The sequence below is a fragment of the Chaetodon trifascialis genome, chromosome 16 (genome assembly GCF_039877785.1).
Source record: "Chaetodon trifascialis isolate fChaTrf1 chromosome 16, fChaTrf1.hap1, whole genome shotgun sequence".
Classification (NCBI taxonomy): domain Eukaryota; kingdom Metazoa; phylum Chordata; class Actinopteri; order Chaetodontiformes; family Chaetodontidae; genus Chaetodon; species Chaetodon trifascialis.
Genome location: NC_092071.1, coordinates 3,197,854 through 3,269,942, shown reverse-complemented (window position 1 = coordinate 3,269,942; position 72,089 = coordinate 3,197,854). Strand labels below are relative to the sequence as shown.

General features: G+C 43.7%; 1 protein-coding gene across 1 annotated transcript; it reads left to right on the top strand.

The window, feature by feature from the left end:
• Positions 1 to 39,673: 39,673 nt before the first annotated feature.
• On the top strand, positions 39,674 to 59,397 carry klf5l (Kruppel like factor 5 like). The gene is made up of 4 exons (XM_070983084.1): positions 39,674 to 39,925; positions 50,436 to 51,372; positions 52,573 to 52,632; positions 59,039 to 59,397. Exons 1-4 carry the CDS (start codon positions 39,785 to 39,787, stop codon positions 59,215 to 59,217), a joined length of 1,317 nt encoding a protein of 438 aa, XP_070839185.1. The 5' UTR covers positions 39,674 to 39,784; the 3' UTR covers positions 59,218 to 59,397.
• The last annotated feature ends 12,692 nt before the right edge of the window (positions 59,398 to 72,089 follow it).

Below are 72,089 nucleotides of genomic sequence, written 5' to 3'. Positions count from 1 at the left end.
CTCCTCCAGAGCTCCATTTTTTAGCATTGTAAATAAGTTAATGCATTTATTTAAATTAAAAAAAGATACGGTCAGTCTATTTTCTCTGAATTTACATGAATTAAAAATAATGCAGCTGCTGGTCTGTCACTATAATATGATGCAGATCTGTATTCATATGCAGATTGATTTCATCTATTAGGAAAATGATTGTGGACGTTCAGATTTTCTTATGTGATGCAGCTGAATATCAGCTAATATCAACAGAATCATGGTTTTCCCACCTTCCTGCTAGTTACTTAATACTGTACCTGTGATGTTTGCATGCAGTGTTTTAACAAGAGGATTGATATCAATGACTGTTTGCAGTAAAACAAACTTTCCTCTGTGGGTGTGTGCGCGTGTGTGTGCGTGTGTGTGTGCGTGTGTGTACCTGTGCATTGTGTCCTGAGTGGCTGTCGTTTGGCCTGAGGCCTGGCAGATAATGCAGCGTGGATCTATAGCAGCAGCCACATCTGTCTCTGTCCTGCCGCTCTCAGACGAACCTCCGACTGCTGCCATTATCACTATTGACCCGACGCCCTCTGCTCGGTGTCTGTCGCCGTCCGTAAACCAGCTGACCGGCTGAAGCCTCACAGCCGTTTACCCCACAGGAACGACTCCAAACGATGCATGAGGCTCAATGATTAACTTTTATTTGGTTTTATTGAACCAGGAGGATCTGCAGCTACATCCTACAAAACATTTTTTTTTTTCAGAACTAAATTTGAGATAAATACAGGAAATTCTTTCCTAAACTGCAAGTTTACTGTACAGCATTTGATTGTCAAATTCGTAGATCAGTAATTATCACCATTATCTAATTGATATTGTCTTGAGATCTAAATTTATAGAAATATTTTAGATGTTTTTCACTTATGATGTTTTTCACTCTTAAAATATGTTTTTTACTTGTGTTCAGGGGTCAATATTTCACAAAAGTCCTTTAGAGTGTTTTGAATGCTCATGAATCCTGATTTTACTGAGAAAGTTTGTCAAATGTTGTGCCAATTTAACATATTTACACCTGAAGTATTAGTAGTAGTAAAGTAAGTATTACTTGAAGTACACTTGAAGGTGACAAAAAATAGCACAAAGTGTACTCAATACATTCTTTAAACATCTGGGAAGACTTTATTTATGACTCTAAATGTGCCTTATCTGACACATTGATCACCTTCGCCCACAAAACATCATACCGCCTCGACCCATCATTAGCTTAACATACACGTATGAACCAGCCTGCCATGCCAGACGCCATAAATCTGGCATTCCAGCTGGAACTGAAAGGGTTTCATTTTTTGTTTGCCGTCCATGTTTGTCTTCTTTCACGTTCCCATTGAATTCCTCCCTGCGTTGGGATCAAACCTCATTAAGACTCTCCACCGGTGTCCCGTCTCATTTAGCGTCCTCAGCCCGCAGTTTAAGACGCCATGCTTCAGACGTTCCACATGATGATAAATCACTGGCTTCATCTGCGAGGCATCGCCATGACGGATCATTTGAATCAGTGCAGTGTTACTAATTATCAGAGCCATGGCTGACCCTGCTGCACGTCAACACCCATATCACATGCTGCTTTTGAGGGGAATGCCGATAAGGAAGCCACATGCTAAAATGTTGGCTGCAGATTGCATGCGACCACTATTGACTGACCGATGGGGAAACGTCTGCAGTGATTGTGAACTAAAGCCTCTGAGATGTCTCATAGATGGGATGAATAATGGGTTTGTAGTTTGAATCCAATCAGCCAAAAACAAGAAAGAATAAAGCATTGGAGTGGCAATTTAAAAAGTGGATTACTGTCTGGTTTCCATGAACTCTTTCATCACCGTGTATTCTTTTTATCCTGTTATATTAACCAAGAATTGTTATTACTGCTTTGATGGACTGTATTATTTTGACAATGTGATGAGAATTCTGATGTTATTGGTTGGCTGTTTAATTAACATTAACCAAATTGCTAAATCGCCACTCGTAAGCAACAGACCAAAATCTCTCATGTTGTGATTATAGGCAACGTCATAAGCTAGTTAGCTCAGTAGCTACATGGCTAGCTAGCATCCTAGTGAGCTAGCCAGCTTGCAATCTAAAAGCAATGCGCATTTGAAGTCGTTTATATGGCTGCAACTTTTTATCCAAAATTTAAGCTACTATTCAAACTTAAGTTGTCATTTAGCTGTAATTTTATTTATGAAAGGGAAAACAGTTTTTGTTTTAAAGTGAAGGCTGAGAAACCGAGCCAAGAAACAAGCTAAAAGTGAGCTGGCAGAGGGCTGCGTTGTGCTTAATGTTGGTTATTTTGGTTACAGCATGAGTACGTTCAAAGGTCAGGACTGTCCTAAAGTCAGTGATGTGAATAGCACATGTAAAACCTGCCTCCACTGATCGTGATTCCACTTAAAGGCAATTTTCTCTCCGTTTTGTTATTAAATCCAGTGTCATAAAGTGCTGCTGAGACCGAGCCCTGAGGAGTAGCACTTATCTCTCTGTCTGTCCTTCCTGTGGGACACTCTTTGCCCCCCGTCCCCTGTGGGGCCTTGTCACCAGGTTGTCACGAGCGGCCTGCAAACACAACACAGCGTCGTCCCATCGATCAATAAATGAAGGCAGGATGAACGAGGTCAGCGACAGAGAGAGAGAAGATGGATGAAGAGCGGTCGCCTCTCGTTTGCTCTCCTGTTCGCTCTCTGGTCTGCATTACCTGGATCACAGAGCACACACTCCCTGTGGGCCACACACACACACACACACACAGCGACATAACCATAGACAGGAAGACACACACACATGCATTCACTCACACACACACATTTACATACACAGTGGTGCAGCAGGGCAAACAATCAATTTACACCACTTAGTTGGTCATTTGGAGTTCATCATTTGGTTTTTATCTTTGCTCTGTATTGATTCCACACAGAGAGCGAGACAGACACTGATTACAAAGGCGGAGGAAAATCTCTGCAGAGACACTCAGAAAGCTTGTGTTCATATCATAAATAAAGTTTTATTTCCCTCATATCGTGTGACAGATTGAAATGTAAAAGACATGAACAGTCTCACATCTCTGATTCCAGTCGGTGATTTGTGAGTCTCGATGATCCTTTCTCTACATGTTGCTGCTTGTCACGTCATGAAGGTGACACTCCTCCAGAGTGTACAGGCCATAATGTAGTTAAGAATTGAGTATTTATAGCATTTAGGGAATATTTTAGATTGACACTGACAGAAGGGCGGGACTGAGAGAAAATTAGAAATCCATCTGCAGCTTCAGCACCACGGACAGCGCTGTGGATTCATCAATACGCAGCACAGTCAGGCTGCTGATGTTTCAGAGCCATGGTCGGGGTCATAGACTCTAACTTGACCAAACCTCAGTCAGATAAAAGATCAATGACGAACATATTCAACTAAACAACCCCTCTGCTCCTGCACCCCAAGGAGATGGAGCCGGGGGAAGCAGCTTTGGGGGATGCATTCTGGTCCTTTTGCCAACAAGGGTGGATGCATCCCCTCAAATCACCCACTGTGGATTCCATTTAAATATCATTGGATTTGTTGGGTTTAAGCCCTGTATGCACGCGTCATAAAAGATATGTTTATGCCATGAGGCAGAACAATCACCTCAGACTGTCTATTTAGAGGCTGCACATGATTCGAGCTGGCTCTGAGCACACTGATGAAAGCCTGTTGCTCACATGTTTATTCTTCAAAGATCATCAGCTGGACAGCTCCCCCAGTGAATGATTTATTCATGCATGGGCATTTTGGGCAGACGCCCTTTCCAGGATTGTTGTTACTTGCAACATCAAAAACATGAAACTTTTTTTATCCTAAACATAAAAAACAAGAACGAGTCAATGAGAAATCTTTATTCATGCTATCAGGTGTTGTGCTGGAATTACGAGCGGGGGCTCGCGCAGGAGCTGGCGTGCACGCTCTCCGAATCCCATCAACAATGCATCGCGCGAACATGTGCCTCCAGACCGTCAAGTCCTGTAGGGAGGTGGGTTCAAAACAGACACAGAGAGTATAATTCCAGCCTGAAATAAAGATGCAATCTAAATATGCCGTTTTTGTTTTCACGGCTTCAACAAGTTCGAACAATGAACCTGACGGTGAACCACAGAAACCTCTGAGGTTTTGGCATCAGTTCTAATTTCCCAGGCTGACGTGAGATGATCAGATCAGATTATCAGCGGCGGTACTTCACAGTGTGGCTGCTGCCAGGCAAACTGTGCAGCAGGTTTCTCTGTGCCAACCGTTCTCCAACTACGACTTTAATTTAGGCATTTAGCTGACACTAATTCAATACTCCAGTGGACCGTGGAGGAAATTAAGGTACATTATTCCACTCATAGGCCGATAACTGTATGGGCCTGTAACAGAAGCCATGCACACTGCTGCACCCATTTTTGGTTTCTCACTTGGAGAAGTTTGGAGCTTTGCACCACCCCAAGACGTACCTGAGTACAGTGCTAATCCTGTAATGTCTTTCAGAGAAATGTGCTAACAGGTACAGACAAAAAACTACCATCTTCACAGCCATGAGAAGTGCTAAGACCAATTAAAAAGAAATAAGCAGTAATTGGAGGGAACTTTAAAGGGACTTTCTGAGATGAAATGACTGTCCTGAGACAGTTAATAGATAAAGGGCTTCTCCTCTTTGTTTTGGAAATGCAGGACTGTGAGGGGAACAGGTGGGTAGTGTTGCTCCTGCAGCTGCTACCTGACAAACAGGCTGTTTTGCATAAACCTCACGCTGTCTCCTGCCATCCACGCAGCAGCAGGTGAATGGTGAGAGGAGTCCGAGCCCCGGGGTGTGTACAGAGGGTAAACCGGGTAATTAGAGGTGTGAAGTATTTCTGTTCCTTCTTCTCAATCATGCAAAAGCACATTCAAAGATTCAGTTTAAGCTAACGTGCAAAGATGGAGTCTCATGCTCATGAGCTCCTGCTGCAGGATCATTAAAAAGTCACGGTAGGCATCGGTGATTTCACACTGTAATTCATGCAAACTTGGCAAACAATATGCATCTTAAAGTTTGATAAATGATAATTAGACATTTGCACTTTTAGCCAAACATTGCACCTGAGTGGAATGAACAGATGTCATACTGCTGCTGGTCTGGAGTCATCAATGCTTGCAATCATACCTCTTTTGTTGCATAAATGTGTTTACATTAAACAGTGACCCCCCCTTTAACTTCAGATCTTATCATGAAACTCAGACAAATAATGGCTAAAAAACTCTTTCCACATCCAGCTGTTTATATCACCACTGCATATCATTTCCCATTAACGTGGTTTCTGTATCCACTCATATATTTGCTGTGTGTAGAAAACCTTTGGACATACATAGAAGTACTACAAATAACAGAAAATATCCCTCATGTGCTAAATGATGGCACTTCTACCAGCCTAACCAATCCTAAAAAAAACAGGATATAAGACATGTGATAACTGTGCCAATACATCAAGTAAAGGGAGAGAAAACCAAGCAGCGAAAGATCCAAAGGGTTTCAATCAAGAAATAATCTGAATATCAACATTTTTAATTGAAATAACAAAGAATTTTAGATGAAAGTTGGCTGCTTAACCAAAAACAGATATGAGACTCTGCCAGGTTATAATTAAGTTTTACAGATAAGATGCTGCGTTAAGTAACACTGATGTATATTATTCAAATCTGGGGTGAGTTTTCTGAGTCAAAGTGATGTTTCTGTTATTCTTATCTTTGCTGGCAGTGATGGTGAAAAGGCATTCAGGCGTGACTGAGTCATGTCAACACTGCACGCTGAGTCGTTACCTGGTACCACCTGAGCCCAGAAAGAGGAAGCCATATAAACTTGGCCTCTCTGGAACACGAGCACAGCTTTTCAAGCTGTTTCTGGGTCCTTCAAGCTCAACTTGTGTGCAGAAGCCTGTAGCATAATCCAACATAAGAGCCATCATTCGGTTAAATCTGCAGCTTGTAAAGTATCACAAAAATTCACTTTGGTCTCAATTTGACAAAGTGAGACAAACAAAACAACCTGGCCCATCCCTGATGTTGTTCATATTTTCAGGTATTCCCCGGGCTTCATCACAATACTGAGATTTTATCGTGTCATGACAGTTGGTATGTAAAACGACGTTTCTGAGGAAATCTGTCCGCCCAGAATGAGTCATCATGTTTACGGCATCTTCTCAACATAGTTTAAACTAATTATTTCTGTAGCCTTTGTTTGTTTTTGTGAAGCTCAGGAAGATAAAGTTTAATTAACTGCATGCTGTCAGCTATGGTCAGTTTATTTGGCTTATACGTGTTGGTGCACTGACCTTCTTCGGGCACGTTGTTGGCAAACGTTTCATTAAAAAAGAACAAAACCTTTGGTTGAACATATTGAACTGAATCACTTCCTGAAACGATCCGTTCGTTTCTCAGTTCTGCAGAACTCTCCGTCAGTTGCAAACGAGTGATTCAAGTCAAGTCAGTGATTCAGGTGGTGAATCCTGTGCAAAGCACTGCACCAGTGGCAGCTGCAAAATGGTGTATCGCTGATTTCCAAACATGACTGGAGAGGTCTACGCTGTCCTGAGCATTTGAAGATCTGCTGCAGCACTGATGTGACGTTCAGAGAGTAAGGGTCCAAATCTTACAGTAGCACAGATCCAACATGTCCATACCAGGGACTGAAAGTCAGGACATCTCAGTCTGCCTCTCATAAACACCCCGTCATCAAGCTAGTCACTGCAGCCCTGAAGCATTTGTTATGTTGTAAAAGATTTCATGATTTAGAGTTTATATTTCCATAATTTGACTCACACCAGCCTCTACAGCTGCTTCGCTGTCATTTTCATATTTGATCCATTTTTCTGTCATGTTTCCATGTTTTTGGTCCCACCTGCAAAGCTCTGGTTGGCTCAGCTGTTTCTTCCAGCTGGAGAAACCCTCCTCAGTGACAACAGCAGCCCCATTTGAATCACTGATGGATCACTTCCTCCGCCAAAATTAATTCTATGCAATAAATGATGCAAGAGCATCGTAATAACCTGCAACACGCTGAGCAAACACCACATTTGAATTCTGCCAGTTTGGACTAATAATAAGAAGCACTGAGGTGAAATCTCATTTACCGGAGAAGTCTGTCATTCTTCTACCGTAAAGAAGGAATAAATTGATGCTTGAGTCGTCTGTCAATCAGCTTCTCCTTCTTTCTTTCTCTCTCTGCAGCAGGCAGAAGCCATCATATCACTCCAGTTCTTTGCTCTGCATCTTCAATGTGTGTGAGTGTTTGTAGTGTGTAACAGTACAATGCATCATTCATGTCATCATCTTTCTTTCATGCCGGAGGGGAGTGCGCTCGGCTCCTCTGCTCGTATGTTTGTTCACACATGTACGCTGAGCGCAGGTTCAGGGGGAAGCAGGTTGTAGTCGTCTCATCGCCCCGACAGCCCGACGCTGGCGAATCCCTGCAGGCCGCCGCTCAAGTGACCCCCCTTAATCTCCTGTGATTGACACCTCTTAAGATTACGACATCTCCTGCCCTGCGACAACTGACGGCTGAAATTCTGAAACTGCTGCAGCAAGTCGCCTCGAGGCTGCACGCTGAGATCAGGAGGAGGCCGAGGAGGTCCCTCAGCTCCTCTTCCTCGCCAGCGCTCCAACCTCTGACCTTTAAAGGCGGGACCTCCTCGGATCGGTTTGCTGAGTACGCCGGGTCGGTCATAAGAGCGTAACTTTAATATTTAATCCTTTTTCTTCACTCTGTGTAATCCACCCATACTTCTACCTGTTCCATTGCCCCAAAGCAATGAGTGACAGAAACATAGCAGGGTATGAAAATTTTAAAATGTACCAAACACACACACACACACACACACACACACACACACACACACACACACACACACACACACACACACTCACAGGCTGATGCTGATTGACTGCTTGATGCTGATCTGCCTCCTCAGACTATGAAATAATGATGCTGTGATCCACTTCTCTCTGTCCACTCCCTGATTTCTCCTCACCATCGTATGCCAGGAGTCGAGGTCCCTCGTTCATATCTCCTCTTACCCCCTCTCTCCTTTTTGTACTTTTTCTCACCCCTGCCTCTCATGCCTTATTAACACTTCACTAAATGTGTAAAAAAAAAGTTATTAACAAAGCAAAGATTTAACAAGAAGTCACAGTGTGACGGTCGCTGTGACTGGATGTAAGAAGAGTTACTTTAACCTCAGGCAACAATATACAGCAAGGACACACAACGAGGGATCCTGGTACATTAAAATAGCTGCGCTAATTCCACAAGTTCTTTATATGGCAAGACCATGGAGTGCATTATCATACTTTATTACTATGACAAACGAAAGGAGAAGCTGTGCCCAGATCTCCTTCCATATTCAAATTGTGTTTGTGCTTCAGGGTAACTCACGTTTAGTGCAGTGAGAATTAAATGTTACTGTGATTACCTGCAGTTTTAAAGACTCTGCACGTGGATTTAGATGTGAGGCTGAGCTGAACAGAACAGCAGAGCTGAGCAGACAACGTGCATTTTGTGTTAATTCATTCTACATGTTTTTATCATCGCCTTTCAGCTCGGCCACAATCTGCAACATCTGAGCTCACGCTGTAGTGTTAAAGCATTGTTTCTCTCACAGCAACATCTCAGGCAAGACCACAGTTTCTTTAAGCAGACTTTGAGGCAGCAAATGTGGGAAATCAGACTTTGGAGCTGTTCAACCTGCAAGAAAACCAAGTAAAATGATTGTCCTGACACCCCTAAAACTCACGACAGTCATTGTCACATACTTGATCACCTGTCAATCAGACAGTGTGGGTGGGACTATGATATTTTTCTCTCTTTCACTTTGTGTGGTTTGAGTCTCTGCAGTTAAAAGAAAAGCGAAAATAAGAAAACAACCAGCAAACAATGACTGAAAGGGCGTTCATGGCCCGGACAGCAGGGCTGGATGTGAAATGTCAGTTTCTTATCTCAGCAGATTAAAAGAACGAGCAGACAGATCACTCTGGAGCAAGTTTTTCACTCATCTCTGGAGGGTCTGACTCTATTCTGCTTCTTTGCCAGCTATTTTCCCACTTTGCACGGCGGCCTTATTTGGGAAAGCATCAGAGAGCGATTGTACTGCTGGTAAGTAAAAGGGAAGGTTATGATACACTCCTGGAGGGTTAGTGAAATAAATAATTTCCCCATTTTCCATTTCTCCACTCTCATAAAAGCATGTTGGCAGCGAGATCAGCTCTTACCCAGAGGCTTGCAGAGGAACACGACATTAGCTCGTTACTTCTGGGGATGAGGAATGGCAGGATGCTCGAACGCTTGTTGGTTGGTGGAAAAGTGCAAAGTCTGCAACAAACAGAGCAAGAGGGGGAAATGGTGAAGGAAGGAAACTGAGAGCTGGTTGGTGATGAATATGAGCAGAAGAACTCGCTCTTGTTGCTGTGCAATGTTGCTCTGCACGTGTCTGTGTGTTGTGCTTTGGCTGTGCTGTAAGAGTGTGTGTCTCAGAGGTGTAGTAAAGGCAGGGAGTGGTGGTCTGGGGGAAGGAAAGGCAGACTAATGGATATTATACTAATGGGCAGCAGCAGTACAACTATTCTGGCAATTAGAACAGGAAAGAGAACGAGCGAGGATTGGTGATGATGGACCTGGAGTTACTGCTACCACTCAGACCTCTGAACTAATGAACGCAGCACACGCAGCCCATCAGCTGCACTGGACGTCAGAGTGATTTTTCACTTTGAAAGGTAAAACATTTTAGGAGAACGGGAGATTCCATTGCTCCTTTAGCGCAGACGTTCTGAAGGATACAGTCAGACGGACCAGGACAAGGAGCTCTGTGCTGTTATGAACCAGCAGACTGTGGAAAAACATGGACGACTGTGATGATGTAGAGTTTCTGAGGCCAGAAAATACAACGTCAGGCTGGAGCTGAGCAACAAAAGCAGACAAACATTTACTTTATATTTCTACTGAAAAGGAGGTTTTCTCATTCACGTCACTGCAATCACAAGCAAGCTTTGTGGCCGTTTGAGGGAGAGCAGCTTAAAGGGGAAGTTTGCACATGGTGTGTTTGAAGGTTTACGGGACGACTGGATATGTGAAAGCAGCTGTACGAAGGCTACGAAGGGAGCTGTGAAAATCTGAAAAACTGTGTGACGTCACTTGAGTCAGCATCAGTCAAGACTGAAAACTACAGGCTTAAAAGTGAGGCGAGGCAGACGTGAACTAGGCTAGCAGCTCCAGCTGCTAGCGTAACAGATCTGAATCTGACCTGTCTGCCACCAGGTTGCATTGTGGGTAATGTAAGACAATATTTCTGGTTCTGCTGCAATGATTGTTATATTTGTGAGACAACTGGACTGCAGCAGTCTTTCAAAGGAAACCTTAACATTTTTCAAGTCTGTCAAACCAATACTGACACGATCATGTGCCTGGTTGTTGTAATCGTTCAAGATATCTCCTCCTAATGAGATTTCAATGGCACATTTGTCGTCCTCATTCTGTGCAAAACTGCACTGCATAGCTCAGTCAAAGTTATCACGAGACAGTTTCGAAGTTAAAATAAAAATTCCTTAATATTGTTTCTCTCAACACAAAGAGGGAACATTTTGAAAGACATCCGCTTGATTTGACTAAGTCAGACATGCTACAAGCCACAATAATATGCTGCGTTTAAGATTTTAAGTGAGCAAAGGAAGGAGATTCAGATGCATTCAAAGCAGAGGACTGAATGAAAGTGGGAGCTCATCAGCCCTCGCAGCGAGTCCAGCGTTCAGACCACATGCTGCATGAATCTCCAGCCGTGCACCGCTGGGTGAGTTTGGTTAACGGGAGAGGTTTTGACATTCGCACTAACTTTCATTACAGGCTCTGAAATGCTGGATGCAATTTTAATGAAGCCTTTTCATAAACCTTTATACTAATGAACCACAAAGTCAGTTAGGGCAGTTTATTCCCAGTGCAGGGCAGAAAACTGAGGCTGAGTTTGGAAACATTATATTCTGCTGCAGTCACAGCAGATCTGGATTTTTCTCTTATTATTAGCATCAGCCGTGGGTCTGCTCTCAGCTCCGCGGTGGAATCATCAGATCGTTTACACGGTTCAACGTAACATGAATTTCTCCAACACAATGTGTGTATATTTAATAATAAGCTCGCTTACTCGCTTGTAGCTGCATCAATTTTAAATGTCTGACATATTTAAACATTTTTCTGTCCAGTATTACAGTCAGCATGTGATAATGTGATGTCTTTTTCTGGAAAAGGTTGTGAGTATGAAGTGTTCTTACCTGTATTATACCTGTATAACCTCACACGTCTGTCTTTGATCATTTCCTGCACTGATTTCTTGGATGCTAGCTGCAAAGAACTATAATATTAAAATTAATGCAGCTGCATCAAAACTGAAAAAAGTGTTTCCAACGCCAAATACACAAGACTGAGCAGAAATCCTTCACTTATCTGATCAAAGTCCACTTGACACACCGTTAACATTCGATTTTCTGTAGGCAGAGTGTTGCCTTCATGAAGTTGTGTGTGTGTGTACGTCGCTCTGCACTGAAAATAAAAGAGCCGTGTGAGTGGAGGACCCAGACTGTGCTCACTGCACAGCTAGCTATTGAAATAATGGAGAGTGAAAACATTACGATATAAACCTATAAGAGCACATCACAAGTGCATTTACACATTTATATACGGACGTGTTTGTGTGTGCGTGTGTGCACGTGTGTGTGTCTCCTCCCAGGCCTGGATAAGTGGAGGATTGTGGCCCCTCTGGCTTTTGTGCTGCTTTCTTTCAGGGGCCTAACTTGAGTTTTAAACCTTGAGAGTGACGATATTTTAGACTCGGACTGGGTGTACGGGTGCAGCATTGGGTTTGTTTTCATCAGTTTGCATTTGGTTTGTCAAAATAACAGAAACAAGTCTTCAGTGAGCACGACGTCTGAAAAGTGTAGAAAATCACAGTCAAAAAATTAGTGATAGCTTTTTAAAACTGGAAGAAAAACAGGAGATGTGTGAGAGGAGAGAAAAGTTGGAAAAGCTGTGCGCCAGGACATAAAAGTATGATTCAAAAATAAACTGTAAAACTTTATCGTTGCATGAAATTAGCTGACAAGGTGAAAAAAGTCTCAGCACATTTCTGAATCTGTCAAATTCACTTCACACGCTGACACATATTAAGTCCAATCAAACAACATAAACATAGTTTTACCTTCATCTTAGCAGCACTTTGGATGAATTCTGTTGTAAATTATTAACAGCATTACTACAAAAGTACCAAATACAGTCAAACAAAGTAAAGAAAATAAAAAAAATTGTAACCCTGGAGGCATTTCCAGGTGACAGATTCTCCTGTTAATTTGCACGATGATGTTTTGATTAGAGCAGGTTGTTGAGCTCATTAGTGCTTTGTGTGTGTGTGTGTGTGTGTGTGTGTGTGTGTGTGTGTGTGTGTGTGTGTGTGTGTGTGTGTGTGTGTGTGTGTGTGTGTGCGTGTGTGTGTGCGTGTGTCTGTATCTGTACATGTGTGGCTTAGTGTTTCTGTGTAAATGTCTTAATTACGGGGAGGTGGCAGCATTTCTCCGTCATGTCAGGAGATTTGCCTCCGACGCCTCTCAGGGCCCTTCTGTCTGTCTCTGTCTTCATTAAGTGAACATCAGGTGCCAATTAGCTCAGAATAACTTGTCCCTGATATAAATATGGCTCCCTGCCAAGTGGAGGAAACGTGTTGACTGGGACCCAGGAGCTGGCCCTGAACTCTGACTTCTACTGCCACCTGGTGGTGAGTTGGGTCTCTTACACATCGAGCATGAGCGGCCCACCTCTGCTCTCTGCTGGCAGGTGATCTACATTGAAGCTGATGGTAGCCTAAGGTGATGTTAAGGCTGATCATGTCAGGGCTGCCAGACGATGAAACGCTTCTTCCACAGCGGCCTGGGAGAGGTGAGCGTGAATTCGGAGGAGCTTCTGTTAGAAGCAGAATTAGTTTGTTTCCTTTAATATTTTTGGGCTGAGTGGTGCCGGCGCAGGGGTGGAGAGACAGAGTACAAATGTAACATACACCTGTTGTCAGAATCACCTTCCTGACATGGAGTTGCAGGCTCTGTGCAAACACTGATGTGTTGAGAATCACGCTCTCGCCTTTCATCTGTGGACCGGAGAGGTGAAGCTGTGCAGAGATCAAAGCGCTGATCTGGATTCACCCAGTCGAGCTCTTTCATCACAGGCGCTCTTTATGTTTTCTGTTGACGTTAGAGGAACACACAGACTTCCTCATACAGATTACCCAAATTTTGCTTGTTGGACTATATTTTGATTTAGGTTCTACATGCAGATCTTTGGGTCTGAATGTGGGATCATTTCGTTTTGTCTTCACGCTCTTCGTAAAGCTTCTTAAATGTAATTATTTGCTATTTTTATCACTTTTAAATCATTGCACACTGAACATTTTTGGGGTTTGCTGGTTAGAAAAAAACAAGGTTTTGCAGACTTTAACTCGGGTTCTGGTCCTTCATCTAAAGCTGGCCTGTTTGGAGACTGGAGCTTTAAAATCACTCATAATACAAACATATTCACACTAATTATTCTCCTTTTTTGAGGAGCAATGATTCACTTCTCATGCAAAACCTTCTCTTGTTCTCGTGGATCTACATTCATAGTCATTCATTCATCCAGCAGGGTTCATGTCCTGCATCTAAAATTCAAATCCACTCTTTTGTCAGGATATGAGCCTCAGCGGAGTTTCAGGGGTGAGGGCGAGAGTGGGCAGTAAACATGCGCACGCGCACACACACACACACACACACACACACACACACACACACACACACACACACACACACACACACATTTTGAAGCCACAAAGCCTAAAAGCCCTCCAGCTCAGCCTTTTCCTGCATCACAGAGCAGCCCCGAGGGTCACTCATGTAATCATCCCCTCATCAGCTCACACACACACACACACACACACACACACACACACGCACACACACGCACACACTGGCTGCATGTGTCACATTTGGGGCCAGAGAGGTAATGCATCTGATCACACCTCATGTTTTGGCGTCTCATGCACACTGACCTGACAAAACATCTTCATCACTCTAAAATGTGATGTTGAAATCAGATCATCAGAAGTAACGCAGCTCCACAGCAGTTTAAGGACATTTATCATCTGCCAGTTTGTCAGATCTGTGACCATGAAAGTGCTGAAATGCACCTTTAATCTCCTCTCTAGCTTTATCTGCAGCTGCTCTTTGATTACAGCTGTGTTGTGATTGTTTGGAATTAGCTGATTTAGTTTTTCTGCAGTTTAGTGAAAATGCTAATGTGTTGCTAACACGAATAACTGTTAATTTCCTATTAACTGTATAACAGTTGTTATATCGTGTGCTTATTTTACATTCCTGTTGGCCTTTTTCCAAACCACAGCATCCATCTTTTGCACTGATTTCCTCCGAGGTCGTCTTGTCGGCACGCTTTGTAAATTCAACTTGTGAAGACTTGAAACGTTACGCAACCCTGCAGCTCGTCATCCACGGTGACGCAGTCCTTATTTTTTTGTTGAAGCTACTTAGTAATCATGTGTGGGGATAAATGTCAGCCTTCCTCAGCGGTGCATTGAAGAACACTCAAAAGATCAAGAAAAAAAACGTTGCATTGATAAAAGTGCTGACAGCACACTGACTGATGAACGCATCTTTTAAGAGCCTCACTCATTCATCGGCTCAGCGCAGAATAATGAGTTCACTCAGAGAGTCTCTGAGTCGGAAGTTAACCTGGCGTCCTGACTGAGGATGCACCAAGCAGAAGCAGGATTTTCAGACTCAATTCCACCTGCAAATCACGTAACCTCGTTCAAAATGACCCCTGCTCACAGATGAAGCATCATGCAACAATCACTGACTTTGACGAACGTATAAAAGTAATGAAATGTCCGCTTTAACACATTCGGTCAGGTTTTATTTTTATCACACGGCTGAACTGAACAGCCGCCTTAAAAGGTTGTAAATCAATTTAAAAACGTAAACCTTGAACAGTCGATCTACAGTGAACGCATCCACAGAGACACAACCCTCACTGCTCCACCCACTCCTCTCCTCTGAAGACCTGCACCACCTCATAACCCCACCCACCCAGTCCTCACCAGGCCACAAACCAAACGCACCCCCGCGAGAGCTGGCTGGAAGTGGGGAAGCAATGTGTGTGTGTGTGTGTGTGTGTGTGTGTGTGTGTGTGTGTGTGTGTGTGTGTGTGTGTGTGTGTGTGTGTGTGTGTGTGTGTGTGTGTGTGTGTCCCAGGGGTGCAGAGGATTAGCTGAGGTCTCTCTGGAGGGGTCATTAGGCATCTCTGATTATCTCTGATCTGCCTGACACACACTCACTCACACACATACACACACAAACACACACACACACACACACACACACACACACACACACACACGCACGCATTGATCTGCCTTGGCCAGCTCACATCTGTTTACCATAGGACCTTGTTGGAAGAGGAAATCTGACACCTCATCACCTCAACCTGTGAAGAGAGAGAGAGAGAGAGAGAGAGAGAGAGTGTGTGTGTGTGTGTGTGTGTGTGTGTGTGTGTGTGTGTGTGTGTGTGTGTGTGTGTGTGTGTGTGTTGAGATTATCACTATGCATTAGAGTGGCTTAACATTGACAGAATAGAATAAACAGACCAGCCCAGGCTGACATTGTAATACGTCAGTAATGATGATGATGTGTGTGTGGGTGGATGGTTAAAGTGGTAAACTATGGTGCAATCATAAACGCACACGCACGCACACACACACACACACACACACACACACATGTTGCACATTAACTTCAGATGAAGTTCCATCCTGAGGTTTTTGTCTCTTTTGTCAGTTCATCTAAATTAGAGAAAACATGCTGGAACTACTTTCTGCTGAAGAAATAGTCTCTAATTTGCATGCTCCCTCATCAGCTTATCAATCAACCACTTATCAGAGTCAAGGTCACTGCTCCACATTCCAAGAAATTCAAGCAGCTTGATTCCTGCAAGTTCTGTCTGTGGTCAGCGCGTTTCACTGTTTCATGGTTCGGTTGTTTTATTGCCTTAGTTTTGGGAAATGTGGAAGTCTCTGTTTCATCCAGCAGAGGGAGGTGTGACCTGCCGGTGGGAGGTGAGCAGGCCGCTGAACAGCAGGTCAAACCCACAGGCGGTGTTCACACATGACGAGCGACCGGGCTGCTTTCTGATATGAACTCAAAATCTATCTTTGAAGGCAGAAGCAGGCAAACAAGCACACAGACGCTGACGTTTTCTCACCACGTTCATGTAAAAACACAGTAAATCTGACAGTAATTAGATATCAGTGCAGTTTCCATGTGCAGAGTTTCACATCACTGAGATTCACTTAGAAATCTGCACATTTTCTCTTCTTTTTACTCTTCCAGCTAATAGAGAAAAAGGGGGGAAAGTTAAGCGTTCAACAGAGCTGGTAAAGTTTCATATCAGTCAGAAAGTCATGATTCACGTTAGACAGCTGTGGTTTAGCGCGTAATCACCCTTTCCATACTCCATCACCGTCGACAAGGCCCGGCTTGAACCTTTTATTGCTTCACTTCACCAAATGGAACAATGACGATGTCAAGAAACGCAGATCCCTTAAATCCAGCAAACCGTTTGTCTGCTCCCACCGGGCAAGAGGAGGGGCGTCATTACTCAGACGATAATCAGAAAAATGGATCAAAATACTGCAAGAAAGTGTTGAGGTCTGATGAAACCAAAGATAAAAAGTCATGTCTGTCATTTTTGTGTACAAATAGGCACAAAATAACTCAAACATTTATCCACTTTTCACAGCTTATATTCTAAATGTGGCGCCTGCATTGCGCACATTGCAACACTGACAATTTGTTTTATGCTAGTACCCGCTAATGTAGCCTTGAGCCTCTAGCATCAATCAGTGATGAAGAGTGGGTAACCTCACTTCCAGATTTCTTCTGTTTATGGGTCGTCCACCTTTGTGCAGGAACACCTCGAGGGAATTTCCTGACATCTGGACTCAAGCATGAACGTTACCTTGACCTCCCATTTTTGGCCATAATTCAATAATTCACACGCATTATGTCAAACTTACAGTCATCAGCCCCCACCGATGTGACAACACTTGAAGCAGTTCGTCAGATTTCATAAAGCTCCCAGAGCCGCATAAGTCTTTGTACAACTTTGTCGTCTCTGTAGTAAAACTCCTCAAGACCCGCCTTTGATGTGTAAAATTGTTCCCTTTTAAGTAAAGGTTAGCTGGGTTTTAGGTGTGTAGTTATAGTTAAGGCAAGAGAAAGCCTTTCGGGAATGAATGCATGCCAGTACAATGTTCTCACAAGTGTGCGCCTGTGTTGGCATGACAGAGGGAATGTATAGATATGAATGTCAGTGTTTGGACAGTCAGTTAGCTTTAGTGTTCATCCATCACAGCCTCAAACAGTAAATGTCAGAATGAAACTGGTCAAAGGTCGCACCATATCGCAGCTTTTGTCACTATAATCTCAGAGAAAACAAACTAAACCGAGCAATGATAAAGCAAACAGCCCACACATCCTCCCATCTCTCATACATTAACTCATCTGCATTAATCAAAATACTATCAGAATATAGCAAAGCATCTCTCAGGCTCACCCTTACTATCCTGTTAAATAACTGGCATTTAACAGCACTTCTGCAGCTTTAACCACCGTCACCTGTAAAACCAGTCAACTTCCTGGTGCCTGTTCAACATTATGTAACAACAATATGTAATCAAGACATCAAAATAATCCATGTGTGGATCAACATAGAGTTCAAAGAGCACCGCAGGATAACAAAATAAGAACTCAACATGATAAAACATTAAACCAAAGAAACACAAGTCAAAGAGTTGAACATGCTTTTGTCCAACATGTGATCCCTCAACAGCTTCCCACCACCAAACTGACGTTAATGATTCAAACTTCCCTCATTTTCTGTTCCAGCTTTTCTTGAACTTTATGGCATTTGAAAATTCTTAAACAGAATCAGGCATTTCCAGTGGATGAGTCACAAAAAGCCACCAGTGCTGTAAACGAAGGGTGTGTATCAAAATTATACACAATTATGTGGATCGCTTCAGTCCACTCTCGCTGTCTTTGTGTCTTTATGGCATCGCTGCAGGTCTCTGATAGCGTTGATGAGATTTGGTCTCTTCAGCCTGAAGTCACTGCGGTCAGGGTGTGCTGTCTGTTTAGGACCAGTTATACCATTATACTTTCTCATACTGAAGTTCTGGTCTCAGGCCGGTTTAGAGCAAAGAGTCAGGACCAGCTGAGTGAGGCGACTCTGCTCATCATCAAGTGACTGTTTTTGGATTTTGATTAATAGTATGAATGAGTCAGATCTACATAGTTGTCGTCTTCTGCCTGCAGGATGCTTTCACAAAATTCAGTCGGTACATTTTTGATTGGATGCTTTTCCAGTTGGTGAAAACTCTCTGAGTTCATTCACTGCTGGATTGTATCTTGTTTACATGCCCATAAAGTTCTATTCTGAAATGATGTCTCTTTGTTTCCCTCATGATCTTTTTGAACCGTCATTCTTTTTGTGTTTACTGTCAGGTCTGACAACAGCATTCATGTATATGTAAAGGACTGAATCATCTGCATAAAGCAGAAATTTGATCTCTGAATTGTGGTGATGGGTGAGACCAGGTGCTGCGACCTGCTCCAAGATGGCGTCCGCTTTCTAATACTGATGCTGAACAGAGCAGAGGACGAACGTTCCCCTCTCTCCTCTCATGTCTCTCACTTTCTTTCATTCTCTCTCCTCTCCTCCCACCCATCATTTCCTGCGTTACCAATCCCGACTCTTCAAAATGTGCATTGTGTGCAGACACGTGTGACACATTGCTCAGCCTGAGTCAGCACTGTTACGGAGGTCAACACACGTCAGTGATGAAATCACTGCCGACGCCCACTGAACAGACGTAGAAAAACGTAACCTGAGTGAGAACAAGGGTGAGTGGAAAACTCCTCTCTGACATCTCGCCACAGTCAGCCTCTGGTTGCACAGCAGCCGAAACAGCTGAAACACAAAACTTATATGTTAGTGTTTGACGGGCTGCTATTCACACCGTCTGTGTCTGACATCTGAGAAGAGACTGAAGCAAACTGTTTCTCCAAATACCACAAAAACCACGGCAGCTTTTCTTCCTCATATCTCCCTCAGGACAAAACATGTAATGTAATGTAAAACATGTAACCTCCACAGCATCCTCCAGGGGTGAAAATCTAAATATACATGTATGAATTTTTCTCATCTACATAATTGTTTCAAGACGAGTAAATATACACATGCATTGCTGTTTTGAAACAATGCGCATGGAGTGACACAAGTTCCTAGTTTTAGCCATCTACATCCCTGATCAGACCATGAAAATGACCGTAAAGATCACGTCAGACAAGTCGAAGTGTGTTCTGTACTCCTTCCCTGCAACTTTGTTTCCTTGAATCTCCTCATTTTAAATGCATTAAATAAGTAGAAAGTAGAAAAAACAGCACATGCAGATCATTAAGCTGTTTTTAGGAAATTCATGGACTTAAAATGAGCATTTTTGGTGTTAAGTCGTAACAATGGAGATGATTAGAGGCTAGAGGTCAACCCATGAGGAGTTTTACACTTACTGTGAATTAAAATCTGTCATTTATTTATTTATATTGACTGGGCCCTTTTCCTCAGTCTTTAACATTTATTTTATCAAAGTCTGTTGCAGGACTTGCAGGAGGTTTTAGTGCACTGTCCTACATTTTGTGAATGAAACCTCAAACGAAGCAAATGTTTTCCACCTGTGCGTTTGCGCACCTGTGCACAATGTCAGCCTGATTGCTCAGCTTCAAAATGGGGGAAGGGAGAGTGGGGCTGCCCACTGTCAAACACCATTAAATCAATGCAACGGAGGAGCGAAGCTGAAGGAAATTATTTGCTTCGTTGAACAGTTTCTTCCGTTTTCCCTGCATGCATAAGTGTGGAGATATCCTCTACGTCTTCCTTCTCTACTGTCTGCCTATATACAACCTCACACTCTCTTGCTGCATCTGAAAACTGATCACACTGACATGCATTTGCTGTAATCTGTCAGCTCAACAGGATCTGTCTTTGAAGCCGTGAGGTAAATCACAGAATACTCTGCAGCAAATCTCCAACATCAGACCTCTCTGTGAGCAGGAACAGTCTGTCCCAGAAACAAACATAGATGGATGGCTGCTTCGTGCCTCAACCAGTCCCACAGCCTCTGACTTTTTCCTCAGAACAGTTTGGCAGAAGATGAAAAGCAGCAGGCGGCTGTAAGGAGAGTTTGGTCAGGAGGTTAAGATTTGACTGTCAGGGGTGGCGAAACGTCTCCCGCCCTGTGCCTTTGCTTGCAGTTTATTATCTCCTGTTGGGACAGAAATATCACCTGCAGCTTGTTGTTCCTCTAGCACTGAGGGTTTAATCTTGATAGATTTTGTCTGTTTAAATCCTTTATGCAGCTACTGTAATTCAGCTCTTAAAGAACACAGTTAAGGAGCTCTGACACACAGCTCCGGCAGCACAGATCCATATCTGCATGCAGATGTCTGACTGGAATCTACTCGCTGCCCTGTGGCTATTGTACTTTGTGCCAGTTTGCTTGCGGTTGCCAAAACACAACAACGGTTTGATAGTTGACTTTGCTTCAGCCAATCAGGATTCTTCTGCGATGCTTGGAATGCTGTTTGTGACGCAGAGTTAGGAAGTTCTCTGCTCGCCACCAATGGTGCGTGCGGGCAGGTATCAAACAACTCTAATTTGCTCTTTGCGAGAGTTCGTTCAAACACGCAACTGCATTGTATGTACCGCAGTTCTTCCCTCGGGCAGCTGCTCCATTTACATTGAAATAATAATCCCAATTATGGGCAATTATCAGAGTGACACACTGTAACACAATACTGGGATGTTTACATGGCTTGTTTATAGTATCATTTGTAAAAATCCTGTCTCCATGCTTTAAAACTGAATCAAACAAACCATTGAAGACGCCCTCTGTTTCATTTGACGTCAGAGCTCAACCTAAACCGGATCTTTCTGTCCTGATGCAAACATCGTACAGCTGTAATTTTCTTTGTGGGAACTACTGCAATAAAACCATTTCTGAGACTATTTTAAAGCTACTGTCTTCATTCAGTCAGAGTTTCATTTTCCACCCACTGTAGAGTCCAACCATCACTGGTATGGACCACCAAGCCAGAGGCGCTCAGAGGAGTTTAAAGTCAAAGAAAACCTCATTATTCTGGATAAGTTTTGTATTTCAATTTCAAAAATCCTTCAAATTCATTGTGTTCATGTGGCTAATATAACAGTGCTGGACTGTTATACAAAATATGCAGACCCAGTGAGCATCTAGACTGAGTAGAAAACAACGCCCTGGTGCATCTCATTAGAAGATCAAAAGCCTCAAGAGTTCGCCCGAAATGGGCTCTGCTGCGTGCCGCTCTGATACCACCACACATTCGCACAATTGTCCCATCAGGCAATGCACGAGCCAGCTGTTTCAATGTTAGTCAATTGCATTCTGACTGGAAATAAACTGTCCAGTCCAACCGGAGACAAGCCGGGATCGCCTAGACTAGGTGGTCTCGGTTTTTATCTGAGCGCCATTGCTGTGTTCACACACGCCCAAACAGAGTGAATCTGGGGGTGAAACCAGGTTTTGAAACAACTGGTCCAAACAAGTCGGGTGTGAGTGCACTGTCAGTGTCTCAGTCGCTTCCGAGCAGACTCTTGTGTGTCACTGTGTCCAAAATCTGTTGAGATTGGTTCAAAAGTTGTAAAATCTCTGACGTTTGTGGTAAGCATAGCTGTTCCCTGTTCCTCCCGATGTGAAAAGGAACAGTCTGTACAACTGACTGACGGCCGTTTCCTTGCCAGGCTGCTGAGGGTTGTCTCAATCATGACTCCAGCACTCCCTCAGACTCTGCAGGAGAGGAGCCGGCATTTCAGATTTAAAAGAAAATTAGCATTTTGCAGATCCAAGTGGCAGCGAGCCAACTCCAGCACTATATAATTTTAGTTCAATGTCAAGAAGTCACCTGCGCTGATGTCTGAACTTTAATGCCAAGAAATCCTCAAAGGTGATGTCAGTTAACTGCAAGCAACAATCAAGTTTAACAGCCTGGCAGCGTTTCCAGCCTGTGATGCTCTACAATAGAAAACAAGAACATTCAGACATTGTGTTCTGAAGTCAAGTGCCAGTACTAACATCACACTTTGATGACAGGTGTTCAAGTCAGACAATTAAAACCTGAAATGAAATGTGCTGAAGACTACAGCAAGTCTGTCAGCTGACCTGACTCTGCTGCTGAAATGTGCTCTGCTTTTGCTGCTTCATGGAGTAAAACTCACCAAAAAAAAACATAATCTGACATTTTAGAGGTGCTTCTCAACTTGTCTGTATGCACAAGTCATATGAAAGTTTCATGAATACATGAATACGACCTGACAGATTAGGAGTTTGAGAAGGTTTTCAGGGTTGTTTGGCCAAAATCAGTCACATGTGTTTCACCTGCTGAAGACCAGACTGGAACAAAGACCCTGAATCAAGCCACAGGTGAGGACAGTCAGTGAATCAGCAGGTACTGAGTATCTCTGAGACTTCAAGTTTGACTCCACAAATGAAGTCTGATGACTTTTTTGTACATTTCTGATTTTGTAACACCAACATCTCCAACACTGTCCACCTGATTTGGATGTAAACACTCTCAAATTAAAACAGAGAGTATATTTTAAGGTGGACCTTCATATGCAAAGCATCTCTTTGGTGAAGATAATGACCCATTCATGCGTTCATTTCTTCTTCATTTTCATCCCATCTGCTCCTCTGCTCCTCCGGCAGTGGCTCCCAGGATGCTTCATTCACCTGTTTCATTGTACAGCTTTTAATTAGTGGGATTTCAGAAGGTTTCATTAGACTTTGGACATTTTCTACCTTCAGAGAATCCTGCAATCTTATAACTGAGAGTCACCACAAGTTCTGGTTTGTCTGGGATTGTCCCAGTTTCAAGCTGGGTGTCCCGAGTCCATCTGTAAAATACCACAGTGTCCCAGTTTTCACCACAACTAAAATAATAATTTAAATACTGACATTTGGCAGGTAAATGTAAATATATTAACAACACAAAAAGATAAGCAATGCACCATACGTGTGAATTGAACACAGTATATGTGAATTGTCTGTCTGCTTCATGGACTTTGCCGTTTTATGGCTCTTCCTTGCAGAACCAGTCAGTATGCTAACAGTTAGCTCTTCTCTAAAGCGCTCCAGGAGATTTACTCCTTCCTTTGAAAAGTACCCGGCAATGAAAAATGCTGCATTCATGGCATCCGTGGTGTTGAAAGGTACCCTCAGTAGGAAGTGCTAGGAATACCATCCCCATCCTGCTGAAAATGGTCCATGTATAAGTTCATGAAAGTGTGCATCAACACGCACTTAAGGGTCCAGTTTGGGCGTTATATGGTGGTCTCACTGCTATAAGTTAAAGTAAAAAGTGTCTCACAGCAGAAATATCCTCCTGTTTATTTCATGCATCTCTGTTCATTAGTCTGACCTACATGTGTCTGTCAGTGGCTTTAGGGAGTCTGGTGTCTGTTCACAGTCAACCAGGCAGAACGCATTATCTCACTCATTATTAATGGCTGTCAATTTATCACATCACTGACGCCGATGCCGCTAATCGGCTTGCAGGCGTACGAAGCGTCACGTGCTGCTGTCTTAAAGGCAATCCACACCACCGGTTGCTTTTGGAGCATTGTTAGATCCTTTTAGACACTGTCAGTCGTCCACGCATGCTTTGTCCTGCTCACACAGAGCTAGTCTTCACATTCAGAGCCCTTAATCAAAACTTTATTGACTTTATTCCCTGTTGGCAGGGAATCCGGTCACTGATGGAGACACTGAGGGGTTTGGAGATCAAACTGGAGACCTCATAGCTTCTTTAACCACTGACCCACCCAGTCGTCTGAGGAAAAGCTGTGGATGAACACACTGAATCCACTTTTCCTGAATGTACAATCTGAGCGTGAGTGACCTCACACACACACACCTCACACACACGCTGATGGTCTCAGGTCTCCTGGGGTTTGCCTGCCAGTAAATGAAGCGCCACTTGGCCGTCACCCGTTCAGTGGAGCATCGTTTTACTGCTGCATTGTGGTCCGCGGTGCTCCTGTTGACACGTTGAGTGTGTCATGACGGGGTGAAGTTACGCTGCCATGACAAGGTGACACCTTCGTGGAGAGCCGGAGAACCTGATGCTGACAGATCAGGAGCTGTGTGCGTGTGTGTGTGTGTGTGTGTGTGTGTGTGTGTGTGTGTGTGTGTGTGTGTGTGTGTGTGTGTGTGTGTGTGTGTGTGTGAGAGAGAGAACAAGCACTGCAGTGGAATGACCTGAGCTGCCGCAGTGGACGCTGTCCGTGTGTGTAGATTTCCTGTTGTTTCTGACAGCTCATTACTGAGTGTGCATGTGTGGCACCAGAGGTTTTATGGTGTTTGATTCAAAGTGAATCATTCACCTTGATTACTGCTCTTCCTGCACGTCGAATCGACCGTCGTGACTCAAATCAGGAAACTTCTCCTGTTACTTGTGTACTGCACGTGTTTAGTTAGACCTTTGGGTTCACAACCAAAAACCTGTGTTTTATGTCTTTTGTTATCAGATGTTAGCCAGTGTGTATGTCAGTGCTGTCACATTTGGCATTGTATTCGACAACAGGACTAATGGTTATGAAAAATTAGACCATACGTGGTCACAGCTTGAATGCACGAATGACCACACACACACACACACACACACACACACACACACATGCATGCACACGTCAGTCACTCTGAAAGTGTCTTTTGAGAGTTTCCAGAGAAGCTTCTGTCACATCATTCCTTCGGGGAATAAAAACATATATGCTCATACATTTTCTAAGCATGTGCATCTTCTCAATAAATCATAAAATCAGGCTGAAATTATCAAAATGCGTCACCCCACCATTGTCACAACCTGCACGGTATATCGTACAGATCCTTGTCGATTCATACCGGCTTTACTGCGTCGCTAAATAAAGCTTCCTCATTCATTTCAGTCAGACCACTGCAGTGGGGTAGTGGGCTCTTTTGCACAATGCTCTGCAGCCAGCCATGCAGCTTATAGCCCAATCAATGGAGTTTCATGAGTGGCGTAATCCTGTTTTATAGAACGCCAAACTGCTGTGAAGTCTAAGAAGCTAAGCTGTATTTTAGCATTTTCTAATACAGTGTCATCTACCAGAATCCCACGTACAGCAGCTCCCTCCTGGTCTCGCAGCATCGCAGCATAGTGAGCTTATTGTGCCACTTGGTGTGGGTAAAGGGGGTCTTATCACATGACAAGATGAAGCACATACCTATGTTTACTGGACTGGTTACTTCATCCCTGAAAGAGCATTTCCACATAAGAATTACTCACTGTCACTATCAGATAACAGGTTTAACCTGTATATCGTTCACAGAGGAGGAAACACTGCACCGTGGAGATTTTCTAAGATCCTTATCAGCTAGTTTCTTGAGCCATCTACCCACATCTTTTCCAGTATCTCCAGCCCACTACCTCATTTAAATTTATGGGAGGAACCCTCTTGAGAACCTGTTGACTGAGGTATTACAATGCTGGATATATGAGTCAGCTGTCACAGTTTGCTGTTTATGCAGATTTACTTTCCCTGTGGTCCATATGAGGACATGCAGACCCCGTTCCACTACACTTGTGTTTTTTGAACCACCCGTTTCCACTGGTAAATGTTGAAGAAGCAGATGCTGGTGCTGCCAGAGGCTTGTAGTTGCATGTTAAAATCATAGCTTTGGTGTCTTTGGTAGAGCCGATCTTATCAGGTGATTCATAAGACGCATTTATAAAATCATTATGAGGATACTGAATCAAAATGTGTTTGTACGTGGAAGTTGATTTCACAAGCAAACTCGGGCTCCCTTTAGCCATACAGCTACAGTAAGTTTCCACAGCTCAACAGCAGCTGAAAACAAAACTTTTCTTCTTCCCACGTTTAAACCTTTGGTTGCAACATGGCTAGTATCTGTTTCCCTGTGCAGCCAACCCTGTCTCCACGTTTACATTTCATTTTTGATATTAAGCAATTTTGCAAAATGTTAACTAACACCACATTTCATTCATTCCTCAGCCTCCACATACAATATGCATTTACTGCAACTACAGCATGACTGGACTATCAAAACATTCAGTTGGAAGAGTGAATTTAGCCTCAAAAATCCTCCTTTTGGTTCAGCTCTCCAGTATTTCTGACCTGCTCACTGAATGCACCCCCATCAGACCCCTCAGGTCTTCAGACAGCGGCTTTTAAGATGTACCCAGAAGAAGATCTGGATCTGGTAAAGGTGCTTTTAACTGCCGTGGACCTGCACTCTGGAATGTTTGCCTGACATTTAAAGCTAAGCTCAAAACTTAACAGTTCCATCAGATGTGTGAACTGTGTGTGTAAGTATTATGGGTAAATATAAATATGTTGTTTGTCATTATTTTTCTTCATGTCATTACATTGCATATGTTTGATGTTTTATCTCTTTTCTCCGCAAAGCGTCATTGAGTTCCTTTGTAAAAAAGCGTGCTCTTTAAATAAAGCTGCCTCGCCTGAGGGAAAGATCGTGAACTGATGTCACAGTCCTACAAAAATGTACTGCTCACTTCAGTGGAAAAACACCTGATCATCATCCAGGCAGCGAATGCATGTCTTTTCAAAGCACACAGGACAAAATAAACTAATGGTGTATAACCATAAATGCTAGTAGAAAGGGTTGCCACAGCCAGTTGGACTGGGCCAACCAAACCAAGGTCCAGAATCTGCAAATTATACTGTAATCTGTGTGCTTTTTTCCCATTTTCAGACAAAATTGTATTAAATTCTAAACAAAATTCCTGCTCTTTATTATCTGTACATAATATGTAATTGGGGCACACCTGTTGCACATATTCATGGTGTTTGAGTGTCTTAGAGAGAACCAGGTGGCTGATGGGAAGACAGCAGGAAAAAGCAGGAGACAAAAGCAGCATATTTGAGTGGCTTGGAATCCTTCTGGCCTCCTTCTGGGGAGGTTTTCCACTTTACAAACCAACAATGAAGAGTTAATAATAGCTCAGCCCTCCGCTCTTTGCTGTTGGTCGTCGTCTCTCACCTCACCTTTCCCGCTTGGTTTCTCCCTGTCAGACAGGTGGAGGAGGTAACTTGATACGGTGGGAGCTTTCTTTCTTCAGGGGTTAAAATAACAGTCAACAATCTGCTGTTTATTGGGCAAACTGGGGCAATAAATCTACTGCAGAGACCCGAGGAGAATAGGATTTCGGCATGTTAGAAGGGTTGAAAGCTGTACATATATTTTGTTGATGTTTTTTGGATCCAAATCTGTGAGTTAATCAGTGAATCTGTGTCAGAGCGCGATTGCAGGTCAGGACTGACTTCCAGCTTTCAGGATCGCACAGTGTGTTGGCATGGCGTGGGTTACAGAGCAGATTATCAACCACAGGAAAAGGCAGCATTCAGTGTGTACTCTGCCCCCGCCTTCCCCCTTATGATGTCATCAACTCACTCATATCTCATCTAAAGGAATTCCAGGACTTCCTGAAACCCAAATATGGTCACACATCCTGCAGGATTGTCAGCAACATGGAGGTTGTGAAACACATTCCTTGCTCTCTCTCCTGCTGCTTGAAGAGTTTGACAAGAGGGATACGATGCGTCTGACATAATAATGCACAAAATAAAAGAATTAAAAAGATGAATTTAAAATCCAGGAGTTTTATTCTCAGATGATCACCATTCATAGTTGGGTTTTGCTGACAAACACAATGACTGCCTGGATTATGTTCACAGTCAACATTTCAGTGAATAGCCGGGGTGGATGGCAGCATGTAAAGTGCAGGACTGTGACATCAGAATCCAGGGTTGGTGTCCAGACTGTGTCAGTCTACATACACCAGACCTAGAAAATATATTGCAGTGGCAGCAACATTTCCTCTCTAGCCTTGTGAAGTTTGGCAACGTATTGCTGACATAGTCAGACAGTTACAGTAATGTATGGTCATAAACTGTCCCTTCCCGATAAGACTTTCTCAGTAAAATCTCACTATCTGTGCTGTATGTGCTTCAACATGTCTCAAGTTTGCAGGCCATTTATTGTGTGTCACAGTTTAGGAGAGCAACATAATTGGGTTGCTAATTAATCTATATTATGGGCACCACTGGAGTTAGGCAACCTGTATATTGTGTTGTTAAGCCATAAACTGTGTTCAGCCATAGAGTCAATGACGTTCTTACCTTACAAATCCTTGATTGCCAACTGTAATTTCCTGATTTCTCAATGCTGTGTGACAGTTGCGACTGTACACTACGATAGATGGGGTCAAGGCAATTAACTGTCTGAATCTGTTCTGTGAGCACACAATCAATAAAATGATTGCAGTTGTGATCAGTGAATTTCTGTCTGAACAGATAAGAGCTCTCAAACTTTGACTAATGCTTTGTCACAGGAAGTGAGGCGTCATCAGCATATATGATAACCTGGCAGTCACCCAGATGATGCTAATATAATACTGTGCTTGTCATCAGTGTAGAAATATGTCATTGTTCATCTCCTGCATTGATTTTCTCATTTTGGAAGTCATTTTGGAAGGTGGCACAAGTGGTAACACTGTCGCCTCACAGCTAGAAGGTCCCGGTTCGAATCCCACTGTGGGTGCTGGTGGCGTGTCCTCTACCATGCCTTCGGTGCCTGCTGCTCGAGGAAAGGGGCCTTTCTGTGTGGAGTTTGCATGTTCCCCCCGTGCTCACCTGGTGTATCCTCCATAAAATACCTCCACTAAAAACATGCAAGAAGATCACCACCTGACCAACAGCGGCAAAGAGAACCAGGTTCCTGGGCGCCGCTGTCGGCTAGCAGCCCACCGCTCCTGGTCTGCTGCAGAGGAAGGCATGGGTCAAATGCGGACAAATAATAATTTCACGAGGCATGGCGTGTGCATTTGCATGATGTTGTGCCTTCTTCTGCTACTGATGTTTTCGCCTTTGCGCACACAATGAATTTGCTTTAAATCCTTTGTTTATTAGGTACTGCAGGGCAGGACAGTTGAAATTCACATGATAAAATAACATTAACATTCACTGGAAATTTACCAACTCCCATACAATGGCAGACTGAGCTTTAATTTAGATGTTGGAAAAAATCTATTTATCAAGATTTTCCTCTGCCTAGCACATCTGGAAAAACAGGGTTGTGAGAACAGTGAGAGAATCAACTAAAACAGAAAAGTCGTGTTTAGTGAAACCAAAACAAAGTGCTGAAAGATGCTAAAATGCTTTGTAGAGCTGAGAACCGGCGGCATTTCTCTGTGGGTTTATCACTTTAAGCTGAGCCTTTCACATCGCAGTTTGTGTGTGTGTGCTTGTGTTACACATCTTTGACAGCTTCTTTTCTTTCACCTGTGAAAAATCCATCAGAAAAAAGCCTCCTCCCTCTCCTCCTTTTGTCTTGTCTCCTCCTCCCACCACCTTGGCCTTGACATGGTCTCACCTCCGCACACACTGCCGATAACTGACGTAATGAATTATACCAGTTGTGAGTTTGCTCGGATCAATGCTTAAGCTCTCACCTCAAAGAAAGGTAAACAGGCCTGCATTGGAGGCGTCATTCCTGAGAACAATCGGAGGCTGTTCACAGGTTCCTCCCTCAGTCAATAAGAGGCCTCCACGTCCAAACAGCCAATCTGAGGCTTTTGTTTCATCACACCCACATTTCCCTGCTACACCACAAGTACAAGTACAGCCACCACAGAAAGAGCCACCCACCTTATTACTGTCATTATCAATATAGCAACCATCATCATCGCATCAATATCATCATCTTCATCGTCCATTAATAACATCATGATTCACTTCCTCACCCTCCTATTATCTTTTTAAACCACTCAGTAACTTTTCTCCCACGAAGGATTTAGAAAACAAACAAATGAAAACTAACTGGACAAACATTACTCAACACAAATGTGAGTCGTTAAAACCGCCCACCATCTTATTAAGTATATTTATTTCCCAACAGGTCAGCCCGGTATGAGTACCATCGCTCGGTGTCCGTGCAGGAAGGTGGAGTGAGGCGGAAAGTAAAGGTGTAGCAGGTGGAGTGATCGATGGGCAGGGAGCACTGGAGTTTGTGTCCCGACAGTCCAACGGTTTACGCTCACGTTTATTAAGCGTAACCTCTGCGTTCTGTGCTCTGGTTGAGACGAATACACAGGTTGGAGATCTGCTTCTACTCTTAATTCTCAAGTACTGTGTCCTCACTAACACCTTTACTTGAGGACAGTTTTTGTCCTCTCTACCAACATCTGGTCTTATTTGATTACATGAAGCACTGGCTTTGGGTTTTAAACAGAGTTCAGCCTTAAAGATGTTTGTTGCCCTCAGGCCTGAATGAAGAGGTTACACTTACTCACACACATGCTTGCAGAAGTTTGACCTCCATCTATCAAGCAGGCCATCTCGGAACATGTGGTTTTCTTTCCGCCTCCTCCACCGTCTGCAGTTCACCTTTGAAGTCCAGTGGTGGAGGTGTAATTGTGCACAGGGTCTACATACACCTGAGGCTGACAATGTGGAGTCCCATTGATGGTGTTCTGAGAGTTCCTATTCAATGCTTTTACAAAAGCACAGCACACCGACGTGCATCTGCTGTAATTTTAATTCATTGTCTTGTAACTCTTTCAGAATAAAATAAGCAACCCTGCCTTCAAGAAATCTAATTTATATTCTTCAATTTGTTTTGCCAGTGGAAGTTTCAGCCAAGAATGTAGAGTGGTGTTATAGACATATGAAAATGAAAAATTATCTTTGGCCGACACTGGTTAGCAGAGTTCACCAGACAACAGCCGCAGGTTGAGCTGCTGCAGCGCATCTCCATTGTCAGAGGGGAGGAGGGTTAAATTACAGGTCATTGAGCACCTGTAGGGCAAAAGGCCTGAAAGTATTTTTGACAGTAGCTCATTCATACTGGAGCTGCCGTTTAGGGATAATAAATTGAGTAAAACTATCAGTTTTTGTGTAATGCAAACTGTACCCTTCAGACTGGCAGCACGCTAAATGGCTTGTTAGTATTGTTGGCATTTCACTGTGAATACAAGTGTCCTGGGTGGCCAGAGGCTCTCGCTTGATGATCAGAAAGTCAGAGACAAGAGAGGAGATCCATGGTCGGCTCTGGTGAGGACCCCCCACCACCAGCAGCCCCCTCAGCAGGCTGTCTGATGTCTAGACGAAGCAGATAGCATCAGTCAGTGGTTCCTCTCCAGCAAACAGGAGCCAAAAAAGACTGACTGTTGTCTGGAACTCACTCTCCACTCACCCCAATAAATGTCAGGGATTTCACCTCAACATGCTGTAAATCCAGCTCAGGTAGTCTCTCTAAAGCCCCTCCATAAATATTGTACATGGTCTGACATTTTTATGGACATGCTCTCCTGGAAATCAACCCAAAAAACCTGGAGCTGCAAGCACGGCTTTCTGGCCATATAATGATCAATTTGAGGAGACCCAGCCCTCACATCTTCCTTTGTCCTTGAGCTAACCACTAGCACCAGCAGTGATTTGGGTCAGAGGTGGAGATTTGCTTCTGTTTTCTAAAGTGCTGTGTTGGCAGATTCCAGTCCATCACTGCAGCCGGTTTCCAGTTCCCAATTTGACTATTATTATTTTAAGGAAAGTCAAAGTGGTATTTTCCTTCTGCCAATCAGGAATGCTGTTATTCAGCATCCCTTCAGGAGATATTTCTTCATCTCTGCTCTCAAACCAGTGACCTTCTGCTAACAGCAGCACACATTTAAGTTTGGAAAGATGGGTAAAACTATATTCTAAAAATTAATAACATATTGCTATTACTATTACTGATGACGTATTAAACGTATCATCTCATTATGGGTGTTCCTGCAGAAGACATTGTGAAACTCTTTCCAGTGAAACAGGCGTAGTTCCACTTCTTTCATCTTTTCACTGGTGTGGTGACAAACACACCATTTTCTCACAGGAGACAGAGGTTCGATTCCCATGTGAAACTAAGTGAAGTTACGTTAAACCTGAAATTTCTCAACAAGCTTTATTTTGAAAGTGTAACCAGACTTTGCATATTTATCGTGACTGACTTGAATGAGAAGGTGTTGTTTTCATGCCTAGGTGACACAAACATGGTGAACCAGTGGGTGTATTACACACTTTAGCTTGATACTAGATTTATATATCACGATGCACTCCAATGGAGAGGACCTTGCATAAGAAGTTCCTGGGTGTGTGCCGGTATTAGACTAAAAGGCATTATAGTACGCAGCGGGCCTGTGTTAACACTGTGGTTATGCTGTCGAGGTACAATCAGCTGGCATGAGAGGTTTCAGAGAGGTGAGCTCTGCCACCAGGAGTGCCACACCTCACTATTTTCATTTTCTAACAGCTCTGACACAACATCGTAAAGGAATTCAACCAAGCAAGACTGATTCACACCACATCACACTGGGTCGTGTTAAAGGTTTAAACATACTGCAAAGAGTACAGCCATCAACTGGCTGCATTGCATCACGTATATTTAACTTGAGCTTTAATCCAAAGTGCATGCAACCGTATGGATACAACCCAAATCTTATACAATATACTGAACTCCTGCAAGGGCCACATTTAGTAACAAGAGCTTGAGAAAGATGGGCAGGGGCAGAGTGTGGTGGACGGGTGGTTTGAACACATCCCAGATGTAGGATGGTTCTGAGCCCATTCAAGCATGGTAGGTAAGCAGGCACCAGTGCAGGGAGCAGAGGTGCAGTGTAGTATGAGAGAAGCTGGGTAGGTTGAAGACCAACCAGGCTGCTGTATTCTGGATGTACTGCGGAGGTCAGATGGCAGCTCCAGCCAGGGACGAGTTGGAGTAGTCCAGGCCTCAGATGGTGAAAGCCTGGACCAGAACCTGCTTTGCTCCTGGGTGAGGACCAAACATATCCTCCTGATGCTGAATCTGCAGGAGCATGTGGCTGCAGGGATGTTGGCAGTGAGGAACAGCTGGTCATCCAGTGTCACACCCATGCACACAGCAAGTCAGCAGCGATGGAAACAAACTCCATTATCCATCCATTATCTACACCCACTTATCCTGTGCATGGGCTTGGGGGGCTGGAGTCTGTCCTGGCTCATATTAGGTGAAATACAGTCTGGACAGTCGGACAAACATTCACGGTCACTGATAGTCGGATGGTTTGTGAGAAGATTATGGACCACCTGGAGGAACCTTTGTACTGAGGTAACAGCGTTAACTGCACCATCACCAGTTCATCAAACATGTTTCCAAGATGTTTTGTGTATTTTATGACCCGTCATAGTTGAGAATGCAGAGACAGGAAACATGGAGAGACACAGTGGGACCGGACTTCCTGTCTGGACTTGAGCATCATAGCCTCACCATTTGGTGACCCCATATGAGTATTTTCATGATGAAACACTGTTTTAGAAAAGCTGAATGGAAACAGAACATCGATGTTGTCGGTCATGTTTTAAAATGACGACTGTAACTCACTTTTCAGGAATTGTGACATGCATGACCCTCTTCTGACTGAGCAGCAGCTTCCTCTGGTGTCAGCCGGCATGAGCTGACATGAATTTGAAGCAAGAACTTTCATCAGTACCGTGATGCATTTTTCTGCTGTTTGTCATTAACTGGAAGTTCCGCTTTTGATCAATAAGCCTCCGCCGTAACAGTCCGTAACTGCAACCTTTTACACCAGAGACAGTGTAACCCACCTGAGACTGCTAATTTGTATTTTAATAACTGCGCCACTAATGAATGTTGCTCATGATTCACCTGGTTGTTTTTCTCAAAAGGATCATCGCCTTAATCCCTGATAGTTTCGTTATTTTTGTCTCCGTCTCAACTGAGATTAGATGAGATCTGAAACCCAGAATTCTCACAGGAATCAGTAAGTTGTTTGTACCGATCAGCGACCCTATCAGCTCGTAGCAGACGCGCTGCACTTTAGGGGCTGGGGGGCAGGAAAAAAAGCGTATGACTACCTCCTGAACTTAAAGTCTTGTCGGCAGAGATCTGGAGGGCGTTAACCAGCTGAGTGTGGAAACCGTGTCCTCATCTGCCCTCGGCCTAATAACAACACACCGCCGCGAGAGAGAGGGAGAGAGGGAGGTATGCAGTGTATCCGAGGTATTCTCTCTCATCCTCAGATGTGGCTTCCCCTCCGATTAGGTGATAAAGCATGAAAAAAGTAAATACTCCTTCAATTTCTTCCTCTTTCTATCTGCCTTTCAGTTCTCATGAACACCGGTTTTTCTCTCCCTCTTTCCCTTTGTGTTCACTGTTTGTTTAGTCTTTACACATACGTTAGACACGCACACATAAATTACAATTGACAAAATGTAAGTGGTTGTGCAGGTTTTGCTGCAGCCGGTTGTTGCGATCTTGTTTCTTTTGCTTTTTATTTTGGCAACAGTGAGTTATCTGATACAGCTACAAGCGTTTCTGCTGCATGACTGGAAAACCACTCATCTTATCAAATCATGTGACTTTCATGAAAAAGAGCAGCGTAGATAAATAAAGGGTTTCCAGTACAGCAGGTCAGTGAGGATGAAGAATTAAGGTAGATTTTTCTTACAAAGCAACCAATTAGAAACTTGTGGGCATCAAATCAAACTTGTCAACATGAAAAAGATGCACTGCTGCAGACACTTTGATTGACAGGTGACCCCTGCAGCAGTGAAGATGCTGCAAAAGCAAGACCACTACCAACATTTCAGCATTCTCACGCGAGATTTTGTAGCACAGACCTGGTTATACATCAATGACTCCACATATCACTTGTAATTTGCATAATCTGATAAATCACAGAGTGAAGCAAGAAGACATCAGTCAGAAGGAGGCTCTTCATCAAAGTTAGAAGGAACACGCCTGGAGCAAAAGAACAAGCTTTGTCACAGCAGGTTTATGGGTTATTTGTCTGCAAGATGCCATATCAATAATCTGCATTGCCTATAACAATGAATAAATAAATGACACAGCTTGTGTATACATGCAATTCCTTATTAGTAATGTGTAGTTTTCTTCTTTTTGGGCGTTGAAAAGAAGACGCTATTCTGCACGTTCTTTCTGATTAAATCAGGCAGACATTAGAAAAACACAGACATGTTTGGCTTCTTTGGAAACTCTTGAATCACCAGATATTAAAATAAAGTTCTGTGGGTTTGAATTCCGTCCAGCTGTACAGACTTTGTAACGGCTGAGTGGCGAAACACCTTCTGTTATCAGCCTGCGTTGTCTAAAAAGACAGAAAGGCAAAGGTATGAAATGTTGATGATTTACTACTGAGACAATAGACCCATGTCATGGCAGACATTTTGACAATATACCTTCTGACATTTGACAGTACCCTTATTTGTCCTTTTGTATTCATGAGAACGTCTATATTTTCAGCAGAATAATACAAAGCATGACATATTTTTGATATGACAAACTGTACAAAGTCTGTGGTTTTAATCTAATTTTAGTTTTAATATGATCCTCTCAGTTGGAACCACCTATTAAAGACTCTGTTACCTGTAGCCACAGCACATACTGTTCACTGTTTGCATGAGGTGCTCTATGCTTGAGTTAATGATGGTAATTCTCCACCGCAAACTGGATTCAGGCCAAGTTTGGAGTCAAACAGCAGAATGTACATCAGGCGCTTAACAAGGCAAACATACATATCTGCTTGTGGGAGTTTCATGTGTGAGAATTGAGATTAAAGCAGAGCATTCAGCAATATTAAATCAAAATACGAATGGTTGGGATGTACTCAGCGTATGAGAGGACAGTGGAAAAGTGAAAATACGACACGAGCAGTTAGAGCTGTTTATATGAATGAACTCCTTTTGAACATATCTGGAGTGAGTGTTTCATGCTCAGGTAGACTGTGGGTGGAGTGTCATTTTAAACTCATTCCCCGTGGAATGATTGTTTGCTTACTAAAAGCACAACAAAGGTAGCATAAGCCCGTTTTAAGAGGGGTAATTAAATCTTAATTATCGACCGCTCACAGATCTGGTTCTGTGGCTCCAGCCTGTCCACCCCCTCAAAAACAGGGGCCACATCAGTGCATAAGCCAAACAAGAGATTTCTTGGTAAATTCTTAGCAAAACATTTCTTGGTACTTGGAAGCCACTCATCATCATGAGGAAAGTCCTTTAAGCCCAAAGTTGACAGTGTGAGCTGACAATAACTGAGCTGCTGTTTCCAAATGTTGCACAGAGGTTGTAAAGTAGCAAATGTTGCTTTTAATTAACAAAAGATTGAACTATTTATCTTCATTTATCTTATCTTTATCTACCTCTTCACTACCATGAATACTGCAGTTTTATACTTGCAGTGTTTAAACATGCACCATCCTGCTGCTGGAAAAGATTTAAGAACAGTCCCCGATCTCCTGAATGTCCGGCTGCTTGAAGACAAGCACTGACCTTCTTAGCCATGCTCCTGGCATGGAGGTTGGTTGTTCCACTACTTTCAACCTCTTCTCATTCACAGATTGCCAAAAGCCACAGCTTAGTCACGCCACTCGTCTCATACGCATGCACAAGGTGCCCTCGATGTATGAGATGCATCAGGTTTTCAACTTACTCCAATGTAAACCCATCTGTGGCAATATTTAAGGTGGACCGCATCAAAAGCAAACACTCTCTCAAACTCTCTCTCATTTCCAAATCAAAATCAGGCTTCTGAAATGTTCCCGGTGGGTTTGAAGGCAGAGCACGATGCAGCTGCGCCTGGTGGAATCTCCGGGTGATGCTATCGAGTTCATCCCTCACTCGTACTTTAGTCCACGCTGACTTACCACAGGAGCCCCACCTCAGTTTCACCTTGTATGGAGTTGAAGCAGCTTTTTCTTGTTAAAAGAACCAGTGGAGCCCACAGCTTAGAGGGCTGTGACTAAACTCATAGAATCCAGAGTAACAGAAAGTAACTAATGTTCTGCTTCGCCCTCTAAGGCTGCCGCTTGTAGCATAAGGAGGAAGCAAACATCTTAAGGAATGAATTGAAAGTACTGTTCTTGCATTTATAACTTGACAGTATACATAAAAGAGCTTGGTCTGTACCAGCTCTATATGGAAAGTGTCCTGAGACAACTTCTGTTGTGATTTGGCGCTATACAAATAAAATTGAATTGAATTGAATAACACAGATACATGTGACCATGTATCTGTGTCATGTATCTCAGTAACTATTACTGGGACCATGACAGAAAATTGTAGATAAATATTTAATATTCAGGAAGTCACGTTATGGACACTACTGCTGGCCATACACAGTCCAGCCACGTGCTAGCTGTCTACCCAGCTTTGTTAAACGTGTACAGGCCCTCCAGGAATTTCTCCTATAGACAGACGTGCACAGAGTATTGTACAAGCTCTTTCATGAAAGCTTGCCATGTTCTCCTGTGGTATTATTATACTGCGCAAATATGCAGACCAACCAGTGGGACGAACTGGACCAGATCAGAAAGGTTCCTGCTATTATATTCAGCATAAACAGAATCCACACCAGTGCTGGAGTTTCTCACGGTTGGTAATCACACATAGGCCTCGGGATTGACAGCAGTAAACTGACGCGATCAGATAATAATGCCCAGTGGTATGTTTTTAACTCATGACAATAAAAGTTATAATCAGGTTTGACGAGTGAATCAGCACCTGTTATAACAAACTGCCACATAAATATTTTCAGCATTGAGTGGAGAAAGCTTGGGCATGATGTGCAAAATGAACTGCATCATATATGTTTCTAATCTTTGTTCCACACAGGGTGATAATATAAGACTGAGGGGAAGATACAGTGAACGAATTGTTTAATAGCTGCAACAGAAAGTACAATATGTTCCTACAATGATAATAAAAGAAATGAGAAAGATATGGGCAGGGTTGTGGTTGCAGATAGATAAATAAATAAAAGGACAACACAAACCACTTTTTAAGTAGTGAGGAGTGATGTATCGGAAAACAACAGGTTTTGGCAACGAGTGGCACGTCCTAAATGAATCTGTGCTTCCAAATACAGCGCCTCAGGTACCACGGAGTCCACACATCGAGTCAACAATCAGGCTCCGCTCGTCAGTTTGTGGTCAAGATAAAGAAGACAGGAACAGTTGAAGAAGCAGCTGCCAAATTTAGTGGCATGTCACTCTAAAAGAAGCTGTGTTGCATCACTTTCTGACGCTTGAGGCTCATTAAAATAGCCCCATCACTTTTAGGACTCTCAGCAGATAACATGAGACACAAGCTATCGCTATTTCCCATATAAGGGTGTGCCGTCTTTTACCGAAGCAATAACATAAAGAGAAGAAGACGGCATTCCTGCATCTTCAAAATAAATAAGCACGGACTTTGTTTTGGAGACAATGACGGGCAGAAGCACATTCATGCAAGTTTGTCCTGTTAGAGCCAAGCCTCTGAACGTCCAAGAAAAGACACAGCTGGATGTGTCACTTTTAATCAGCAATCGCTTATTTCACCAGTGAAAAATCTGGTGTGTCTTCCATGTGATGTCTCAAGGAAAGCAACAAAGGAGCAGAGGAAGTGAACTGGACGAGGATGGTTTTGTACGTTTCCATTCCTCTCTCTTCCATTCATCGTCTTTGATTGGATTTCTTTTGCCTGGTATTTATCTGCTTTCTGATGTGACGTTTATACGTTTCGATTAAACTAAACAGCACTGAAGTGTAGCTGCCGTTACTCACCATGACTAAAACTTTATCATTTGCTGAACCTGCAGTAACATGCAATGAAATTCACAGTCACGGCAACTTTTTACTATTTCCTGTGTCTTCATGTGCACACATAATAATCCAGCTTTGAAAGAGAGGAAGATACGACCAGCGCCTGAACACATCACCCTGGCAGGATGTGCCACTGTTCAGCCATCATTGTCTGCGACATCCCAGAGCTAACCTGCTCCGGTTCCACTATTTCATCATCCTATTATTGAGTACAATAGGTTTTTAACTGTGCACGGCCACAAGTGGACTTTATCAGCATGACTCATTTATTTCTTTTCGTGTGACGGGAATGCACACTATTACAAAAATCAAAACTGAAGAAATGAAAGGTCTTTATTTGGCAGCCAGTTTATTAACTTCATCCTGTTAAATTTACCTTACTTCGTTTCATGAGAGAGGAGGTTTTTCAGGTTTTTCTCTTATTAGAAAATAAATTGAGATCTGCATGAATGTAGAAATCAAGCTTTTAGTCACTGCCATATATATATACAGTTTAGTGTGTGCGTGCGTGCGTGCGTGCGCAGTTCAAGGGACAATACTTCGCCTGATGCCCTCCAGTTGTTTTTCCTCCTTTTTCCTCCTTTTCCTGAAGTCTCAGGTGAGTCCCTCCCCCTGCACAGCTGATTGGACCACAGGACCCAGCGCCTGCTCTCATTGGCTGCGCTGTGCGCTCACCGTCGCCTCCAGGTAGCAGGTCCATACTTGAGCACAGGTAAAACCTACCTGTGAGTCAGAAGAGAGGGGAGGGCTGAGGGATTATTCCGCTGTTTTCAGCTTCGATAAGGCGCAGTAAACAGTAATAAGTCTTTTATGTACTTATAACCTTAATTCACAAGAAGATATATTTGTTTAGGTAATCATTTTAATGGCAGCGAGTGTAGGACTGGCCATGAATCCGCCGCATACGACAGAAGAAAGGGCGGTTTTCACGCAGCTGAAGCCGGTGAGGATGTCGGGAGCGGACGGTGCAGAGGACGCGTCCGTGTTCGAGGACGTCAAACCCGCGGTGAGAATCTCTGCCGGCCCGGTGAAGACGGCCGGGCTCCCGGTGAACCGGAGGTCCGGCCACTCTGGGTGTTTTAATACCTGCTCATTATTTTCTCACCTTCACTTTCATGTCTGAACAGGCGGTGTAGCTGCAGGTGCTGCTTCACTCAAAATAAAAAGTGGTTTTGAGGATAAACAAAGCTGCTAACAAGCATTTAATCAGCGCTCAGCTGCAGGTTGTGCGCCTTTTTCCTGTTTGTCAGGCTGCTTTTACCTGTGAAAGGAAGTAGCTCACCTGTACATGCAGGCAGGTTAAAGTCCTACACAGACACCTGACATGTTAGAAAACGCAGGTAAAGTTCACCTGTAAACTGTGTTTGGACCAACTAGCGGCAGTTCAGCAATACAAATCATTCAAATCAAACTTTATTTGTAGTCCTGGAATTGAATGGAGATTGATTTATGTTGTTTTTCAAAGTTATATATGTGTTAATTTAAATAATTAGATAATATAATTTAATGACTTTCACACACACACTCTTCCATTTATTCTGTTTGTGTTCAACATGCTTGTCACTGTTCACATATTTATGGAGAAGCACCATCAAGCTCATCGTAGTTGCTAAGTTTGGAGTTTGAATATGATGTGTGAATATATTGCGACGTTAATACCCTGCTGGCCTTAATTATTCTTATTACTTCACACACACTGTGCTTGGTCAAGGAGGCAGTTTCCTGCTTGTTTCCTTAAATCATGCTTCCCTGCAGAAGCTTTCCATCATGAGATTTGCTCACATGATGGAGGAGCAGGTTGGATTTTCTCCATCAGTCATCCTCTGCAGATCTGTGAATAGTGGCCACTCCGATGCCACAAACGTGCCTGAACATCCGGGACGTTAGGTCACGTCAGCAGAGGATCGCGCCTAATCCATCGTAGAAAATCAGTAAGATGAGAGGATGAGCAGCGTTTCAGGGCCACCCCATCACCTGCTTTGTTAGACGTGGACCGCTGATCACAGCAGAGACGTGACAGCTGCATTAAAGTTAAATGGCCATGAATTGTACGTCGGCCCTACATGATCACAAAAGAGCACAAACAGAAACCGGATGCCTTCATACGGTGCTGAGTTTGGCCTCCTGCCAGGTGTTTGGTAAACAGGCGGCAGACCCCATCACCTGAGGTTAAAAGTGCTCCTCTTGGATTGGACATGTTTGTTTGCTCGGCTCTTGGTTCTTTTTTCATTTTGTCTGATTTTGATGCGTGTGGATACGATGCACTCCCTGAGCCTGCGTGCATCATGTTCAGCACAGGGCATCATGTGTTGAGCAGGCTCGGCTTATGCTGTTTATTTCTATGCAAATGTGGACTGAAAGTGGTCACATGCTGGAGCGGTTTGAACTGCCTTTATTGGCATTGTCACCTGGACAAGTGGGCGCATAGAAGCTAACCAACATCTTCTCCATGCAGTTCCATGTATTTCAGTACAGTTTGAATGTGGTCCTACAGGCTGGGCATTTTTATTAGATGAGGAGTTTCTACTCTTTATCATACAGCTGACAGACCGGTCATATTGTTATTTTTGTGTCTTTCTTCTATCTAAGCCAACCAGTTTTGTATGAATTTGATTGTGAAATGTCATTAAATTCAATAACATTAACCCTTTTTCGGTTAAAAAGTGCTCAAATATTGAATCAGTAGGCTAAAACAGGTATAGCAATGCCAGAAAAGGCACAGCATGCGATGCCTGCCCTTCACTCAGCACAGCCGAGCTTAGAGTTACTTCCTGGTTCCTTTTTCTTATTCCGTCTTCAAGTTTTCATCCTGTGTCCTCTGATGGATGTAAAACACGCTCTGTCGATCTTGCTGCAGATCAGTGTGGGTCACCAAAGCTGTCATAAACAGGATTATTTTACAGCCTAAATGAACTGGTTTGAGATTCTATGAATCACAACGTAAAGAAGCTGCAAACCTGGACATGAGCACAGCAGCACAGGCTTCAGCTGTCAATCATTGCCTCGTTTGCATAAGAATCGTCCAATATTCAACATTATTGTTTCAAATAAAGCATGTTGGCAGCTCACAAGTCCGTATTTTAACACAACAACGGCATCAGATGCTGCTTTTCTGCCACAACATGGTTTCTGTCGCTTTTGTTGTTTGCTCTGAGACAAAAACTCTGAGCTGCTTTTTCTCGTCACTGTGACACACAGTGCTTGATGTTATGCAAAACACGACTTTGTCAAGAACAAAGAAGTCATGTTAAGTGAAATCGTTACCCCTCAGGCAAATTAATGCCAACCGCGGCCGGAGAGGGTTTACCCTATGTGCTCGTGATTCACCATGAATGTGCATGAAGCGTGTTTCTCAAACAGACTCCTCACAGATCACAGGTCGCTCTCTGTCTGTTTCATCCTTCTTCTTCTTATTCTTTGCTTTGTAGTTTTGTTGGAAATAACGAGTTTTTGACTCCGCAGAAAGTTCTGGCTAAATAATCAGCTTGTTGTCTTTTTTAATGTTCTTCTTTGACTGTGACACGTCTTTGTCATTGTGCCGGCGTTTTGAAGGATGTTTAACTGAGCTGGTGTCGTGACAGCAGTATGTTGCCCGACCTGTCTGAGCAGGGCCCGCATCTCCATAGGCCGCCCTGAGGCAGTGGGGAGGATGATAAAGGCCGGCCTCATGAGAAAGTCACAGCGGTGGTGAAACGCTGATGAGGTTTTGTGGCCATTTGTGTGTCAAGCTGTAAAGCCAATACCGACTTTATCACCTTATAAAGTCGTCATGGCGAACAGTTTACACATCAAGCAAACGCGGAGCATCATTTGCATTCATTTGAAGTCGTTTCTGTTCACCTGACAAATGTAAACCCAACATTAGCTCTGCTTTGAGCTCTGCTACGGCCTCCACAAACTCCTGAAGCAAATGTCTGACTCTCTGGCTGCTGAATGCTGGATGTTCACCAGCTAGTTACTAACTTTTGTGGGTGCCGTTTGGTGCAGGGCTGGCAGTCAGAGCTACATGCTGCTAAATGCTGCTGGAAGTGAGGTTGATGAGAGTCGACAACAAGCTTAAAGATGCTAAAACGTCTGTAGAGCTGAGGGGAACTGAAGGTCAGATGATGATGCTCTGAGCGACTCCGAGGAGGAACTTCCTGCTGCCTCTTCTACACTCGAGTTATTTGGATAATTTTCTTGATGTACCTCAGCAGTAATGGCAGAATAAGTAACTAATATGAAACCTATTTCCAGATTCTTTGGCTGTTATGTCACCGCCAGCTTTCCTGTAAGACTGAGCACAGACGACAGGGGAAGTTACAGAATAACTTGATGGCGTACAGATCAAGAGCGTGGTGCCAGTCACGCCTAATGATTCCTGAAGATCAATACTCAGATATGGTTCAAACTCGCTTTTCGAGTTGCGTTTTTACATCTCGGGCTTGTACCTGGTTGTGTGTCGAGTGACGCTCTTCCACATGTTTCCCGTCATGCCAGTGAGTTATGGTACGTTCCGCCGTCTCTTTCGGCCTCTTGTTGTCGACAGACGTTTCTTGTGCTGCTGTTTTGGTTTGACTAACGATTTGACTTCCAGGACAACACATGCAGCTGATTTGCATCTGAGCAAGTGTCTGCTGACGAGTCCCGGCTCGCAGAATCCCACACTGATTGGCGATGATGCGACAAAGCGTGATGAATATGTTGTGTTCGTTCTTGTTCTTTGGGTTGGATCGAGCTCATGTCGAGCTTTTGTCTCTGCTTATCTGAAACGTAGATTTGATTTGATATTGGAAAATGGGTTTGAGTCTGAGCTCCAGCTTTCGATTTAGGGACTTTGTTGGTTTCTTTCCCTGCTGGTCTCATAGATTTGGTACCGTTCACTGTTCTTCTTCTTCTCTGTTCACTGGTCACAGATGCTACAGGCACCTTTGAATCTGTTTGCACGCTTTATTTGTTGTCACAGTGAGATTCAGATGTGATCAGAGCCAGGCATGCTCGGATTATTGCAGCTGTTGTTACCTTTAGGCAGGTTGTCTCGTATAGATCACAAGCAAAACTCCTCCGCCTCGTGTCTCGACCTGCTTTGTTTTCATCATTTTAAATAAGAGATTATAATCTAAATTTGTGCAAATGCTGCGAAATAAAGCAGCCAGCTGAGCCTCAGACATAAAGCTTGTTTTTTAGGTGACCGCAAAACTCAGCAGGTAAAAGAAATTGCTTAAAAACAACCTTCCAGACATGACACAGGTCGCATAATCAGGACCATATAAAGAACTTTAGTATAAAATTGGCTTTTGTGCACATGAAAATACATTTCTGGCTCTAAGTATTTAACATATCAGCCTGATAATATATGCAAAGCCAGAAATTCTGCAGAATGTCAGTTTACCAGCAGAGATTCATCATTTGACTCATGCTGGTCTCTCTTTGGTCTGCTGATGTCATCTGTACCCATCATGCCCGGCCGTGTTTCTACACCAGACAATACATGCCGTCTGCAGACAGTCATGTTCCACTGTTTCCTCATGCCTGTGGTCTGCAGGCTCATCTACTGAAGCTGCAAAATCTCTCTAATGACTCCCACTGTTTACCCTTCACCCGTCTGGGAAAACAGTGAAAATTGTTCTGGTGAATAAAAACAAAAGGTGAAATCATTTCGTGGTGAGGAGAAAAACAGTACTTAGACGCAGGATGTGCATCCAAAAAGTCTGTCATCCGAGCTCTTTGCTTCAGCTTCTTCAGTTTGAACTCCCTAAAATAAAGTGATAAAGTGACGCTGATCTCAGTTTATGTTAAGTATCTTTCAGAAAGCCACGAGAGTAACGCTGGATCCAGGACTGGGAATGCCCCCAGATGCCCCACCCTTCTTACTGCAAGCTAAATTTGAGAAGGACCTTTTCTGTTTTGTGGGTCAATATAGAACAAAGAGCGACAAGAAATAAGAGACAGAAATAGGACAACGCGTGAGAGAGGTCATTGTTCGGACAAATTGTTCAGTCGATTATAAGGATATTGCAGCTCAGTTCCAAAGAATTCGGTCCCGAAATGATTTATGTTTGCACAGCGATAAATGCCAAAGAAGAATGTTTGTGCTGCAGCATGTGCTGTCGGTTCATGTTACAGCTAAATGCAAATAATACAACTGGAACTGAAGAGTTCTCCATAATAAGCAATGAATGCCATTTCCAGAGAAAGTTCAGTCCTATCAGCCAACCTGGAGAGTTTGCCAGAAATCACTTTGATGAACGTGCTCCCATCCATCAGAATGTGTGTAAATCAGTTCAAATCATGCATTGTACCTTCATACTGTGCATATATGATGTGTATTCACACAAATCCAGGTGTTGTGTGCACTTATTGTTGTTTACTGACTGACCACCTGATGAGCGCTGTCATTTATTCAGCTTCTTCAGGTAACTGCGCTGTGAGCTCATCAGATCAGAGCAAACGATTTGCCTGTTTTCCGGATGTTCAACCGGCCTGCTTTTATCTAATGAATCAGATCATTTCAGACTTCCCCAGAAGAGCTAACGTGGAGTTTGGCCACCTGGCAGTTAACTCATCCCCGTCCTGTGAAGCCAAAACAAGGGTTCCTATCTCTGCGTCCATCAGTGGCCATAAAACATCACCACAGTCTCAAAGGTTTTGTTTTTGCTCCGATAACCCCGTCATGATTGCCGCTCTGTCGATTCACGGCATGCAGACCGGGAGGCCCCGGCGCTATCAGTTCACTATTTTATGAAGATCCAAAGGCGAGTGGCCACCATGACTCTGCATTCCTAAGAGCTATTAAGCAAAACCGGTGCCCAGACGCAGCCATTTGCAATTAGCAGGGGGCGGGGTCTGATGAAGATGGCAGACCTTGTAGCTTGGAGGCTTTTGGGTCAGAGGAAGCAGCGAGGGGTCAAAAGGCTGCTTTGATTGCTATTTTCCTGTATTAAGATGGCTGCTTCAGGGTGAGCCCAGCACGGGGGGGGGTTGATGAGGGTTTCATTGACATCTCAGTAAGCTAAATTTGAGATATCTGTTAAATATGATGATACGTATAGTTCCAGCAGCCAACCTGAGCCCTGATTGGTTAGAAACATGAAATTGGCGACAGCATCGGCAAGTGGAAATACAACCTTGAAGCTTTGTGAAGGTGGTTACGGCGTCTCTGCGTATGATTGTTTTTTTTTTTAATTCATGCTGTTGTGCAGAGCCAAAGTGCAGACGCTTCAAAATCATATCAGCTGCACTCAACAATAACATAACTCTGTCAGCAAAAGCAGACAAGATGTTCAGCGCGGTGGATTAATGTGTCACGCAAGCTGAATGGAAACGAGTGGCTGCAGGGGTCGTGATGGGAAAAGTCGAGCACGATTGTGAAATGGACAGAGTGTAAAGTACGCTTTCGCCGCCGTAAACGGGGCTAAAACATATGAAGGTCCTTTAAGGATGGATGTCATATTGGCTGAAAGCGTGGAAACTCCCACTCCATCCCATAAACCTGAACTGAACTGATAAGAGGCTGTTTGTTATCAGGCTGAAGGATTCATAGCAGAGCAGTTGTACATATTCTCCAATTATTAACTGAATGTTGGCCTGAAGATACTCCACTCTCCTAACACATGAAACAACACATAGACATTTTGAATTTAGTCCAGCTGCTTTCTTTGTGTTGGACATTGTTAGCGTCACTGAAAAGGCACTTTTCAGGACAGACACCTCACATGAACACACACACCTCCGTAGTGAAAATGGCAGGGTTTCCTTTCAGCTGTTGCAAATATGAAAGTATGACTGACGTTTTCTTTGAAGTTTATTGGCTCAAAATTGAATTCTTGGGCCCTGTTAAGCCTGAGCACTTTTCATTTCTCTCTCTGAAAGGGGAGGAAGCTGATTTATTTTAAAGGTTGTTTCTGTTTTAGCTTTGTTTGATCCACTGGAAGGTTTGCTGAGCACGTGTGCAAAGTCAGTGACTTTAAAAAGACCTAAATTACAAAGTATAGACCATCAATCTCAGGCTCTGACCTAAGCCAGGCTAACCTTACCCTTCAGGATGTCTTCAAGCTGCACAGAAACATCCCTAAGTTTGTTTGAGGCTTAAAAATAATATAGACTTTTGGTGCGCTGCAGCAGCCGGCTCGCTGTTGAGGAAGCAGCAGCTGCCGCATCCTCAGGCGATAATGTCGACTTTGTTTGCACAGTGTCGTCTTTGCATGGACAGAAAGCAAGCTAAATGGAGAAATGTCAATAGCGAGAAAAGATGCGAGCCAATCAGAGCGCAGAGGGTGACAGCCAGAGGGATCAGCGGCAGGCCAGCCGGGGACGAGGCCAAGGGCACCCGAGGGTTACAGCTGCCAGCGGCCCGGCAGCACAGGGCCTGTTTGTGTCCGTCCTGAAAGGCACACAGGAGCCTCAGAGGGAAAGAAACAGAGAGGCTGTTTTTGTTGTCTTTTTTTCCTCAGTAAATACCCGAGACTTTAATTTCACCCGGCGCTCAGATTGCACCGATGACAAGGCGGTGCGATTTCACCAGCGACGAACGATCTATTAGCCCCGTGGGCTCGACTCGAGCAACACACTGAGACACATGCGTATACGAATATGCAAAACGTACAAGTAAAGAAAACATTTTGGGCCGAGCTGTTTTTCCTGTTTCTGCTGAAACTGGAAAAAACAAATGTGCATCAAACTCACTTGTTTCAAATGCTGACAACCAGTAATATGCCTGTTTGAAAGAGTCTGCAGGCTGAAATTAATGTAGTGTACAAAAATAGGAAATTCAAACTCTTTCAAACTCTCGTAAGCCTTTGAAACAATGAAAGCAGAAACTAAATTTAGATGAAAAATGTTCAAAACATTAAAACACGTAATATATCCTGCACATGCTGTAAATATGCACTTACACATAAACACTTTTATAAAGTACAAACTAAGCACATGCACACAGAAACAACTGAAACGCTCTGTGTGTGCGTGTGTGCGTGCACGCTGGCACTTGCAGCCGTGCTGCAGAATAACAGTGTTGAAACGAACCTTCTCTGCTGCTTTGTGCCTCCTGTTCAGCTGCTGGACGCGACCTCCGGCACATCAGCACCTCATCAGGTCATTTGTCCCAAATCAGCGGATTCAGCCCTGGACTGCACTCTGCTCTCTGGGTTATGATTCCTGCACAGGGCGCAGCTCAGACCGATCGGCTCGCAGTGATGCAGACAGCTTAGAAACTCCAGCTGCTGCTGCTGCAGAGAATGTACAGACACCAAAAAAGTAAAAATAGTGGGATTAGATCATTTAAATCACAGACAGAATAAACCAGTGTTGACATGATAAGCAGATTTGTCTATTACCTGGAAAGTAATAGATTCAGATTGCGGTAATCAAGTTAGTTGCTTAATAAATTTAATGATAGGCTTTTTTTTTTTTACATTTCACATCCGTATGATATATATAGTGTTTGTGCTCTCCCCGGTGCCTCCCTCCTCCCTCCAGCCTCTCCTCAGCGTATGCACGTGTATCTGTTGTCACTGCGAGGACGAGATCCGTCTGGCAGGTCTATTTTTACCCGCCAGTGTTTAAGTTTCGCTGTGTCTCTCTCATGCCTTCAGCCTTTGTTTTGGTTTGGCTGAATACTTTTCTTCTTCATCTTCTTCACGCATCAGCTCGCTTTCGTCAGCCACACCCATGGTGGGAACGCTCTGTCTGTGTGTGTTTGCGTGTCGGTTAGTTGGTGTCTATCTGCACCTGTGTGTCTTCATTTGTGTACATTTGTGTGAGCGTGCATACATTCGATTTTTTGCATTTTTGGTCTCAGGTGTGTGTGTGTGTGTGTGTGTGTGTGTGTGTGTGTGTGTGTGTGTGTGTGTGTGTGTGTGTGTGTGTGTGTGTGTGTGTGTGTGTGTGTGTGTGTGTGTGTGTGTGTGTGTGTGTGTGTGTGTGGTCTCCACAGTACAGGTTCTTTACGTAACGCCTTGTGCATCTCTAAAGCAGTGACGGTCTGCTCCATAGACTCTGAGTGTAACACACACACACACACACACACACACACACACACACCAGTTAATCAGGATTCAGATCAGATAATGCAAAGGAAAATACCGGCAATTTATTTTCTTATACGCTCCTCCTCCACCTGTCCGGTCTTGTTGCTTAAAAAACTGTTGTATTTGAACAAAGGTGCTATTTCCACACCTTCATCACCTGTCACACAAATAAATCTGATTGGACTGACTGTTGCATCTCCATGGTGACATAATAACTGTCATTAGACTGTTCCAACAAGGTCTCGCCTGCTTAAACCAGTGAGAAGAGCACAAATGAAATCCAGAAACGTTAGTGTGAAATAAGCAGTGTGGCAGATAATGGTGTGTTTTTGCAGCACTGAGGCCGATTAAGGAAATTGGCTTTATAGCCTTGCACAAAGTTGCAATAACACGTTTTAAGAGGTGAAAGTTTTAGTCAGCACTTCTTGCTGCTACTGGCAGTTTTCTTATTTTTAAATGTGCGAGTTTAAACTCTTGGCTGTTTTCTGGTTAATATACATGTTGCTGCCTTGTCGAGCTGACAGCCGCACGTCATTTTCAGACCGGTAGCAGCTAGCGTCTTCACTTTACTGCACTCTGCTTTATGCTTCTTGTCGCATCATTGCTGCGTCTTCTTCTCCTCATCCCAAATGAAATGTGAATCGCATCACTTCCTGTGTCCCAATGGATTCTTCCTGGGAAGCAACTGTTGTACAGTCAGATCTTAATTCAGCAAAGAGAAAAGCATCCATCACTGCAGAACTCATGTCTATGCATAAGAAAATGCACAGGAATATTACCGCAGATGCATCATTATCACTTAAGTGCAATAACACCTGATCACTGATGGATGTGGGTGAAATCCCCCTCCAGCTGTCAGACTCTAATCCTGGTCCTGGCTGTTTGTCAGGGCAGTGAGCTCCACTGGGAAACAGGAATGTGAGGTATGAAGGAGGGGAGGACGATGGAGGAGGAAAACCTGGTACCAGCTTCTCTAAATATTTTCTTTTATCCCTTCTTTATAGTTTTCATCCTCTTTTAATGACTCTGCTGTCTTTCTCTCTCTCTCTCTCCCAGCCTATAGTGGATTGGGTGGGTCTGAGCCGTGTCACAGCCACCTCATCACGATCTGGACTCCATTAATCACACAAAATAATTACAGCAGTTAAAGTGGATCCATGTCGATGTTAAACAAACACTGTGCCAAACAGTAGCTGCTGCTGCTGCTGTGGATGTTTCCTCAGAAGCTTCTCAGACTTTAACATGTTTTAACCAGAGTGATGTGAAATGATTTTTAACCTGAAATGCAAATTTTCCTGCATGTTTTGGTGAAAACAGTCAGAGCTTTGTTCTCATAAGCTGCTGTTTTGCACTGGTGTTGGTCTGTTTGCAAGGCAGTGTGGCCCCCGTTACCCCCATACTTCTTCTGTGGTGTAAACTAAAAACAAGAGAATCACTGAGTGTAGAAGATGGAGCAGGCTGTACAAAATAATGTCAGAGTCGAGACTGAATCTTTCCTTTTCTTTTCAGACTCAACTAGAACTGGACAAATACCTGCCGCAGGTCAACGGTCCTCTCTTGAGTCTCGCACCTGACGCCGGTGACAAGAAATACAGACGAGAGAGCGCCTCCGTGGTCGACGAGTACTTCTCAGAGGACAAACCTGCTGCGCCTTACAGCCTCAACATCAACGTCATCCTTCCCAGCACCACCCACCTCCGCACAGGCCTGTACCGGTCTAACACCAAGACCCTGACGCCACAGCAGATCAAGACAGAGCCCGGGCTGGAGGTGCCCTGCTCCATTCCCACAACCACCACCCAGGCCCTGCCAGACTTCACCTCTGTCTTCAGCGTGCCGCCGGTAGTCAACAATGTTTTCATCAAACCAGACATGAGCTCTGGAGGAGTGACGAGCGTGCCCGCAGGGTCCCAGCAGCAGCAGCAAGGGCCGGGTTTGGACACGGAGCTTCACATCGGCCCCCCAGCCCCCCAGCAGCAGGTCTACCACATGCCCATCACCAGCTGCGCCGACCTCACCATGACTCTGTCCCACAACAGCCCGTCAGCACATGGCTCCACCGTTGGCAGGACCATGCTGAACCTCGGTAGCGTCGCGTTGCCGACAACCAACGGCAACTACATGATGGCGGAGCACCAGCTGCAGCAGCAACACGGTTACTACCAAGCCTCCCCGACCAACTCCCAGCACACAGCGCCCCACAGTCTGCCGCCTTCACCTCCAAACTCTCAGCCAGGGAGCCCAAACGGTCAGGCGGAGCTGCTCAGCTTAGCGCCCCAACCTCCGCCTCCATACCAGCAGCGTCTGGGAGGGATAAAGTTGACGGGGATGTCCCCACATGCCCTGCTGATGACACATGGCCAGGGGGTCCTCACAGGTCCCAAATACAACAGGCGGAACAACCCGGAGCTGGAGAAGAGGAGGATCCACTTCTGTGACTACCCAGGTCTGTGCTTTATTTGCATCTAAGACTGAAAAACGTGTCACTGTTTGTCGCAGTTTAGTAATTTGGGGCAAGACGCTTATTCGGTTTCAACAAGTCTTCTGCTAGTTTCAAGACGCTGCCATGAATGCACTCTGTCCACGTGATCAAGTGAAGATGCCAAACCTCGCGGCAGCATTACCCTGATGTTTACTCACCGCTGTGCTCAGGTTTTGGTTGGCAGCACCAGCGCAGTTTTGTGTTCAACAGAAAGTCTAAATTAACAGTCACTGCCAGGCTTTTTGATTTCTTCCTTTTTGTTTACTTTCCTGGCACCTTCCTGCTGATGCGACACTTCACCTCACCTCGCCTTGTAGTGAAGGCACCATTGATCATGTGTAGAGCGCCTTAGGCAACACTCAAACAGTATGTAATCCAATGTCTGCCCATACACACAGAGATTAAACGCTGAAGCGCTGTCACTGCACAGTAAACTTCCATTTTTAACACAAGGAAACACGATCTGCAGCTTGAGCCCTGCAAGATTTCCTGAGCTTTAATAACAGTTTGCTGCACAAATAACTAATGAAAACATGTTTCAGCAAGTCGCTTCAAATCGCTTTCTACCAGCGTCACTGTTGTGTAAATATGCACAACTCCCAAAACAAAAGCACAAATTTAGATCTGTCACTAATGCGCTGCCTCTCTCTTACACGCTTAAACACACAACATAGAAGCCAGATTGTAAGCACGCCTGAATGCACTGCAAAAACACTGATCTCATCGAGTCATTCGGGCTCATATTCAACCTTGAAGATTTCTCATTGAGGTGAGATGATGCTGCATGTTTCCTGTGCAGTGTCCATGAAACGAGCCAGAGCTTCTCAGGTTGCTGCACATCGATAACTGAGTGTATAAAATCCCAGACTGAAGTTTCAACGGACGGATGATTTGTTAAACGATAGTTTAAGCGATAGTTTGCAGTTAATTAAACTCAGCCTGCACTGCGTTTACCGTCTGCGGGATAAACGTCAGCTGTGTTTGTTGATTCATTCGTAGCGTCTTTGGCCTCCCTCGTCCGTCCACTGGTGTGTCATTCTCAATGGGTCACAGGTGACAAACAGCACATTTTCTCAGGTTTATGGCTGAGGTAAATGTTGTGTGAGGACAGCACATTTCCGCTGTCAGCCCGGTTCATGATCTCTCTCTGTGATTTCCTTTCAGGCTGCACCAAAGTTTACACAAAGAGCTCTCATCTGAAGGCGCACCAAAGGACGCACACAGGTAAGAAAGCACTTCTCTGCACTGACCGTCACCTGCTGCCTTTATTTTCTTAAATACAACTTTATAACCGATCATGTGGAAGAACATCAGCTTTCTCAGGTGCAACACAACCTGACGATACATGTAGAAGAAGTTCTGTTTTGCGTGGGTTGTCGCAAATCTTCGACATTTATTAGGATTTGGAAGAAGCATGTGTTGATCCTTGCATGAATTCACACCTGTGTGCTGCCCTTTCGGTCCAGATCCACACTAACTAAACCAGCGACTATCCATTCCCAGTCTCACCACTGTAACCATTAAGCTCAGCTTGCTTCGGCTTATTTATTCGTACTTTTTACGTGTTTTGTCACATTGCCAGTTTCGATACACCCTGTAAATATAATAGAGCTGAAGAACACAATGAAAAGGAGAAACAACATGGAAGTAACATTGGTTTGCTCAAGAGTTTTTGTTTTTTCTCCACCATGTTTATACATGCTCATACCTGTCCTCCGAGCTTCCCCAGAGAGAGAGAACAAAGAAGGGAGGGAGGAGGGGAGGATGAAGGAAAGAGGAAAAAAAAGAGAGGGAAGACACGCAGTTAAAACAAAGGCCAAACCAGTTACTCCTGCTTTTCAGTCCCTTTTCAGAGGATGGAGGAGGAGTAAGATGGGGGGTTTGCAGAAAGGGGAAAGGCTGGTTTCCCTCCAGTAAGATGAAACCTGCAGATTCCCAGCAGCCTCAGACCTGGATTTTGTAGATTTACTCATGCGATAAAAGCTGCAGAGCTCCCCCAGTGCGACAACAGCGACGGAGAGAAAGAGCGAACACGTGAATGAATGTACAAATAGAAACAGATCTCTCTGTGGTCATAAATAGATAAGATGAAACTTTATGGATCCCAGTGGGGAAGTTGGGTTGTTGCAGCAGCAGGATACAGCAGCGCGAAAGCCAAACAGACGATGAAATATGCAGTGAGAAGAGTAAACAAAACACTGCAATAAAGCAGTAAGAGAGCAGAGAAATCTAGACTGTGTCAGAGGGAAATGTCAGTGTGAGGAAGGAGTATGGGTTAATGTATGGATCACAGTGGAGGTTTGCATGCATTACTGCAACAGTATCTAGGTGATCCAATGGGCTATTGGTTCCCATCCCCTCCAAAACCAGCTGTGTTTCTCTGCGACCACTCGTCACAGGTTGAATGTCTGCAGGTTGTGACCAGTCCAACCACAGAGAGGTTGTCAGTTGAATCATGAAACAGGCCTGATAAGGTAAAATTATTCACTCATTAACAAGAACAAGGCAACAATTTAAGGAAATTCTGAAAAATGTCTTTTCTGCATGGGAACCGCCTCACTTAAAATCAGCCCAGTGTTGCTTAATCAGCTGCTGTGTCTGTAGAATTGGCAGTTTTTAAGACTACAATAACCTCGGTGGTGAATCAGCAGTCCTTTGTGCTTGCTGTGTTCAGCAGATAATTGCACCACGTTTAGGCGATTGCAAATCTGAAATATGTAGCAGACTGCAGCTGACCGGGGCCTGCATGGAGAGCCAACAGCCTGGTTTACTGGTCACTCAGTGAATCTCACCAACAGGCTTCAGTTGCAATCTGGCAAAACCAGGCTTGCCTAGTCTTGCTTTGCATTCAGTTGATGATGACTCATGAGTTACAAATGTTGAACTGACTGTTGTGAACTGCAGCAAATGTTCCAGAGTGTGGATCTTCAGTCAAATACTGCTTCTTCTTTCATTATTGTCAGTACTTTCTCTACAAATCCTGGATTTTCATCTCCTGTCACTGTTACTCCAAACTGGTTCATTTCCATTCTCTCAAACAGTCGATCAGAGTTAATCTCTTAACTGCGGAGTGCCTCATGGCTCTTTCCTGGGTCCCTTCTTATTTTGCCCTGCACTGCAGATAACACATTGCTCGATGTACATCTGAACTTCTGACCTGATGACCTTCTGGCTAATAATCAAATTCTAGACCTCTAATAACTTTCAGCAACACAGCAAAGATAAGTAGTCTTGTTCTGCTCATTAATTGCATATTATGATGAACTTGGTAGCCTGACAGGCTACATAAAACCTAGTTTTTAACCTTTTTGTAACCATACCTTAAAACTGTATGGTTAAAGTAGCCCAGTGCTGTTTGCATCAGCCTGAAATAGTTTCAAAGGGTAGGTGCTCGCAGAAAGTTGCTCATGCTTTATCTTTCCCAGAATTGATTAATGCGTCTCTCTGTTTGCCCACTTGAGTGCTGAAGTCTGTTCACACCTTCAGTTCATACAGAACGCTGCAGCCAGTCTCCTGTCCACAGCAAATATCAGAGATAACATCAGCCACATTACAGCCTTGTTACTTCCAGATGATTTTGAAATGTGTCTTATTGCCTGGCTCCAGGCACAGTTAGTATTTTTACTATTGTTTCTCACATAGTTAACACACAAAGAGAGCGTCAGAGATGTGTTTGCACCCTTGTTTACATTTGACACACAGTGATTGATGGACTTATTGATAACATGATATACAATCTTCATGTACGCATTAGAGTTTGATTATGGGATTTGAAAGCTAATACAGTCGCCAACAGTCTCTGGGTTAAACATTTAACAGTTACTTGTCTTTAAAATGCAAAACCCAAAAATATTCCATTGTGAAGACTTTGAAAATCAGGAAATCCAGACTAGCGAGTTTTGGGGATTTTTGCTTAAACAAAAGAAAGAAAGAAAGCTGCAGATTTAATTTCATAGAAATGGATTATTTGACTTGTTTCCTTGTTTGTGCTTGTAGAGTTTACAGTGAACAGCCAGACAGGACATTTCTGTATTTTTCACTGTAGCAATAATCCACGTTACATCACCACTGATGTCCGCAGAGAATTTTTAATATCACGAAACATCGTCCCTCATTTTTGTCTGTCTCCGTTCACTGGAACTAAGATATGACTTTAAGTATCAGGAAGCTGTGTGAGCATGATGATATGATAAAAGTATGATATGAATCTTTCAGTTTCATTTTCTAGACCAAAGGCAACCTACTTTTCAAAGGTTGATATGTAGTAATCACCATTATTGAGCAGAGGTCTTTGCACAAGGTTTGAAGAAATCATGCTGAGTGCATGACTCGCAGATTAGCCATCATGGTTGCTGATTAGCTCCTGTTGTAGATATTTATGAATCATGTTTGGACTCGCTTATCTCAGTCAAGGTGAGATGACACAGTGGATCACTCTCACCTCATTCCAGATCCTTTTTGAGTTTTTATGTTCATTAGCTCTTCACACCCGCAGTTTTTCCAGAGTTTCCTCCCGCAGGTCAAAAACAAGCAGGTTAGCTCAACTGAAAACTGGTGCCAGTGTGTTTACCTGTGTGTGTTAGCACTGCGGTACGTCTGGTGTGTATCCTGCATCCCACGCACTGCATGCTGGAACTGGCTCATTGCTGATGCTCATCCTGCATGAGACACAGGTTAAGAGCTTGACATATAATTGGTCATACTCTTCCAAATCAGCCTCATTAACTCCAGATTACTGTTAAATTCCACCAAATCAGGGGAGTTTTGGATCATCCTGCTGTGAAACTGTTATCTACAGGCAAACTATTGTCATTTTACGCTCCTTTAAACTTCTAATTCACTGCATTTTAGCGTGAAATATTGTACTTTTTACTGTACTGAATGAAGACTTACAGGCGTGAACCACGTGGATGAAGATGCACGTTGTTGGGGTCTGTGGTCTGCAGTGCTGCGGGGGGGGGGCAGCCTTGACCGTGGCCTCAGCAGCCATTTGAACTCCGCACATTGACTTTTATAATTGTGTTAGTGTGCGCTTGTGTGTGTACGTGTGTGTGTAAAGAGTGGAGTGCTATCAGTCTGATTAGGGAACCCTCCAGCCCTCTTCACAAACACTGCCTGATAAAGCTGAGAGCTCCACAAAGAGTTTATGGGCGTCCTGGAGAGCCTGAAAGTGTTTGCTCTTTGACTCAGTTAATGCAGGCAGAGATGGTTTTAAAACATTATTAACATGCCCCTGATGTATTATACTAGAGTGTGTACATTTGAGTCAGGCGTGAGTTTGAAGTAGAAGAAATGAGCGTGTGGTTTGAGAACATCTATGGTTTCTCCTCAGGGGTTCAGTATTTCTTAAGTTCATTTGCTCTATTGATATGGAAACATTTTAATACAGCTGCAGTTATTTCACTGTGATTCTGATTGATATTTGATTTGAAATTAAGTTTCTTGACCAAGTCTGAGTAAGACCATCAGCTAAATGTCGTGATATCATTTCATGCAGCGCTTTAGTTACACCTGCAGAGAGAACCAATGAGCAGTAATAAGAGGCGTTCAGGGTGTCTCCTATAGAGTAAATATAAATGTTCTTGCACATCAGTCTGTAACAAAAGCTTTTCTGTCCCACAGTGATTGATGCACTGTAGCTGTTGCACTGCCTGAGTGTGTTCTGTCGTGTTTTTGTGTGTGTGTTTTTCCATTATGGTTTATGACGTATTCAGACATGCACTCATCAGTGTTTGAGAGAGAGAGGGATAATAGTTGGGTCATTTCTAATCAGCCACCTGATCAAACAGTTGCTGTCTGTCGTGAACAAATGGCCTTAAAAGCTTTTGAGCGGAGATACCTTTTAATTTCTGAATTTCTCGGCACTGAACACGCACGCGAGTGATGTCAGTGTCGTTATCTCTTCTCAGGTAATCAGTTGACCAACAGGTAGATCTCACCAGAACTCACGGCTCAATGAAAGCATGGATGGATGGATGGATGGATGGATGGATGGATGGATGGATGGATGGATGACCTTTTGACAGCTTGTTTACGAATATATACCAGTCGAGTGTGTTTGTTCTGTGTGTGTCGAATTTCAGCGACCTGTTTGCCGGCCTCTGGGGATAATAGTCTAAGAGAGGCGGCTGCGCTTTTGACCCCGACGCCGCAGCTTTAGAGCAAAACCAAACACACCTGCGACACGAGAGCCTCGGCCTTTTTATATGGAGACATTTGTACTCCACCTCTATACACACATCAAGAGCGGCTCACTCCAGAAACAGGATATTGTCCTGATAGGAGGCTGGAGTGCCTGTGATGGAGGGCTTAGCTGCTTGTTGGATTAAAGCCTCTCAGGTTTAATCATGTGGGGGGAAAGGAGAGAGCCGTGGCCCTCCGAATAACGTACTTAAAAGCTGTTATCGTCTATATAAGTGTAAAAATAAGCCATTTCTGATACATGATTTTAAACTTCTAGAAAAAATGCAGTTTCAAATAGCATTTTTCAGATTAACTCTCAAAAACCAGCAGAACCTTTCATCCTTATTTTTTGTTCTTCGTGTCACCTGAACCCCCCCACCATGCTCTTTGGACCCTGTCGCTACGCTAATAGCTGTTCCTCAGTGATTGATGGTCAATAGCAGAAGCTATCTAATCAGCACTAACGGGGCCCACGCTGGTAATGAGCGCTTGATGGCCCAACCGGCCAAAGACTGTCACGCTCCCTCAACGCTGGCTGATAGCAACGTTTCCTGCAGGGTTTTCAGCCAAGGACACAATGATGTGCTTCTATAAAAAGATGGACGCTGAGTTTTCCCTCTTGGCTGCAGAAACCACAGTTTGAGGAATCTGTCTTCACTTATCTCCTCTTCACTTCCGTTTGTGCTCGAACCTGTCATCGATTGTCAGACATTAATTTTCACCTTGCCTATGAAAGATGAGATGTTGTTCTCGTTGTGTGCATTCCAGCCTTTTCAACGGAGCCTTTTTCTCTTTGTTGATGATTAGCTCACTGTTTGGCAATAGCACGCTGTGGCAGCGCACAGAAATGTCAATGTTTGGGTGGGGAGGGATAAGTGTTGGTTACTTGGTTCATGATTCTTCAGTCTCTTTTCATACCTCCCTATAAAGAACTACCTTAGAATCAGTAAACAGTGGGATGTGCGTTACAGGTGCAAGAGATGTAAAGGTGTGCAGGGCAGTGCTAAAGCTCCAGTAATCAATATTGCTCATATTAAAGCGACCCTTCGCAGCTCTTACATGCAACATTTCTAACAAAAAAGCTTTGTGTGCATCCTTGAGGTCTAACAAACACAATGAAGGTGTTTCCTTCCTCATAAAACCGTCGTTAATCTGACTTTTTAGCATTGTTTGCATCCATGTTTGCAACCTTGCAGCGAGAGATGCGGTCAAAAAATGGACGTATGCGTCAGACGTTTCTCAATGGCCCTACTGTTGGTCAAAAACTCCACAGGACGCCTTTAACAAAGTCAGTTCAGCTGCCAGAGCTTGAAAGAATAATGTCGGTGTGTCCTCGTCCCTTCAGCGGAGCCTCGGTCATACTGTGCTCCGAGCATAGCTGGAGATTTTACATAAAAAAGATGTTGTTGTGCACGTTGCTAACGTCCTGCCCTCCTCCTCCTTCCAGGTGAGAAGCCGTACCGCTGCACATGGGACAACTGCGACTGGCGTTTCGCCCGATCGGATGAGCTCACCAGACACTACCGGAAACACACCGGAGCCAAACCCTTCAAGTGCGTCGCCTGCAGCCGCTGCTTCTCGCGCTCCGACCACCTGGCCCTGCACATGAAGCGCCACCAGAATTAACACAGACGTACCTGTATATACAAACGCACACACAGTCACACACAAACAGAGCGGCATCCACGCCTGAACCAGAGTTAAAGGACTCATGAGCAGACTCAGAACCACCATCATCCCTGTGCACCTGTGTTGATTCTGGCGCTAATTCACGCTAACATGTTGAGTGATAGCAGGCGTCCACCGCACGGGTCGTGGCAGCCCCCTTTACACTGTCTGAAACCCCCTCTGGCAGATGCAAAGAGGCAGGTGTGTCAGAGGAGTCACCTGGTGGGTTACACCCGCCACAGCCAGCGGGGGATGCAGTCAGCAGTGGGAATTAAAAGGAGAAAATGAATGCAAGGAAAAGAATCATCAACATTTCAGGCTAAGTTTTAATTAGCTGCTCTGTCGCTTTCACTCTTGTGGAAACACAGAACTGTCATGGCCGCCTCTGTAACATGCTAAATGTCTCGCTGCAGGTCCTCATTTCTCCTTCCTGAGATAATACCGGCCGCCTGCTATCAGTCAACTCAGTGTTTGCTGAGGTCTTAACTCCAGAGCTAATGATCTACCAGGGATGATTTTGGTGTCTGTTGTCATCACTGTTGTGTGTTGATGTAAAACTGGTCCAACTCATGTAAACACACATTCACACACACACATGCATCAAGTGTTGCAGTGATCAGAACTGTGGTGTCATCGCATCCTGGAAACACTCTTCTCCTGACAACTTCATCATCATCATCATCACCATCTTTTCTTGTTTTGAGGTACGGACTTTCAAGGAGAGGTGGGAGTGTTTTCCCCCCATCCTGCTTTTGTAAATACTGTATATTTATGTGTGTGCATAAGTGTGTCTGAGAATACGACGAATGTATTGAGATTTATACTTGACTTTTTTTTTTTTTACATCCGATGTTGAAATGAGTAATACTCCGTGTTCACGCTTCCTTGAGATCTAATCTCCTTTAAAAAAAAAAAAAAAAAAAAATCACAGACACAATCAGAGAGCTCTCCATGGAAAAGTTAATGATCGCCCAGTTATGTTTCAGCACAGGTACGACCTGTCGAGCTCGGAGAAACGAGCGATTTGCCAATGTTTGTGTCCATGACATTGCCCGTTGCTGTGGGGACCAAGCTCCTCTGACGACTGTTTGCTTGCAGTTTCTATTCAGTTTTTTTCCCCACGTTTTCATTCGTTCAACACTTTGAGAAAGACAGAGATGGGTGGAGAGACCTGTTATGTAATCGTTCCTGGTTGTCAGCCGCATTAAGTGGATGAGCGACAGGCTGACATTCGCCTGACGCAGTGACGTTAATTGTCACTCCTGCATTCCTGTGATGTTTTTGTACAAGGTGTCTGTCAGCTCGGGATGCCGACGGGTTTCTGTGCAGCGGTGCAGCTTGAAACTGTAAGAGGAAAAAATATGTTGCATGGTGCAAATGATTGGTTTGATTCCATGAAGGGAAACAGACAGCGTTACCAAGGAACGGAAAGAACATATGTACAGTTCTCCTGCCTGATGACCTTCTTCTTTCAGAGAGAATAACATTAAAAGTTAAAATTAAATCAAAAACAAAACAACATCAGCTGAGACAGACAGCCCTTTAAACCAGCTGCTGCGTTATTTCCTCTTAAAACCTATGAAGAAAGACAAACAGCAAGCCAAGCAAACACGGCTTTTTTCAAGTTTGTCAGAGTAATAACTGAAATTTAAGTGTCTTCCAGTGGAGCGAGTGATCAATAACACGTGGTCTACAGAAACCCTGAACCTCAGAGGCTCAGATCCACATGAACATATTGAAATAACACGTACGCACGATTAACAAAAATACAAGAAAACTGTGCGGTAGCTGTGTTGCAGGTTAGAAAAATGTTATTGATCTTAAACGAAGCACCTCCTGAAACTAGCCTGGAACTCACTCACTCATTAGCGTTAGCATTCTCCACAAGGGGGAGCTGTTTAGTCATCATCACCTGCCGAGCTTACGCCACCTACAGGAAAGGATTATAACAGCAGCAGCGCTTTGCCACTGCAGCCGGGTTGTTTTCCCTCGTCTGCCTTTGTCCTCTTAAAACCACAAACTTAACGAGCTTTCCACTTGATTTATTTGTCTGTAAGAGGCTGAGCAGGCTGGTGATGACAGAGTGTTCAGACATTCACAGGGACTTTTTTTTTTTTTTTTTTTTTTTTTTTTTTTTTTTCGGTTGAATTCATCGTCACTGCAACCTGACCCTGTATGTGTTGTGCTCCGGCCGGCGGCAGGCCGAGCCGATGCTGGTACTCCATGGAAGTTAAAGCAAGCGTGAAGCATTGGTTGACCACGTGTGTTCATTCAGAGGAGACACATCCTGTTATTTCAACGCTACGAGTTTTATTTTTGAAAAGTTTCTTCCCAAGGAAACAAGTTCTCCTGTCTCTCTCGCGAAGGGAGCGCCGACCACCCACTGTGTACATAACTGTAGTTTTAACACTTTGATAGACTGTAAATATTTGTCTGGTTTTATTTCCTGTTATAATATTAATATTTTTTTCTTTTTTTTTTAACTAATGGGATTTTAGATCAGTTGTATATGAATGCTTGTTTAATTTTGTTTTGATACTTGTAAGACAGTTTATCGGTTTATGTACAAATTGATAAGAACAACAATATTTTTTGTTTGTGCGAGATTCTGCATTGAAATAAAAAAGAATTCATAAAATAATGGCGGATTGTTTTCGTGACTCTTTGGTCTTTGGCTAAACGAGCTCGAATACCACATATTTTATCTGGTATAATTTCGTCTTTATTCCCATCACAAACTGAGAGGAAGTCCCAAAGATTTCATTGATTGGTCGAGTTCAGACCAAAGAAAACAAACTTAACGGCTCAACGTCAGCTGTTTGCTTCAGTTTCTTGCTTTTCTTGGCATCACAGTTCAGTCAATTGTGTGATGTGATTCATAAACGTCGACTCGATTTTCTCCTGGACACGTGATGTTTGCACGATAACAATCTACCTGCGAGGAGATAATAGATCAGGTCAAATATTAAAAAGAGCTTATTCACAGCTTTTGACAAAAACAGAGGTGAGAGAGTTAATCATTCCCCTGCATTGACTCCTCTGCGGTTGGAGATGCCTGATTGTCTTTGCGTGACGTGTCAGGTGAAAGGTAACCCCGCCAGCAGGCAGCTCTGCATGACACAAAAGAAGCTGCTGGTTCGACGGGGAAAAAAGTCAGCAGTTAAGCAAGAAGAATAAGTCAGAGTATAAAGGTATAAAGGCACAGAGGGTGGGGTCCACCGCTCTATTTTGCTGGCAGGGAAAGTAATCATTATGTTTGTGCCAAGATGCTTTCAGCAGGGAGCCTCAGAGATTTGCCTCATCATCTGGGCCAACGCCCTTAATGTTAACACGTAATGTACTCTGCATGTGTGCACAAGGGTGTTTAATGTGAATCTACAGAGCAGCCTGAGAAGCAGTGCATTCTTTATACTTTTCCACAAGCAATGCTTCAAGAAAAGTATTCGTTTTCATTCATAAATGTGCATTAATAACATCTACTCCCTCATGCTACTGTTTGTTGTCCCATCGCCGTCTTTCACTACTGTTTGACCTCTTTAAATCTGCTAAATCCACCATTACAATAAGTTATATGCTAAGAAATCTACTCTGTGTTTCCCAGAGTTTCTAAAAATGCAGAGTACTGTACGTCAGGTGTGACTGTGAGGGAAAGACGTAGCATATTTCCATCAAAACATGGAGTTTTTGTCAGTAAAAGCATTATTTCAAAGGTGGAACAATTCATGCTTACAATGAATAGTAGTTGTTTATCATTATTACTGGTACATCGCTGACTTTTCCTGTTCTGCCACAGTGCGGCGCTGGAGGAAAATTTGCGGTTTTCCTTGGAACGTGAACAACTTTTGCGCTGCCATGAAACTCAGAGGGTCAACGCTCAGTGTGTGTGTGTGTGTGTGTGTGTGTGTGTGTGTGTGTGTGTGTGTTTTGCGACCTGTCATGATGTTGCCAGATGTAAACAGACACTGAAGCTGGCAGCAGCAGCGCTGCAGCCTGTTCACTGCAGGTACCCAGATGACTCACCTGTTTATCTACAACCGCCCGCTTTTCCATTTGCTGTTCAGGTACATTTTCTTTGGCCTCGGCCTCCTAAATGCTCACCTGGGGCCCGGCGAAGCTGGCTCTCTGCTCGCAGCTCATTCCACAGCCGCAGCAGTAAAACTCCTGTTAAAACTTGTCCGACTGACACTGCAGCGCTGCCTGCAAGCCGCTCTGAGCAGTTAAATATCCCTGTGGTGAACAGGCACTGAAGAAGATAGAGACTCTGGACTCTGATATGAAGGTCCAGAGCTGCTACCTCCATCTTTACCAGCATCACCTGCAACACACAGGATTCCACCCACTGCTATGCACATGCTTTGCAGTGCAGAAGAAATGAAATTTAGGCCAAATATAATGTGAATCAGTGGTTCTTTCCATCAAATCTGTTTAATGTGATTATATTGCAGAGTGCACGCAGGTGTTTCCACCTCCTCTTTCACTTCCCCTGATCAACATCTCCTTCATTGTCCTGCTAATTTTGTCGCACCTGTGAGGAAAGCCAGGTTACTCCTCCTTCATCTTCCTCAGCGCATGGAGCACAGTGACCTCGTGTAATTTCCATCATAACTCCACCCAACTTTAACCTGAGCAGAGGTCCAATCAGCCAGCGTGAAAACACCTGTGCGTGTGCACAGATCCAGTCAAACTGACGAGCCCTCACTTTGCTCAGATGCACGCTGTCATGCAGAAAGCTGTAGAGTTGATGACAGGACTGTTAGAGTAACGGCAGTGGGAGGAAAATCTTGCCACTTTCTCCCACTGGAGGCTTTGTGCAGAGCGAAGGAGATCTCAGATCACCTGGTCTGACGGCAGCATCACATATACGCCTGCGTCAGCCTCCTTTTCTCCCCTCTGGCCTCCACCTTTTTGGTTTCAAGCTGTATTTGGTTTGTTCTCTGTATTTGTATTTGCCTTAATCTTATTTTCTTTTCTTTTTTTTGGTTAATCCTCTTTTAAATTCCAGCTCATGTGTGGTCTCCCCTCTTTAGTCATCAGTCAGAGGGGTTGTGACATGACTGAACTTATTTTAACATGCATGAATTATGTCAAACTTTGTCTGTTTGTTTTTTCTCACACTTGTTCTCTTCACTGCTCCTCATGTGTCTATTGGAAAGTTTGGGATTTTTGGTAACAAGCCTGTCCAGAATGATTTCCTATTTCTAAGAAGTTTCCTAAAAACAATGTTATGCGGTGCTAATTAAAGAGAAAATCGAGCCTGTGTTCCGTTGAATTCATTTCAAATCTAACAGAGTCTCTATGTCAGTGAACAGCGGGTTGTTTGTCCGCTGCTTCAGCTCATCTCAAAGATCTCTTCTCCATCACCAAAATATTCAGGAAGTGCAGTTGTGAATGACTGTTTCAGCTAAAGCAGAAGAACATCACTTGACTTGCAGAAGCTGAAATTCTTTGGATTGTTTCATCATTTATCTGCAAGAAAGAAAACATTCTCGGGCGACAGTGTTTGACTTTAAAGTCACAGTGGATCCAGAACTGGGACAACAAGATCTCACAGTTGTCTCAGTCAGAGTGCATTCGAGGTGAGGATCCTTTTGATGGCTAAATGCCACGTGAACGGCTTCCTTTCTGTTGTTTTACTTTGCTGGACTGGTATTGCTGCGTACAGGCGTTGTTTTAACTGCTTCCATGCTCACATATATGCCACAGTGTGTGGACAAAAGCCTCCTGCACATCGTGCCATGCCCAGATGACATTTTATAAGGCGAAAAATGGGAACCAGCCAACAGAGCTGTCAAAACAACCCACAGCGCCTGCAGATTGCGACTTGTCACTAAGACATGCAGGGATCAGCTGTATTGTTCAGCTGGCTTTACGGTTTGGCAAAGCGCTGCTTGGACAAGACTTACCAGACGCACAAAGTATATATTGCATTATGATGTCAAAACAACCCGTCTATAGCGGTTGCATTGCACAATGCACAGGCAGCACAAAGGCATCTTTGCTTTCTTACAGCAGTCCTCTGTCTGTCTGTCTCTCTGTCTGTCTACACCGGCTGTGCTTCAGTCAGACATGTTTCTGTTCTCAGAGGTGTGCACAGCCTCTTAGAAAGCCTGTCATCCACGATCGCAGCTTTGTGCATCTTAATTGACCTGTTTACAAATGCCATGTGAAAATGGGATAATAGAGATCAGAGAGCCGGTTGGAAAGTGAGTTTCTACACAAACACAAAGACATAGTGTGTCCTCTGCCCTTTTAGTTGTTGGTTAGTCCAGTTAGAAATAACAGAAGGTGAAATATCCTGGATAATCCCCGAAGAATGAGGTGATATATCTGTTCAGCCATTTGATATGAGGCACTGTGTCCACCGCTGTGTGCACTGATACCAAAAAAAACAGTTTTTTAGTGTGAATTCCATCTGTCTCACTTTGGGTCACGTTTCGGGTTTCTGAACTCGTCTTCGTGCTGCGTCCTCTGTGAACATGCATGCAGCGACCCCCTCGTTAGTTCAGCAGATTCACACAATATAAATTCTGCCATTAACAGCTCTCTTGTGTTTAGCATGTGATGAGATAATTAACTGACGCAGAATATCTTCTTGTCCTTCATGGATAAATGTGCTTAAATCTAGAAAAAAGACACTATTGTAAGCACAGATCTTGCGACTCTCGTGACGTTTGGAAGTTTTGGAAGTTGCAAACACTGCTAAGTGCTAATTCAGCATATTTTTCATGGTCCAACTTCACCAAAATTTAAATAACTACAGGCTACAGAAGAAACAGGGCTGGAGGTAGTTGAAACCGTCGCGTCAGAGCCTTTTCAAACTCACTTTGAAATGGCTTTACTGACACGTGAGCCCGTGGGAGGTTTGAAACTGGTCTGAACCACTTTTGGGCACTAATTTGTCCCAAAGTTCACTGAGTCACACACACAGTTTGGTTTGGAGGGTGTAGACAGCGCTGTTTTTGTAATAAAAGTAGATTTGGTTGTCGATAGCGCACATGTTCACTGCATCTGTCCTGTAAATCATATGAATCCATCCAAAGATCAAACAAAGTCAGCTTGCTCGCCAGCAAGCGGTCCTTCGTGTGGGAGGCAAAAACATTCTCCATGGACACGTTTTAGAGGCCGAGCAGGTCCTGTAGGAGGCCGATGAACCGCTATGATTCATTACAGTGATCTGACGTCGCCGTGCAGGCCGTCAAATGACAAAGGAACAAAGTTTTTTCCTTTATTGCATTTATATGGTGTGCGTCTGTCTCTGACTCCATCTGCATGAATGCAACGACTGACGCTGGTGTGTTAATGATTGGCCTGGTGGTGACTGCATGAGGCCAATAAACCCAGTAAACGGCAAAGAGAGCGTCACACACACACACACACACACACACACACAATAAGATGTTTTTATGGCTTCGTTTATGCACTTTATTCTGTAAGTTTTTCATTCATTAACCTAGTTTGATCTCTCGCTCTCCCTCCGTTTCCGAATGAAGGATCCTGTGTAAACTTTGCTGGCTGTTACTTGAGGTCAGCGGCTTTTAAAGGCAGTAATTCACATTTTAAATGAGCTGGTTATTACTTGGACTCAAGCTGATGTTTAAACCTGTAACTTTACCTCTGCTGACGCGGCCTCAGTTGTACGTTTTTGGCAGTGTTGTGCCTGAACGCGTTCATTGAACGATAGTTCGTGAACTCGTTCATATTTTGGCAAGCGTGAACTGAACGTACTGTGTTACTGCCTGATGAGCGTTACTGTGAACTCGTTCATTCTGGTGTCTGTGAACGGCACGCTCTCTCAGTTTAACTTCGTTCAATAGGGTGCCAGATTTCTATAGAGCCTTCCAGGCGAAAACCCGGCTAAAACACACCATGAACAGGCCTTAATATGAAAAACACCTTATCTGGCAACACCAGCCACGGTGTCACACCACCGCATGCGCCATCAAAACAAAAAGCAGCATGGAGGCGTCGTGTGATCATTTAAACAAGTTTTATGACGAGGTCGGTGAGGAAGGAAAAATCTTACATTTCTGTGCAAACTTTGCAAGAAAAAAATTGTGAACTGAACTTTGAACTCGTTCATGTAGAAAATGAACTTTCCCAACACTGCGTTTTTGGCTCTTCTTCCTCCCTGATGATTCCTTCAGATGTCCTCTCCAAAGCTGTTCCAGTGCTCCCTCTGCTGGAGGACACGTCAAATTGCAAATGTTTGTCCAACTCCACAGACTTTACTGTCACAGCCTCAGCGAGTGTGTTTCCCTTTCAGCAGCCTTCAGTCCAGATTGTGATATCATTAGCCATGTAATAAAAAGTCAAATACTGATGTGTCATTATCATAATAAAAACATCAGCTTGACCTTTAGTGCTTTTAACATCAACAACAACAACATTAAAATTCATCTTTGTAGTTGGAGAGTTAAAGCATGTATGATGCTCAGATTCAGCTAAATGTGTGTTTCTGCATAATGCAGATTATCATTACACCAGTGACACCCTTCATGTTTGTACATTTGTTGTAGATTTTCTCCTTTTTGGAGGTAAAATCTTTTCTTTTTGGTCTCGCTCTGAGGATTGTAGTGTTGGTTTGTCCACCACTTCAGTCCAGACTGAAATATCTCACCAACTTCTCACCATTCAGTCAATTCATGGTCCCCAGAGGATGAATTATGATACCCTTGGTGATCTGACTTCTCATTTACCGCCATCACCGGGTTAATTTTTGTGAATTTGTCACATAAATATTTTATGACCAAATGCCTGCAAAACAATCTCATCAGCACCGTACTTTACGTTCAGTGTTAATTAGCAAATGTTAGCATGCTAACACTCTGAACTATAATGGTGAACATTAAACATCAGTGTGTTAGCATGCTGTTAGCATTTAGCTCAAAGCAATGCTGTCAGGAATAACTGTTAATCACTGGTATAAAATTCTTCCTTCCTGGTTTTTATTTATATCCTATTAAGAACCATTAAGAACAAGAAAATCTGCTTTTCTTTGTTTCTCTGGACCTTATTTGTCTTTCGACCTCCGTAACGCTGAGGAACCACTGGATCCTGGACAGGAGCATCAGCCCAATATAACAAACAACGCAGACACACCGTGAATTAAATTGCACCAAAAACATTTTTTATTCTATAAAAGAAGAAGGGAGGAAGGGGGAAATAATCACAACTGTACAGGGAGAAACTGACTTTTAAACACCATGAGTCACAGTATCAAAAAGCTCACGTTTTCCTCACTGATCTTTACACATTTGTTCTGTACAAATACAAAAAAGAAAAAATATTATTAATAATTGTATTATTATAATGATAACTGCATTGCACTGGGTAAATATAGTACTGGCCCATAAGTTACTGCATTCAATAGAAAATACCTAAAATTTCTGATTTGCAGAGGAAGTGATTCGTGGTGAGTCGAGGCACGCAGACGGACGCATCACCCTCAGACGTGAACTCTATCCTGTCGAGGTCTCAGTGGGGATAAAATCCTGCCTGTTCACAGATGAACATTCCTGCTTTATACACGAACAGAAGATTTAGAAGAATACCGAGGGAAAACAAGCTTGCACAAAACCGCGAAAAAACCGACAGGAAGCGGGAAAAACACGAACACATGCATCAGTCTCCCTGCAACTAGTCCAACACCAGCGATGAGACTTTGTCTGGGTCATCGTCAACGGGCTCGTAAGCGACTGTCCTCAGCGTGACGCCGGAGGTTTTGGCGCGTTTGTCTCTAAAACACCAATTCTGACGCACCACGGCTGATCAGTGTGCTTGTAAAGCGATGGGTCAGTGTCGTTTCCATAATGACACGTACATGTGCTGCGTAAGTTTGTAGAAATAAAGAGGTTTGGGTTCCATCAACTAAACACTTTGAACCAATTTCAGAAGCAGAACATTTGTGGCATCGAGCAGCGCAGACAGTTTGGGTTTTATTTCATGTCCGTCTCAGATTTCTGCCACGATGGAGGTGAATGGGATTTCTTTTGTGGTATTTTGAGTAAAATCGTCTTGAAGACTCAGTGACAGCTCAGCCTTGACCTTAAAAACAGCACTTTGACAAACTAATCTTCACCAACAGTCTGCTTATTAGCGTCCGGATGCGATTCTGAGCGAACCACGAGATAAAAACTGGAAAAGCATCAAGGCCGCCATTTAAATCTGACTCCACAGACCGTCAGACAGACAGAGGTTATAGCCCTCTTCTTCATTAAACCAGCTGTTATCACATGACAGCTGGGCAAACTCCATCCAGTCCAGCGGACCTTGACTCTGCTGTGAGCGCCACAGTCAAAAAAACCCATCCACCTTCATCGCACCGTGTTAGAGGCTCACATGGATACCATCTTTTTTTGTCATTTTTTCTTACTGAGCTGCTTTCTGGACCACGCCGGGTTTCCTCAGAGAGGGATTCTTTGAAAAAACGGGTTAAATCAGCGGCTGCACTGGATCCAAAAATCTCAACCGAGAGAAATGAATTTGTTAGCATTCAGCAACAGTCAGATCTTGTTGAAAGCTAACAAAAAGTCAGTTGCACATGAATGATTTTGGTTTCTTTTGGAAATTTTACTCCTTCGATGTCTGAACTTCAAAGGGACAAAGAAGCTTTGCTGCAATAACACTGATTTTCTGTTGATATTCAGGTTTCGTCGTGTTCGTATCCATCACTTCTGTCACTGTGAGTCTGAAGAGTGTAAAACCAGAAACCAAACTCGTGCCTGTGCAGCCAAAACGCCCCAAAAATATGGATTTTTTTTTAAGTTTCTGAACACACAAACCAAACCAACTAAATCTCACATTTAACACAGTTTGAATTTAAATGAGGTCCAGTGCAGAAATATTAATGCTCTAATAAATGTAGCCCTAATTAATCTTTTTCAGTGTGGGTTTTTTTTTTCCTCAGGTCGTCAATGTTAAGGGAAACCCACCGTCACACGCACACACGCGCACGCACACACACACGGACATGCTCACCAACGTCACTATAAGAAAACAGGAAGGCTACTCTCCATGCAACAAGTGTGCACAACACAAGTGGGACCATTTTTTTTTAAGAAACTACGAAACGAACGCATTATTAGATCGAAAAAAGAACACGTGATGAAACACATTTCATCAAAGCAACAGAGGAAGAAGAAAAAAAAGATTTTTTTCACATTATCTAGTCAGTGTTAAAAATAGAAATTCACCCGTTACATTTACTCTGCACTTTTTGATTATATACATTTATGTACATGGATTTATCTTAATTATTTGTCATTGTCCTTAATGTCTTTATCAACAGTTTATAAAAGAAAGAAAATTGCAATCAAATGCATATACTCTTCTAGAAAGATGTGCTTAGTAACTATGTTTTTTCTTAGTTGAAGCAGAAGGGGATGTTAAGAGGAATGGGAACATTGCATTGCTCTGCTCTGCACTGCAAAAACAGCAAACTCCCTCCGAACGAGTGACTGAATTTAGCTCAGGTTCTTAATATTCCTCCTCATTTTGCACTCCGTCAAACCAGTTTCCAGACAGCATCCTTCAGTATCTTTAAAATCCACGGCCAGACTCAGCGACTTTGCTCAGACAGGTCGTTTTCTTTCTTTGCAGCGTGCAGACCAAACAACAATCTGCCCTGTTCACGGCATGCACCCGGCTCACAGGGAGCCTGCACGTCCATCTCAGCTATCATCCTACGAAAAGTCAGGTGTACAACATTTCGCTCCCGTTAACTAGCTTTTGAAATGACAACAACGGTAACGCCGAATGGCTAACGAGAACAGCGTCGCAAAAGCAAAATGTGTCTTGCCTTTTTGTTTGCAAAGGGACGCGTCAGGGCTGTGGGAAGCGAGTTCTGTTGATCCCATCCTCAGTTTGTTGTTTATTCTGAGAGCGACAGCACGCGCTTCCACGCATCCCGACCTCCCTTCAAGGTTCTACAACCTATGTGAGCTGCATATCAGCAGTGCAACTACCAGCTAGTGCTCGACTACTGAGTTCAGAACAGCGCTTGGAGCGAGGTCTGCGTTATGTTGCATAATCAAGTTCAGTCCAGAATGGGAGCTGAAGAACAGCCCACTTAAGACATGGACACCGTGGGTTAGAGGGCAGGGTCAGGGGATCAGTTCTGTTCCAACTGCCTGAAGGTAGCGTGAAGAAGCTGCTGATCTGAGAGCAGCACAGGTGAGAAATCAGGGGTGCTATGTCTGGAAACTGGAGTTGGACATTAAATTAAGTTCTGTCGCAATGAGAAACTCAGCTGAAAGAGAACTGACCCCCACCCTGAGAGAAATGCTAGTGAGGAGAGCGCTTAGTTTCCCCGTGGTTTAAACCGCAGGCACTCGGACCCTGACGGCCCGACACAGTGCCTGGTTTCTCGCAGAACCGCTGACAGACGGCCTGGACGCTGTGACCATGACGGCTCCCTGTCCTGCTGCTCCGTGAGTGACGGAAAATCAGTGCAAATGGCGTTTACATTGTTCGAGCAGCTGATTCTGCTGTTGCTAATCCTGAAAACGAGGAATATTTGTGTGTGTGGGACTGTCGCTGCTGCAGCTTGCACATGTTCAATGGTCGGTTAAATGACTTCTCTAAAAGGCTTAAATCTGCTCGTTCTGGAGCGCCCTCTTCATGACCTGTGCCCCAAAAAAGCAGTCCAGCAGCTGCAAATACCCACCTGGTTCATAATGAAAAACACTGAATAAAAGCCCGCACAGTGTTGCCTGTGTGAGTTTAGTCTCCAAATTAAATGTGAATTTAAAAAGTTTGACACGGAGCAGCTTTAGCTTCTCAGTTTCTAAACACCAAAACTGAAACTCGCCGCTGTAAGATCCTCTAAACAG

Coding starts and splice junctions, on each gene's coding strand:
- klf5l (XM_070983084.1), top strand. CDS start 39,785: ATGGCAGCGAGTGTAGGACTGGCCATGAATCCGCCGCATACGACAGAA. Junction 39,926..50,435: donor TCGAGGACGTCAAACCCGCG/GTGAGAATCTCT, acceptor TTTTCTTTTCAG/ACTCAACTAGAACTGGACAA. Junction 51,373..52,572: donor CCACTTCTGTGACTACCCAG/GTCTGTGCTTTA, acceptor ATTTCCTTTCAG/GCTGCACCAAAGTTTACACA.